Source organism: Phocoena phocoena, chromosome X, assembly GCF_963924675.1.
Source record: "Phocoena phocoena chromosome X, mPhoPho1.1, whole genome shotgun sequence".
Classification (NCBI taxonomy): domain Eukaryota; kingdom Metazoa; phylum Chordata; class Mammalia; order Artiodactyla; family Phocoenidae; genus Phocoena; species Phocoena phocoena.
The window spans coordinates 113,705,022-113,777,110 of NC_089240.1; the positions used below are offsets into that span (position 1 = coordinate 113,705,022).

The 72,089-nt window shown below is 38.8% G+C and overlaps 1 protein-coding gene and 2 pseudogenes across 2 annotated transcripts in view; 1 reads left to right on the forward strand and 2 right to left on the reverse strand.

Annotated features, from left to right (window-relative positions):
• The first annotated feature begins 3,810 nt into the window (after nt 1–3,810).
• LOC136142256 (P2R1A-PPP2R2A-interacting phosphatase regulator 1-like) lies at nt 3,811–40,189 on the forward strand (annotated as a pseudogene).
• On the reverse strand, nt 18,315–19,549 carry LOC136142457 (annexin A2-like; annotated as a pseudogene).
• A 30,177-nt stretch (nt 40,190–70,366) lies between the features above and the next one.
• MOSPD1 (motile sperm domain containing 1) overlaps nt 70,367–72,089 on the reverse strand; it is a 9,335-nt gene continuing 7,612 nt past the window's right edge. The window contains exon 5 of one of the 2 annotated variants that reach the window (XM_065901040.1): nt 70,367–70,803. In XM_065901040.1, coding sequence (XP_065757112.1) covers nt 70,772–70,803 — 32 coding nt within the window. In that variant the 3' untranslated portion in view covers nt 70,367–70,771. The remainder of the gene's footprint in view (nt 70,804–72,089) is intronic. The other variant, XM_065901041.1, reaches the window with a different exon arrangement.

Consider the following 72,089-nt stretch of genomic DNA (forward strand, 5'->3'; position numbering starts at 1 on the left):
CTCGGGGACCCGGTCCAGTCCCCCATGCTCCGGGACCCGGTCCGGAGGCTCCTCAGCCCTGCGATCGGTGCTTCTCCTCTCCTCGCCCCCCCTCCCTGCCTAGAGGACAGGTGGGGGGTTCGACCAGCCGCCGCCGCGGTGCCTCCTTCTCCTGTCTTGGGTTCTAATGGCCCGGGGGAACCCCTCGGGGCCAAGACCAAATTCTACAACCTGCCGCCTCTCACGCCTCAGAAGCGGGAACCTCCGCCGGGCCAGGTCTTCCGCGTCCGGGGACCCATCGGGTCCTGCGCACGCGCCCGGCGGCCGCGCCAATGGGCCCGCGGGCACGGAGCATGCGTGGGAGCCCCGCCCGGCAAACTTCCTCCAAAGGGGAGGAGCGTTTCCAGGGAGCCCGGAGCCTTTTTTGACTGCATTGGCCCGGGGACCCTGGCGCCCGATTTTGAAAAGGACCAATCGTTTGGAGATACTGGAGCATCATCTTTCTGGAGGAGTTTGGGCCAGTATTCATGGGAAAAAGAAACACGTGGTTTCCACGTTTTTTCGCTCCCAATTCGTATGCTCTGACTTCTGTGATCCTCACTCGTTTCTTAAATCCCTCGACTTTGTTGGTCTCTGTCTGGAGGGGCAGATTTCTTTTTCAGATCATCCATTTGGATGCACTAGGGATGAAAAGGGAAGTGAATAAACAAAAGCAATGGGGTAAAAATAAAGAGAATCTAGTGAGAGTTCATATAGTTAGTGAGAAACACTCGTCTCCGTTATACAAGCACCTTTCGCTTCAATGATATTAGGTAAAGCCCTGACGAACAAGTAGCAGAACCAGAATTCTTGTGTGAGACCTGGAATTACTTTTTTTTTTTTTTTTTTTTTTTTTTTTTGCGGTACGCGTCCCTCTCACCTCTGCGGCCTCTCCCATTGCGGAGCACAGGCTCCGGACGCGCAGGCCCAGCGGCCATGGCTCACAGGCCCAGCCGCTCCGTGGCATGCGGGATCCTCCCGGACCGGGGCACGAACCCGCGTTCCCTGCATCGGCAGGCAGACTCCCAACCACTGCACCACCAGAGAAGCCCTGGAATTACTTATTTTATTGAACACCTGCGTAGCAGTTACTGTGTGCTAGGCAGTATTCTGAGAGCTTTAGAAATATTAACTCATTTAATCCTCACCACTTGAATGACCCTGGGAGAGAGATGGCCTCTGTGTTGTGTTAATCATACATACCTAGAAAATACAGGAAACTTAATAACCAGGAAATTTAAAATTAATAAAAGTCATCTTTTGCAAAAATAGTTTTACCTGCTTCTTCAACTCAGTTGTACCATATTAAAACTTGCCAAGCCTAATCGTCATTTTAATCCTCAATATTTATGTGTTCTGACCATAATAGAGTTTTTAAACCACTTTTAGATAGTTTCCTTTAAATTGCCTATATTTTCCTGCCAGCTGGATTAGAAACACAAGCTCTGTGTTTAGATATCAGTAATGTTTAGACATGATGAGATTTGATTGGTCTATTCATTCAGAATATATCCATTAAACCTTATTATCTGCCAAGAATAGTAATAAACTCTTTGAAAAGTAAAATAAGCAGTAGAGTGGAGGTAAGAGCTACCCGTTCTCTGATGTACTCCATATTTATCTCTTGTTCAAACAGTTTGGTTTTGACCCTCTGTTCTGTATTTAACCATTGCCTTCTGCAGTCACCCTGACTTTACTAAGCTTTAGCTGCCATCTTTCATAAACTTTCCAGCTTACCCTGGGAACTTCAGCAGTGGCTTTCAGGAATCTTGGTACCAGCCCAGATTCTACTGCTACCTAGTTATGTGCCATTAATCTCTCTGGAATTTTATCAACTGTAAAATAGAAATGATTTACCTACTTTACAGGATAGCTGTGAAGGACAGGTTATTTAAACCTGTATTTATTCATAAAATAATCTAATAAGTATTTGTCGAGTACCTATGGGTACAAAAATAGTATCCAGAGAAATATCCAGAGGCGCCTGGTCTGTCTTTTCACTGAAATAGAAGGGCAGAGGAATCTTGGCTTTGCCACTTAGTAGTTGTAATTTGAGTAACCCCTCCCGGCTTCGGTTTCCTCCTTTGAAAAATGGGCATTGTGATGGCGCCTAACTCACAGAGTTACTGTAAGCATTAAATGCGATCACATATTTCAAGTGCTTAGGACAGTACCTGGCACATAATAAGTGCCCCCCAAATGGTAGCTATTGTTAACCTGTCTTATATCAGGAATGGAGACTCCAAATCGTCCTCGTGTCTGGGGTTTAGGTAACCTAATTCTGCCCAATATAACTACACTTTTCTTAGTCTATTCTCAGAATGAATGAAGAATGATTATGATACTTCATGTTATACGTGAACTTGTCATCAACTGTCTCAAGATAATCCCATTATTTTAAATTCACCACTGATTAGCTGAGCAAGGTTAATGATTGAACCAATTGAGATATGTGAAAACATTTTTTTAAAACTGTAAAGTGCTATACCACATTAAAACTATTTTAATAACTCCCATTTCACTCGTTTCACTTGCCTTCTCTCCCAGTTCTCTATATGGTTCCTAAAATGTGTGGTTTTTCAAAATTATTAGCATGGAGTTAAGATTTCACTACTCAGTGTGGCTCATTAACTGGTGGTGAAAAATTCTAAAAGAGCAGTTCTTAGAATGTTTCGAGCCATGATGGCATTGTTAAATGGAAACACTGGGATGTATACTAAATTCTGAGATATTTGCTTTAAGAAAATAAGCCTCCCTGCTTTAACCCCAATTTTTTTCTTAGATGAATAGCTTCGAGCAGCTAGGTTTTATTCATTGTAAAAATATACTGTATGATTATGGTAAAACACACACACACGGAAAACAATGATTGTTTGTGCGATTGGTTCAATTGTGCTAGAGCCTTACCAGGACCCTTTGGGAGTGGGTGGCCTCTAAGCACGTAAAAGTGTCCCCGCCCACACCCCCAGACTTCAGTGTTTTTTTAATTGCAAAGGTGTAGGGTGTCGTAACAGGATGGAAAAATTCGTCCTGGGAGATAACAAGCTTGTTGGCCTCAGTCATAAGGGGACACTGGGCTAACCAAAACGGAGAAAACAGGGTATTAGACTTAGGGCAGAAAGGATGGCGCTCCCATACACCTTATTCCATTCTTTCTTTCCTAAATAATGGTTAACGAAACCACGCCAGGGTTAACACAGGAGCGGAAGAACAAACAAGGTGAGTCTGCACTAGGGAGAGAGAAGGGAGAACCGGGTTTTGTGGGGAAAGGAGGCTCCCTCACTGCCTGTGCGCCCCCAGCAAGAATGACACAGGCGCCTGCGATAATGCTCATTGCTTGCGTGGTAAACAGGCGTCAGCGGGCCGGACCCAGAACGCATGCGCGGAGGGGCGGTGCCCAAATGATTATCCAGGGCTGCAGGTTGTAGTTTTTGTTTTGGCCGGAGAGGCTTACCCGGGGTTGCCTTGGCTGAGAGAAATAAAGGAGAAGGATTCACGGATTAAGATAAATTCCTCATTTTCATTACAGGCTTGGAGGTGGAGGATCTCAGTGTTGGTGCCCCGAGCTTGGGAGTTAGGCGGGTCGGAACCAGTCCTGCCCCACTTTGTGCCCACCGGTGTTGGGGATGGTAGGGCTGCAAAAGTGAGCACGCACTCGTCTAAGAGCTTCCTCCTTTCTTCTCTTTCCCCCCTTTTTCCTCTCTCCCTACATCAGCTCCTCACTTTGACTTGTGCTTATATGAACGGGAGCCAGAAAACCTTGAGAGCTCCAAACTAAGCTTCGGCACGGACATGGCACAGGAGAAAATGGAACTAGGCTTGGAGGTGCTGCCGAGTTCAACCACCACAGAAGACAACACTCTGAGAAGATCCAACAGCGTCCCTTTGATCAGTGGGCTTGGGTGAGCAGGACTGAGATACTGGAGGAGGCAAGCGCGGGCGGTGGAGGGTGGCAAGAGCTGCAAAAAAGTGACTTCCAATAGCATTCCCACCCCTTTATTCATCGAGGTTCTGCGGGTATCTCCGGTGTTCCTGGTGTCCGGAAGATCCCACCCTCAGTCTGGGGGCGGGGGGAGGTGGGGCGGGCTGACCGGAGGGCGAGCTCACACAGGAACCTGAACGTCCTCTTCTGACAGTTCATCGCGACCGGAAAGCAGCAACCATTTGGTTTGGAGCACGACTTTTTCTAGCTTCACCCCATCTCTTACCCACTCTTGAAGAAACTGTGCACTCCCCACCCTCGCCTCCAGATCTTTTGTAATGACTGATTTTTGTCATTCTCTCCGCTGCTTTGTCACTTCTGACCTTCACCTTCAGCACAGTTGGAATGGAACTAGTTGTCAAGCAAATAAGCTTGGGCCTTTTTTACACCTAGCTTTTATTTGAACAAAAAGTTTAGGTATCACCGAAAATTGATCTCCTAAATTTTGCATTCTCAATGGCCAATATTGCCCCTAGTTAGTTCTTGGTGGGTGAAAAATTTTTTCTCGTATGTATAAAGCACAGGTATACATACAGCACATAGACTGATATGCAGTATATTTGTGCTTTTTAAATGGTGTGGGGATTTTCGAGGAGGAGTTGGGGGAGGAAATGTCTAAAAGGCTCTTTAGAGCTCTGCTGATGAAAAAAGATTTAAAAGATTTAACTAACTGATGGTTAACTGTATTTCCTGCACATATCCAAAGATCTGGCATGACTTAAGCTTATTATTTCTTAAAATAGAATTTTAAAGTGAGATCTTGGATCTCACATCCCAGTATCATAAGGTTTTCTCAGTATTGTAAAAATGTCTGAAAAATGCATTCAACGTTACAAGGGAACTCAAGAGACCGGATCTATCTTCCTTGTTTAATGTATGGGGAAACAGGCCCATGAATCTCCAAAATGTCAGTCAGTAGTAGAGCCAGTACGAGGAAGCTGTGTCTCCAAACTCCTAGGCTAGTGCTTTGTCCACTACTAATCAATATCTAAGTTGATTAACTAAACAGATGCAGCTTTCTGGTTATTTGAGTTAAGGGAGAATATGCTGTAACAAAATGAAAAGCAAACTAAGTGACCAGAAAATAATACATTACCTTTTTAAACAGGCAGATAGAAAAATAAAGGGTGGAGGCAGCTCTGCATGTTGTACTGAGAACAAGAATATTCTATAAATTCAGGATTCTACTCTAAATCCTGTTGTGTGAATAAATGAGCTGTTATGGACACACTCTGCTAGTAGAAGAAAACACTTGAGGAGAATGTTCATTTTATTGAAAGGCTTTATGAAATGAAGAACAATTTGCGAATACGTAGATGACAGAGGATATATATTTGAAGGAACGTGTGGATCCTGTTTAATATATTAAGTGCTGGGGTGGGGGGAGGTGGGTGACCAGGCCCCTTTTCCCGATCCTCAAAGTCCTGGAAGCAAAGAGTGATCCCAGTTATCCCTTCATACTTCGCTTTGTTCTGCAAAGGATGTGAAATTTTTGCTTTTATCATCTTAGAGCGTGGTTACAGTGTTGAATTCCATGGCTTAAGATCCTGATGCAGGAAGTGAATTTTGTACAGAAAGGTTAGGGGCAGTTGCATATTTATCTAGTAGGAGTTAACCCACAAAGCAGACCAAGTCCAGGGACTCTTTGTCTGTCAATAAGAAGTAGCACAGGAATGGTATATCACATGCCCCAGGTCATGTAATCAACAAGAAAAAATTTAGAGTAGAATTACACAGAGCCTTAGTTGAATTCATTTCCCCCCAGTTCCTTGCAGTTGCATATGTCCACTGCTCACTTTTCCACTTTCCTTAAGGTGGGCCTCTGATACTCATTGCCTGGCCTCTATCACAGCTCACTAAATATTGTTGCACTTGTTTCAAGCAATTTTCCAATTTTGCTTGATGTTTCCTGTATATAAAGACTTTCAGTCTCTCTTGCAGCAGCATTTGCAGAATTTGTTCTTTAAATGTCAACTCTTTACTACAAGTATCACTTTTTTTTTTTTTTTTCCTGTACGCGGGCCTCTCACTGTTGTGGCCTCTCCCGTTGCGGAGCACAGGCCCCGGACGCGCAGGCCTAGCGGCCATGGCTCACGGGCCCAGCCGCTCCGTGGCACGTGGGATCTTCCCAGACCGGGGCACGAACCCGTGTCCCCTGCATCGGCAGGCGGACTCTCAAACACTGCGCCACCAGGGAAGCCCACAAGTATCACTATTTTTTAAGAAGTTCCTGCATAGTTTTGTGTTCATCTTGTATTAATAAAAACACCAATGTCAAAAGTTTTAAACCTCTTGGTTCTTTATACTCTTTAGCCCCTCTAGTTGGCTGACTTCGATACCGGTGTCAGTGACTTTATTTAAAGGTAGTATTTTTTTTCTTCTACTTCTCTGGCCCTTATTAGAATTAGACATTAAATTCGTGGATTTCTGCCAGTGCCTTCCCCCTTTAAATACTGCTAGCCTGACCCTGCATTTAAACTGTTACTGCCTCAGTTTTGTTTGAAGGGTGAACTACTGCCTGGGGGCCAAATTGAGCCTGCTGATTGGTTTTGTAAATAAAGTTTTATTGGAACACAGCCACACCCATTTGTATACTTATTGTCCTTGGGCCACTTTCCCACTACACTGGCAGAGTTGAGTAGTTGCAACGAAGATTGTAAGGCCCACCAAGCCCAAAACATTTACTGTCTGGCCCTTTACAGAAAAAGTTTGCCAACTATTGGGTTTATTAAACTTGTGCAAACCTGGAAGAAGAATAGTGGCCATGAAGAGTGATTGCTTTGGGAATATAACTGGCATAAATATACTGTAGTTTAGACAGAGCTGCCTACTGATCACTTAAACATTATCTAGTTATATGACTTTCACTTTTTCCAAATTGTAAGTAGCGCTTAATTCTAGATATCACCTAGGATTTTATGAATTCATGTTGAGTGACTCATATCAGTTGAAATATCAATGATTTTTTTCAGTTATAGTCTTATTAAATAAAATTGGCAGATGAAAATTTAGGGGAGAATATAATTGTCAGCCTTAAGAATTAGCCCGGGCAGGGGGAGAGATAACTTGGAAGATTGGGGTTGACATATACACACCACTATATATATAATAGATAACGAAGAAGGACGTACTGTGTAGCACAGGGAACTCTACTCAATACTCTGTAATGGCCTATAAGGGAAAAGAATCTAAAGAGTGGGTATATGTATATGTATAACTGATACACTTTGCTGTACATGTGAAACTAACACAACACTGTAAATCAACTATACCCCAATAAAAATTTTTTAAAAAAAGAATTACCCCCACACACAAAAGACCGTGGAAATATGTAACCCATTAGTTTCCCTCCAACTTCCTAGCAGTGACTGCTAAAATATATTCCTGTTCTCGTAGGGGAAAATGACTGGGAAAGGAAGTAAAAATTAGACCTGTACATATATCCTCTCAAAAAATATTGAGTTACTGCCTGTTATATGCAAGTTACTATTCTGCAAAGATGTATATCTAGGCTCAATAAGATTTTTTTTAATGTATTTATTTTTGGCTGTGTTGGGTCTTCGTTGCTGTGTGCAGGCTTTCTCTAGTTGTGGCGAGCGGGGGCTACTCTTCATTGTGGTGCGCGGGCTTCTCATTCCGGTGGCTTCTCTTGTTGCAGAGCACAAGTTCTAGGTGTGTGGGCTTCAGTAGTTGTGGCACGTGGGCTCAGTAGTTGTGGCTCGCGGGTTTAGTTGCTCTGCAGTATGTGGGATCTCTCCGGACCAGGGCTCGAACCCGTGTCCTCTGCATCGGCAGGCGGATTCTTAACCACTGTGCCACCAGGGAACCTCTCAGTAAGCTTTTAATAGGGAAAATAAATACTCAAAAGACTTCAACGTATGGTAGAATGACATGTGCTTAGGGAAAGAAAGTGCTAGGGTAATTAAGAGAAGGGAGTGAGAAGTGACAGCAGAATTGGTGAGGGATACAGGAAAGATTCTTGGACAGGTGGCATTTACGATGGGCCCTAACAGATTGACAGGATGCAGATGGGAAGAAATGGGGCCAGATAGCTGGATAGCATTCCAGCGACACGGAACAGGCTTGGAAGTAGGAAAGCATAGGTGTATTCCAGAATGCTGGTCAACTCTGTCTGGATCTCTGGCTCCCAAACGTTCATCTGCCGACCAGTGCTGATCCTAGGGGACATTTTACCAATCCATGATTTTAAAAAGTTACAGCATACTTTCCTGGGCAGGACTGTTTTTTACTCAGATTGTTAGTCTTGCTTTATTATTATTATTTTTAATAATAGCCCTGCTTTTTTTAAATAACAAAATATCCTTTTATAAATGAAATGATGGTGTTGATAGTTGGTGAGATTTTTAAAGAATGACCTTACTTGGCAAGAGAAAATGGTAGCAACTGTATGTTTGTGCCAAGATTTTGTTTTGAAAATTTCCCAGTCCATGAAATCCAAAAGTCTGTGGAGCTAAATTGTGGAAGGCTTTGAAAGTTATAGGAAAGAATGTAACTGAATTCAGCAGGCGATGAAGAGAGTCATTGAAAGTTGTGAGCAGGAGAGCAAGCTGATTGCGGTAGGGAAAGAACAGAGGTGAGCCGACCAATTAGACTATTGCAGAGTCAGTGGAAAAGTAAAAATGCTTTGAATTGGTTTTTGGCAAGGAGCCTGGAAAGAATAAGATGGACGTGAGAGATCACAGAGGTAAAACCTAAAAGACCTGGCACCTGATTGGATATAGGTGGCAGAAAAGAACATGTTAAAGATGTTTTCTTATTATCACTGGGGAAACCTGGATGAAAGGTACATGAGAACTCTCTATGTTCTTTTTGCAGTTTCTTGTCTTAAACAGTTTCCAAATAAAACGTTATAACAACACACGACTATATTTAAAATAGGTAACCAACAAGGACCTACTACTGTAAAGCACAGGGAACTCTGCTCAATAGTCTGTAATAACCTAAATGGGAAAAGAATTTGAAAAAGAATATATACATACACACATATGTATAACTGAATCACTTTGTTGTACACCTGAGACTAACGCAACATTGTAAATCAACTATAGTCCAATATAAAATAATTTTTTTAAGTTATAACAAAAACAAAACAGGCTGAGGCCCGCCAGGTGAGCACCTTCAAAGCTGGGCAAACGAGGACCATCTTCAGCATGCAGCAGCTGCTCAGCTTCAGTACGTTGTTGCCGTGGGGGAATGTGGCCCAGTGTGGCAAAATCTTGCAAATTTTCAGCAGAATCCAGAAATCTGGAATCTGGATCCTTTATGTGAAATCTCCATAGTTGTTCCAAGTGTACACAGCTAATTCAAAAACATTTTTAACGCTGAGTAGGCCAAATGAAACATATCTGAAAATCTCAGTTCTGTCGACCCCTGCTACTGGCTATCCCTCTCATTCATGTGAAAGTTTGGGAGTCGATAGGGAGTTGGCACTAGCACATAATAGCTTCGGTCATAAATTTAAATTGGTTACAAGTTTACACAGAAAATGATGTCTCTCCAAGGCCACAATAAATTATAGTTATTCTTGGTAGCATGATTAGAGGTAACGTGGCATGCTTGAGAATTCCTTACCTTACATGGACAGTTGTTTAGGTTCAGCCAACCAAGACTTTGTGTGTGTGTGTGTGTGTGTGTGTGTGTGTGTGTTCTACTTCCTACATCTGCACAGCTGTCTCCACAAAGAAGCCATTTACATCAATGGCATTGTCGTTTAAGGATTTGAAATCTTATTTCTTTAAAAAATGTCTGTAATGGATTTTAAATGACAAATGTTTTCCTTTTCTTCTTGGTGGTAATACACAGGTGTTCCAATCTGACACATTAAGAACTCGAAGAAACAGTACATCGTGTATGGCACAGCACTGTCTGGTAAGAAAATGCTTATAGACTTGCACTATTGGTCTTAGTCAGTGGTTCTCAAACTTGAGTGTGCACCTGGAAAACTTGTGAGAACAGACTACTGGCCCTCAACCCCAGAGTTTCTGATTCAGGAGGTCTCAGGCAGGGCCTGAGAATTTGCATCTCTAACAAGTTCCCACTTTGAGAAACATTGCTCTAAACATTACTGAAGGAAAAATAAACACATTGGCTGCAGTTATGACTGGTACAGCTGCTGCAGCTGCAGGAGAATTAACTTTTAAATCCCGCATGGATTTAACATTGAGATTTGCTTTTATATATAAAACCATCTGGCTTTCAATTTTTAAAAGAACATTCTAATTTTGAGAGGAAAACTTGCAGGCTCTCCTAAGGGTAGCTTTCAGGCTTATAGTTGGACTTTATCTCGCATTTATCTTGAATTGAAAATATAGTTTGAGGGAGACGCAAGAGGGAAGACATATGGGAACATATGTATATGTATAGCTGATTCACTTTGTTATAAAGCAGAAACTAACACACCATTGTAAAGCAATTATACCCCAATAAAGATGTTTAAAAAAAAAAAATAAATAAAAATAAAGAAAATATAGTTTGTTTTTCATGGTGTTATAATGCAATCTCTAAATTAGAACTCATCTACAAATTATCCTGTAAACATAGGAAATATGCTTGTACATCAGTAAGCCAAAGTGAATAAATGATTCACTCTCTGAATCATTTTATTGAGGTGAAATTCATATAACACATAGTTAGCTCTTTTAAAGTATACAATTCAGGGGCATTTGGTGCATTCACGATGTTGTCCAACCACCACCTCTCTCTTGTTTCAAAAAGCACACATCCTTGTCTTGTTCCTGATCATAAGTGGAAAGCTTTCAGTCTTTCATCATTGAGTATGATATTAGCTATAGGTTTGGGTAAATGCACTTCATCATGTTAGGGAAATTCCTTTCCACTCCTGCTTGCTGAGTAGTTTTATCATGAAAGGGTGTTGAATTGTTTCAAATGCTTTTTCTGCATCTATTGAGATGATCATTTGTTTTTTCCTCTCTATTCTGTTAATATGAATTACTACTTTGATTTTCTTATGTTGAACCACCTTTGAGTCCCTGGGATAGACCCCACTTGGTCTTGGTGTATAATCCTTTTAATGTACTATTAGATTTGGTTTGTTATTATTTTGTTGAGGATTTTTCCACCTGTATTCATAAGGGATATTGGGCCGTAGTTTTCTTTTCTTGTAGTATCTTTGCTGGCTTTGGTACCAGAATAATGCTGATCTCATAGAATGTGTTAGGAAATGTTCCTCCTCTTATATTTTTGGCAGAGTTTTATTAGGATTGGTGTTGATTCTTTAAATGTTTGGTAGAATTCACCAGTGAAGCCATCTGGCCCTAGACTTTTCTTTATTGGGAGGTTGTGGAAACAGATTCTATCTCTTTACTTGTTTACAGGTCTTTTGAGATTTTATAGTTCCTCTTGAGTTAGTTTGGTAATTTGTGTGTTTTTAGAAATTTGTCCATTTTGTCTAGATTATCTGAGAAAATTGTTGATATACAGTTATTCATAGATTTCTCTTATATGATTTAATATGATGGAAGCTATAGAACATATTTTAATGAAATGTTATAGCTTGGAACCTATTTTAAAATATTGCCTCCTAATCTTAAAACTGGACATTTTCATCTTTATAAAATGATATTCAATATTATTCCCACAAATGTACTAATAGTATATTGGGAAAAAAATAGAACTGTTCATTAAACAAATCTTTCTTCCTCTACCCACCCGCTCATTTACTCCTTCATTCAACATTTACTGAGCACTTGCTTGTCTATCAAAGCCCTCTATACCAGATCAGCTCGGTGCTTTGTGACCACCTAGAGGGGTGGGATAGGGAGGGTGGGAGGGAGGGAGATGCAAGAGGGAAGAGATATGGGAGCATATGTATATGTATAACTGATTCACTTTGTTATAAAGCAGAAACTAACACACCATTGTAAAGCAGTTATACTCCAATAAAGATGTTAAAAATAAAAAGCCCTCCATACCTATCCAGTCTTCTTTTCTACTCGGCCAAGTCAACAAATATTTTTAGGAACCTACTATGTATTAAGCCCTGATCTACTTGCCAGGGAGATCTAACCTAGTTTGAGGGATTTAGAGAGGAAATGACATACTAGTTGAGATCTTACTGCTGTGTAGGTGTTCGCTAGTTTGGGATATTGGTTACAGGAACAGACAATATTCCAGGTTTAAAAAATGGCATGTTAGAAGGCCTAGAGTGTGGTGTGTAGAGAATTTGAAAGAAGTACATTCTAGCTAAAATGGAAGATGAAGCGGTGAGAAGTGAGGTTGGAGATATAAACTAGTGCAAAAGCTTGTGGGGCTCTCCAAGTCATTTTAAAGATTTTGCACTTTGGGAATTCCCTGGTGGTCCAATAGTTAGGACTCGGCACTTTCACTGCCGGGGCCCCGGGTTCAATCCCTGGTCAGGAAACTAAGATCCCACAAGCCACACAGTGTGGCCAAAAAAAAATAAAGATTCTGCCCTTTATCCTAAGGTCAGTGGAAAGCCATTAAAGAATTCTAAGTCTGTGATTGACCTGATCAAATTTGCATTTGTGTTTTTTAAATTAATTAATTAATTAACTTATTTATTTTTGGCTGTGTTGGGTCTTCGTTGCTTCGCATGGGCTTTCTCTAGTTGTGGCGAGCGGGGGCTACTCTTCATTGTGGTGCGTGGGCTTCTCATTGTGGTGGCTTCTCTTGTTGCAGAACACGGGCTCTAGGCGCACAGGCTTCAGTAGTTGTGGCACGCGGGCTCAGTATTTGTGGCACGTGGGCTTAGCTGCTCCGCGGCATGTGGGATCTTCCTCGACCAGGGCTCGAACCCGTGTCCCCTGCATTGGCAGGCGGATTCTTAACAACTGTGCCACCAGGGAAGTCCCAAATTTGCATTTTTAAAAGATTACCCTGGCTGCAGAGGGGGAAAGTATTGATAGATTGGAAGAGGACAAAAGTAGATACAAGAAGCTCAGATAGGCAACTGCAGTAACCCTGGCAAACAGCTGATAGTAACTTGGACTAATGTGATGGCGGTGGGCATGGAGAACGGTGGCAGATGCGTGAGATACTTGAAAGGTAGAATCAATTGGTGATAGATTCGATGGAGAGGGGGAAACAGTGGAGGCAAAGATGACTACTAGCTCTCTGGCTTGGGCAACTGATGGGATAGTGGTACCACAGAAGAAGGGAACATTGGAAGAAGCGTGGATTTAGAAGGGAAGATGAGATTAGTTTTGGACATGTTAAGTTTGAGGTTCTCAGATCTTTAAGTGGAGATGTTATGTATACTAGTTTGAAGCTCAGGATAGAGATCTAGGCTAGAGATACATTTAGGACTCATCAATAGATTATTATTTAAAGCTATGGGAATGAATGAAATGACCTATGGAGAGAGTATAAAAGGAGAAGAGAAGAGGCTATAGGAAAAAGCTTTAAAAATCACCAGATTTAAAAATCAGTCTCAGAAGAGACCCCACAAAAGAAGACTACGATGGAATGGTCAGAGAGATGGGAGGAGACTCAGAAGAGAGTATCATGTTAAGTGGTGAAACATGATAAAGACTGAAAGGTGTCCTTCTGAGTTACCAAAATGGAGCTTATTCATGAACTTGAAAGTTCAGTGGAGAAAAGGGTAGGATGAGAAGCCAGACTGGATTGGGTTAAATAATGACTGAGAGTAAAGGACCTATAAATGGCACCATACATATGAGCTTGATTATTTGGGGGGGGGCAGATAAACCTTTCTATGCCTTAATTTCCTCATCTGTAAAATGGGAATGTAATAGTATCTGCCTCATAAGTTTGTTGTGATTATATTAATCGGTGTAAAGCACTCAGCACAGCACTGGTACATACTAAATGCTCAATAAATGTGTTTCTGCTAGTAATAGTACATATGTAGAGAAACTATGTACCTGACATTTTTTAAAATGCATAATTTTCCTTAGGATTTCTAGGCTCTTAATGCCCGTAAGGTTCAGCTTAATATCATGCATATTGAAAATAAACCATCTTGTACAATGGATTGGGTTTGGCAGAACTGAAGTCATTTTAACTTATTTGATGATGGGAATTTCAAGGCTTATTGGTTTAGCTTGCTGTAACAGCATTATGCATATGCTTTTATTTTGTTCCAAGTATCACCTCATTATAATTATAAGACATATGGAGGTACATAGTTGCCTTAAGTATAGATAGGCTGAGTTATCTAGGAAAATGACATAGTAAGTAGAATGTTTGGGGCAGCAGTAACAAAATTCAGTTAGAAGTGACTTAAACAATAAGGGACATTTATTATCTCAAACAACAAGAAGTCTTATGAAAGGAGATTCCAGGGTTGGTTAATTCAGTGGCTCAGGGATGTCATCAGAGACCCAGGTTCCTTCCTTCTTTCCACTCTACCATCCTGAGCAGCCTCACTAACCTTTGTACCTAGTAACTAGACCCAGGGTTCAGAATCACATGTATAGCATGATCTTCTATATGTTTACAGATGTCGAGAAGGATATGTATCAATCTATTATTAGTAGTTATCTCTGGAGCATGGAATTATAGGAAGAATTTTACTTCCACCTTATGCATTTCTATACTATTTGAATGTTTTTCACAAAGCATCAACAATAGAGGTGTTTTCATTTCTAGCGGACATACCACATTGCAAAATAGAAACATCCCTGTTGAAAAAATATTGTTTTGAAAATCCAGTCGTCCCTTGGTATTGGCGGGGGATTGGTTCTAGGACCCGCGGATGATACCAAAATCCGAGTATGCTCCAGTCCCATAGCCCACCCTCCATATCCAAGGGTTTGAATCCTCAGATTCAATCAGCCACAGATTGTGTATTAAATTTGCAATCTGTGGTTGTTTTAACCCATGGATGGGAACCCTCAGATACAAATGGCCAACTGTATATTTATTGAAAAAAATCCAGGTATAAGTGGACTCGTGCAGTTCAAACCCATGTTGTTCAAGGATCAACTGTACTTGAAAAGTGTTATTGAATGATATCATTAACCATAAGTTTAAGGATCCTATCCCATATTAGACTGTGCTTAAAATTGGTACTGCAGGAATCTAGAGTATTCAAATTCCCAGAGACAGAAAGTGGAATGGTGGTGGCGGTGTTGGTTTAATGGGTATAGAGTTTCACTTCTGCAAGATGAAAAGGATTCTTTTCATTGGTTACATAACAATATGAATGTACTTATTTAACACTACTGAACTGTACACTTAAAAATGGTTAAGATGGTAAATTTGATGTTTATGTATATTTTACCACAGTTAAAAAAATTTTAACTGAGGCTGCTTTTAATGTATTAAAATGTAGGTAGAACAGTGTTTTAGAAAAAATTGCGGTGATAGAGGGCATTGAAGAATCACGGGTGCCATTTAACACACAAATAGAGATATATATTTACAAACCTTGTAAAAATCTGCTATCTCACAATTATTTTCTTAATTAAGCTCAAATGTTTTCTTCACCACTATCAGGAAATCACCCCACCCCACTTCTGATGAGCAGAAACCTGAGGCCTTCTTCTGGCTATGGAGACTATGCCTTCCCCCTGAATTACCCCTTTGCTGTATCCCCTAAGACCTCCGAGGTTGGCATGCCTGTTTCCCCACTCTTCTGCTTGGAATTCTCTTCCTGGAACCTCTGTTAAACTTGGTGGAGCCTTGTCTTTTCTCCAGGAAAAGTATCTCATCTTCCTGTCAGAAACGGTTGTACTTTACTTGAGCAATTTGTCCGTTTTAATTTTATGGCTACCAATATTTACCTGATTAGGTTTTGCTTTACACATTGGCAACTATGAACTCTAAATCCAATCTATGGCCCACCCAGTAGTGAGTGTGTAATACATTCCTTGCCCTGCATTATGTTCTGTCCTTCTAGCCTACATTCAATTCATGTTCAGTATCTTCGTAAGCCACCTTAAATCATTTTGGGAACTCGGGAGAGACATTCCTAAACATAGCATACAACCCTTGTTCAGAATTTTCTAAGTGCTTTATCTCTAGTAACTACAGTAGGAAATGGGTTAAAAATAGCAAACCTAGGAAAGTTAAACATTATTTTTAAAAAATTTAATGTCTTTACAATATTAGTTTTCTGTGGTCTCTCTTAAATGGAACTAAGCACGACCTTTCCTCCTATCTTAATTCCTTCACTAGAGATAACACTTGGGAATCAGCTTCACCCAGCACCCTCCCAATCCCCCAGTCCCACTCCTACCCTCCCTGCCCTGTGACATCATTCCTTGATGCTGGTACTGTTGCTTCCTCCCAAGGACTTTTTTTCCCTAAAGTGTGAGAGAATGGCACAATGGGAAATTTACACCAAAGATACCAGTGAGGTTTATTGACATCTCAGGAAACTAGTTCTATTTTAATGCCTTGTTTCATGTAGAAAAATTATCTGAGGTCATTCCCTTGCATATACCACGTACAGTACTTAATCTTTGGGAGAATTCTCTTCCAGATGCCTTTTCTACAATTAATTTTCTACGTTATTACTAAAAGAACCAACCAAGTCCCATAAATGATCCATATTTTGTCCAGTTTAAAAGCTTTACTGTGGCTTATACTTCTATAGCTCAAGTTCAAATCCTACCTTCCCCAGACATTTCACACTATATCCTTGCAGATGTCATCAACTTCAGTCAGGCAATCTTCTCAGGATTTCCTGGATAAAGTTTTCCAGTAGGAAATTCTGAGCCGTTGCCTGAAACTAAACTGGTTCCTTCCCATCTCTTAGATATCAATTAAAAATAATCTCTTCCAGGAAGTCTTTCATAATTAGTTTAGAACAGTTTGCCACACCATACAATTCTCTTCTTTTAGCTTTTTAAAAAGTAACAGTCATTTATAAAACAGCTAAAGTACCATATTTTTCTGTATGTAGGGTGTATGTATATATTTAAGTTCAGGTTAACATGTCTTTTCAATTAGATTATAAATCTTATAAACCTTAGTGTTGCACATTCTATATTGTGAACTTTCTGGACATTTGAATGAGGATGATATGAGCATCAGTAGTATGAATTAAACTTGTTAAAATTCTGCTTGTTCAAGGATATGTGTGTGGATATATATTGGATTGGCCAAAAAGTTCGTTCGGGTTTTCTATAACGTTGTCCTAAAATCCGAACGAACTTTTTGGCCAACCCAATGTATTTGAACTTTTTAAAAGTAAACCTAAAATTTTCAGATTTGGTGCATGTTGCCGCACAACTTCTCAATGATCAATGCTAATAGACGGGCACATTGGGGGAGAATATCCAAAACTGTGGATAAATCACAATATTTTCTACTTGCTTTGGAAAATAGATTATTTTTTACAGTATGCCTTAAGAATGGGCATACATTTTTTTTAATTAGCAATAATATCTAATGTTGGAGAAGTACAAGGAAATCAATATTTTCATACACAGCTGGAAAGTGAATTTGTATAAGCTTTCTGTAGGGCAGGTCAGCAATGCGTATCTACAGCCTTGTGACCCAGAAATTCCAACTCTATGAATTTATCATAAAGAATTCACTAAGGATGTGTGCAAAGATTAGTTTAAAGGTTATCATAGCATTATTTATAAAAAGCAAGCAAAAAATGTGGCAACAGTATGAATGTCCAGCAACAGAGAACAGATTTAATGAATGAGCCTTCCTTATCTGTGTTTGAGTCCCAGTTCTAGCAATTATCAGCTGTATGACCGAGCAAGTTGCTTAATTTCTCTGGCCATCAGTTTTCTAATCTTTAAAATGGGGACAATAATAATGTCAAATTTTCTACATGAAGCAAGGTATTAAAATAGAACTAGTTTCCTGAGATGTCAATAAACCTCACTGGTATCTTTGGTGTAAATTTCCCATTGAGCCATTCTGTCATGGGGTTGTTGGGAGAATTGAGTGAGATAAGACACGTCTGGCACATAAATAGGTGCTGCTTATTATTATGGTACTTCTATATGGTATAATTTTCAGCCTTTAAAAATGCTGTTGCAGGTGAATTTTAACATGGAAAGACACTTGGAATGGATTTTGAGTTTGTTTTGTTTCTAAAATAAAAATTCAATTTATTCATCTGTTTACCATACAGTACAAGAGAGGCAAAGTGTTTCACATCATAGATTTCACTTCCAACTCCTTGGAATGTTCATTTCTTTGGCTAAAAGGAGAAACTTGCTGGGAAAGTCAGGCAATGCTTAGGCAAGGTGAGGGATGGGTACAAGGGGGCTGCTAATTGCAAACTGAGTTTCTAGAACTGTCACCTGGAATCATAGGAGCCCCACTTCTGGACACTTGTGCCATCTCAGGCATCACCCCCACCACCCAGGCACAGCGACGCTTACTAGTGGTTACCCTTGCTGTCCTCCTGGATGTGGCAGTGCCCGCCATACTTTCTCGAATTCAGACCGAATTTTCAATGTGTCCCCTTCCTTCACTGCAGGAGACCATGATTCGAATCAGGACCGTATCATGAGTCCACTTGCCCTTCATGGAGTTGTACAGTCAGTCAGCAAAATACAGGGACTTCTTGTTCTGAATACACTTGACCAGGTTCAGGAAAACATTTTGCCGGTCTCCTTTGCCCTCCTTCTTGATCATAAGGGCTATTGCTGTTGTACCTTTCAAATACTTTCTGGAGGTGACACACACTTCTCTGTCATGATGCTGATCCACTTGGAAACATCAGTTCCTTTGCTCTTCATTCCAGCATTATAGAGATCTCAAGTATGTTGGGCCAGTCAGTTCATAGTCAATGACAGATCCATCCTCTGCTCTTCTACCCTTCCCGAGGGCAACTATCAGCTTGCAGAAGTCATCAGATGTGTCAGAAGCAATGTCCTGGGACTTCCTGGTAGTCCAGTGGTTAAAAATCCACCTTCCAATGCAGGGGACATGGGTTCGATCCCTGGTCAGGGAATGAAGGTCCCACATGCCACGGGGCAACTGAGCCCACGCGCCTCAACTTAGAGAGCCCATGTGCCACAAGTAGAGAGAAGCCTGCTCGCTGCAATGAAAGATCCTGCATGCCGCAACTAAGACCTGATGCAGCCAAAAATAATAAATAAATATTTTTAAAAAGAAAAAGAAACAATGTCCTTCTCCAGATCAATCTTGTACATTTCCTTGTAGACTGTTAATTTCCTGCAGCCCCTGGTTGGTCCCTGAGCAGGTGATTTCAATGAGAGAGTCTTCATCTGTCACCAGCCCCTTCATGAAGGAGGCTTTCAACTTGGAATCCTAGTACTGAGTGGGTGTTTTCAGAAGGCCCCAAATCACCTTCTCCAGGTGGCTGGACAAGTCTGACTTCAGTGCTGATGCAAGTTCCTTTTTGGTCCTTCTCTGATAGGCAAAAGTAATATTCTGTCTCTGTTCATTGCTACAGTTGGTCAAAATGTTGACGATGGTGACCTCATCCACACCTTTAGTCTTGATGGCCGTTTCAATGTTCATAGCGTCCCGCTCAGCATCCCAGTTGGTGTATGCTTTGACTGACCTGTCTACATTTGGGGGTGGATAGTGGTCAGTGGTCAGGTGGATAGTGTCAAACTTGCACAGAATTCTGTGAACAGTAGACATTTTGATAGAAGCTGGACCAGGAGCTGAGAGCTGCCAGTGGCCCCAGATGTGGAGCTGGAATGTGTTATCAAAAAAACCCAAAAACTCAAACTGCAAAAATAAACACTGAAATATTTACTATGGTCATCTCTGGAGAGTGGATGATGCTTTTTTCCCCCATTAATTATGTTTTATACTGAGCATGTATTGATTGCTTTATAATGAGAAAGAAAGTGAGTCAATTTCTGCTGAAAAAATTAAAGATCAGGATGAATAGGTGGAGCACAGAGGATTCTAAGGGCAGGGAAACTGCTCAGATGATACTGTAACAATGGATTTGTGTTATTATACATTTGTCCAAACCCATAGGATGTATAACACCAAGAGTGAACTCTAATATGAGCTGTGAACTTTGGTTGATGATGTGTCAATGTCATTGAACCTTGGCTGTTTCCTCCATCTTCTAGCAAATGATTAGGAAAAAAAAACTGATTTCAACACTTTCTTCAGAAAAATATAATTGGCGAGGTAATATCTCCTTTAAAAGTCATATGATGAATTTTAAAACGTAATAAAAATTCAGACTATCTGCTTCATAAGAATATTTATTTGGCCAACACGCTCCTCTCACTGCCTTTCTTGACCACCACCCACCTATAGTTTCAGCTAGAACCCTCAGGCCAACCTTTAGCTCTTTCTACTTTCTTATCATTTCTCCAATCTGCCTCCTTGTCTTCATCCCTCCCTTTTTCGGTCAAACCCTTGTCATCTTTTACCTGGCCCGTGACCCTGCTTCTAGTACCTCTTCCCTCCACCCTCAATTTGTTTTGCATATGCTGCTAGGGTTGCCTTTCTAAAATAGATATGATCTTCTTGTCTAAAATACCTTTGAGGTTTAAGACCTCAGAGGGCCCTATGCTTTAGGTTTCCTATTAGGCTCAAAGGCTAAAGTACAAAAACAACAACCTGGTTTCAGCCAAATTTCCCCCAAGTTTGCTTCTTGCCATGCACTATCACGTGCCAAGTTTCAGTCACCCTGAATCTCTCTGTTCCCCAAACATGGCTCTCTGCCTGAGTATCTCTTCCCCACTCCCTGAAATAGCCTCCCTCCTCTTTTCTATCTAATGAATTCCTGCCCTCTTCTGTGATGCCGTCTCGAAGACCCCGGGCAGAATCATATTCTCTGTCCTTTGAATTCCTACAAATCCTAACTTGTTCTGGCACTTACCTGTGGCCTAGTTTTTCCTACCTGGACTTTGAATTTCTCAAGGACAGGAAAATGTCTTATTTGTCTTTGGATCCTCAGGGCCTAGCACAGTGCTTTAGCGTATAGTAGGTGCTCATTAAATATATTTAAATACAATTCAATGTGATCTTAAGATATAATGTGAGCATACTTTATGGTAAATTCATTATCTAGCATTTCAAGAACAACCAGGCTACAGATAGAATTGATAAATGAATTCTAAAGGTAATTTTCAAGCCTTATTTTCACACAGCTTTAAATCTCTCCATTCTTTCGTTTCCCTCTTGTATGGGTCTTCATAAGCGTTGAGAAAAGAGATTCAATTGGATTTTTAATTTTTAAAAACTTTAAATTAAATTAATGCTGTTGCTAGCATGCATTAGGCATTCAAGAAATACCTTAAGCCATTCAACATTGACTTAATTAATGTTTAGAAATAATCAGAAACATTAAAGGAAACTTGACTTTTATATTTTAAATTTCAGTTTGTGCCACCTTCTCCCATTCAGGCTTCCACCAGTCACCTTCATCAAATCAAACAGGTAAGAAGAAGTTTTGAGAAACTGACAGCTGTTCATTAAAAAAAGTAAATTTTATTTTTCTTTTAAACAATACCTGTGGTTCAGTAATTCTAAGTGAGGTCACATGTGATTAAGTTTTTAATTCCAGGAATGGTTGCTCTAAAAACAAAAAAAAAAAGAAAAGAAAAAAGAATCCAAAACAACTAAGGAGCCCTCTATTTATTTGGGTTATTAACTGTCTTAATAAACTGATAGTTTCCCAAAATACTGCATACTCTTTTACCTTGAATCTAATTTCTTTCAGGGATCTCAAAGAAGATGATGAATGCTATATATGAAAATTAATATTCAGGTTCATAACAGCCATAGTTATCATGGTTTTCTTAAATCCCCAGGTGAAGAATTTTTTTGACACATAAAACCGTCTTTATGCTATCATTTTGTGTTCACTTCTCAGTGATTTGAGTTCAGGAACACATTGTACCTCACTGTCTTATGTTTTGTGTGTGTGTGTGTGTGTGTGTGTGTGTGTGTAATAGCAAAAGCCTAATACAGAATTAAATCTTTGATTTATCCAAGGATTAGCCACAGAACTCAAAAGATCAAATCGCCATTTCACCACAGGTGGTGGGATTATTTTTTTCACCCAACTACAAGCAGACTTTTGTTCAAGGCGGGGCCGCTTAACTGTTATGAAGCACTTATTATTCACTTAGCACTATAATAGGTCTCATCTGTGGTCTCATTTCATCCCACAACAAACTTATAAGGTCAGAAACCAAAGATGGCAGAAAGTTAGTAATTTACCAAATGTCCAGAGTTAGCAAGTGTCAAGCCAAGACTTAGCCCCAAATTACTGGATTCTTTTACAGCTACCCTCACCATGTTTTCAGTGGCACAAAACCCAGAGTATCTCGTAACCCTAGTTTTTTGTGCTCCAGCTCCTGCTTCCTTTCCCTCTCTCCCTCTCTCCCTCATACCATGGCTTCCCTAACGCCCAGCTTATCATCCACTAGCAAGAAAGTCTGGTTTAAAAGATCCTTTTACTTTTTAGTAAATAAGACATTCTTTTACTGTTTGTCTTTGTGAGTATGTAGCTATTTAAGAAATTCTTAATGAAAGAACCTAAAACTAGTAGCTAAAGGGACTTGTGCATTTTTTTGCTTCCCCTAAATTAGACCAAATATTTTTAAATTGATTACTACATGTTTCTATTTGATTATGAAGCTTGAAATCAGGACTAATTTAACTGGTTAGTAATATAAATTGTAAAGCAACTTACTTCCATAGTGACAGAATATATATTATAAACATTTAAAATGAAACACAAGTGGTGATCATTTTTTGTAATATATAGAAATAGTGAATCACTATGCTGTGCACCTGGAACTAACATAGTGTTGTAGGTGAATTATACTTCAGTAAAAAATAAATTAAAATTTTAAAAAATTAAATAAAATTATAAAACAAAAATTAAAGCTAAAATAAAATAAAATGAAACACAAGTAGAAAATGAATGAAATGGGAAAATAGAAATAACATTAACTTTCAATCTGGGTGCTGATTGAATGGAAAATTAAGACTTATTTTCAGCAGTTTAATTGTCTGATAGATATCTTAAGTTGCATATTTCTTTACATGCATTCTTTAACCATGACTTCTTTTTAGCTGTTGAACTTAACCTTTTAAGTACAAAACAGAAATGTCTGTTTCTTGCCTCATTACATTCTGAACTTTCACTCTAGTGACATTAACAAAGGCATTTATTTAATTTCATTTTGTAGCAAAACGGGGGAAATAATAGTAGCTGCTTCGTAGGATTTTTGTGAGGATGAAAGGATTTAATATATGTGTGGTTCCTGGCACACTACATTAAAAATCGTTTAATGGAAATTTTAAAACATGCAAAAAAGAACCTCCATGTATTCAATATCTAGCTTCAACTATTGATTACATTTTGTACATCATTTTTCAACTATCCCCTTCTGTTTTGGGGGGAGGAGTGTGATTTAAAGTAAAACCCTAATATCTTTTTACCCTTAAATACTTAGTATGAATCTCTGAGGACTTTTTATTTTACATAATTGCAAAACCATCATCACATCTAACAGAGTTATTCCTTAATTTTATCTAATAACCAGTCCAGGTTCAATTTTCCTGATTCTCAAAAAATGCCTTTTTCACTGATTCAAACATGTTCCAACCATGATCTTTTAGGTCTCTTATTTGAAACAGTCTTCCCCTCCTGTTTTTGTTCCATGACACTTCCTTATTGAAGAAACCAGGCCATTTGTCTTGTGGAAAGCCCCACATTCTGATTTTGCTTCCATGTGGTGCTGTTTAATATGCTCTTTTATCCCCTGTATTTTCTACAAACTGATTTGATTATATTTGCTTTTATTCTAAAACAAGCACACAGCCCCAAGTCAATATTATGTTCTGGGTCAACTTTCAAGTAAGGGTATGGTTTAAGTTGCCCTTTTCCTATTAGGCAGTTAATGGACAATTTCTTCTTCTTCTTTTTTTTTTAAATGAAGCCATTTATTTACTTATTTATTTTTAAATTTATTTATTTATTTTTGGCTGTGTTGAGTCTTCCTTGCTGCGCGCAGGTTTTTCTCTAGTTTTGCGGTGAGCGGGGGCTACTCTTCGTTGCGGTGCGCGGGCTTCTCATTGCGGTGACTTCTCTTGTTGCAGAGCATGGACTCTAGGCGCACTGGCTTCAGTAGTTGTGGCACGCGGGCTCAGTAGTTGTGGCTCGCGTGCTCTAGAGCACAGGCTGAATAGTTGTTGTACACAGGCTTAGATGCTCCGCGGCACGTGCGATCTTCCCGGACCAGGGCTCGAACCCGTGTCCCCTGCATTGGCAGGCGGATTCTTAACCACTGCGCCACCAGGGAAGTCCCAGACAATTTCTTCTTGACTGTGGTTGTTAGCTGTTTTCTTGGTATTAGAGAGCTTGAGAACATCAAGCTAGAAATTAATTTTCTTTTTTTTTTCAGCTTTGAGATATAATTGACATATAACATTGTCTAAGTGTAAGGTGTACAACGTAATAATTTGATATGTGTATATATTGCAAAATGATTACCATTGAAGTTGATTTTCTAAACATAGTAATTCTTCCTAAATATTCAGGAATTATTCTTTTTATGTCATTTTCCTTTCCTAATAGCAATTGAGCTTATATTTCAAGAGGTTTGAAAGCACTCAGGCTTTATTTCCCTCCCTCCCAGTCCCCTAAACAAATAACATCCCTGCAGAAATAGCTTGTGTATTAGTTTGCAAGGATTACCCTAACAAAGTATCATAAATTGGGGGCTTAAACAGAAGTTCATTTTCTCACAGCTCTGGGGGCCAGAAATCTGAAATCAAGGTGTTGGCAGGGTTAATTTCTTCGGAGGGCTGTGAGAAAAGGATCTGTTCCAGGCCTCTCTCCTTGGCTTGTAGATGGCCATCTTCATGTTCACATGGTATTCTCCTTATACAAGTGTCTATCTCCAAATTTCTCCTTTTTATAAGGACATTAGTCGTATTGGATTAGGTCCCACAATAATGACCTTATCCTAACTTGATTACCTCTGCTAAGACCCTCTCTCCAAATAAAGTCATATTCTGAGGGTTAGGACTTCAACATATGGATTTGAGGGGGAAACAATTGAACCCGTAACAGTTCGTTCACAACATATTATTCTATAACTTTACATTTATTTCCTGACTTGTTAAATAGAAAATAAAATCATTGGTACCCAATAAGAACTTGACTTTCTCTGTAGTGCCTTCAGTAAAATCAATTAAAAAATTATCTACTTACATACTACCTCTGCATTTCTAGCATCCCTTGTATTTATATCTTCACAAATATGAACTTTAGCCACACATTTTACAGTCTTCTTTTTATATTACCTAGTTTGGATAGATTAAACTGGGTTTAGACAAAAATGTAAGGGAGGTTTATGAGATGAGGCCATTTAAAACAGATTATACCAGCTGGAGTACAGGGCATGATTGTGATAGGGACAATTTAGATATTGTCTGTTACATAAGGTGTGCCTGTGAGCTTTTTCTTCTGCTGGCCAGGTTTCACAGTTAGTCTGTCTTGTGGACTTTGTTACCATTTTTTAGTCTAGTAAAGCAATGACATTAGATTTCTGTGATTTGTTTTTGAGTTTTCCTTGGAACCTACAAAGTACCTAGTATCTCTTGTGAAGAGACCTTCTCTAAGGGAATAGCCTAGCTTGTTTTAAAAGAAATTTAATTTGATCTTAGTTTACAAATTGTTTCATTCTTTCAGCAAGCATTTACTGAGCCAGGTGCCACTGGGCAACTAAAATCTTTCAAGCATACTCTCCTTCAGAGAGCAAAAGTGGGTGACTTCCTATTTTCATTCTTACCTTAGATACTAAAAAGTTGAAAGCTAAGTTCAGTGCTCAAGTACAACAACTCTCCTTAACCTAGGTTTCTAGCATACTCTTTGCCCTTGACAGTTACATGGCTCTTGACTTTTAATCCTTAATTTAACAATCTTATTTTATTATAAGCCATCTCATATCCGTTTTGGAAATAGGCAAGATGTAAATAATAAAAGTGTCAACCCACTTTTACTAATGATCCTAAAATAGCTGATGTTGGGGAATGCTCCAACTTTCAGTGGGAGAAACAATAAGCAAAATTCTGTCCTAGTTCTGGGAAAACTTGCTCTTTACTTGTGGATTGAGTGAATTACAAAATACTTTGAGCTTCTCCCTAGAGGAAAACATCTACATCTACGTCAATATTAAATGGAAGAACTATGCTAACAATTACGTTTTGCTGAAAAGATTTACTGTTATCCCATTGTTTTAAAAGACTGATTAACTTCTTAAACTTCCTTTCCCAATTTCTCTCATTTTCCATAATGGCATCAAAATAGTCAGTCTCACAGTTTTAAGACTCAAAGCTCTAGGTTCATCTTCAATTCTTCCTTATTTTTCTACTGTATCCAATTAGGCATCTAATCCTATTAATTCTTCCTTGACAATACCTTCTCTGTTCCCATTACTACTTCCTTCTGTCCCTTGGGTCCAGATTACTTTAATAATATTCTAATAGATTTCCTATCTCTGCTAATTTAATCCGACTTCCACAACCAACACCAAAATATCTTTTTTAAAACATTATTTTCATCTTTTTCTCTCCTGTGCAAAAAGTTACAATGGCTTCCCATTACCTTCTGAATAATAAGAAGAAGAAGAATAGCTAGGCTGTATTGAGCACTTACTATGTGCCAGACCTTTTTTTGTTTTGTTTTGTTTTTTTGTGGTACGCAGGCCTCTCACTGTTGTGCCCTCTCCCGCTGCGGAGCACAGGCTCCGGACGCACAGGCTCAGCGGCCATGGCTCATGGGCCCAGCCGCTCCGCGGCATGTGGGATCTTCCCGGACCGGGGCACGAACCCGTGTCCCCAGCATCGGCAGGTGGACTCTCAACCATTGCACCACCAGGGAAGCCCGTGCCAGACCTTTTAATAGGAACTGTACAACCACGTCATTATCCTTATTATTATCATCATCTTTATAGGATGAAGAAACTGAGGCTCAGGTTAAGTTGCTTGCCTAAGGTCACACAGGTAGTAAGTTATAGAGCTGGGATTTGACTCAGTTCTGTTTGGCTCCAAAACCAGTGGTCCTAACAGCTATGCTATTCTGCCCAAACTCTTTAAATTCAATCTCTTCAATTATTTAAGATCCCATAAATCTGGTGCTCTTACCAGTTTTCTTTCTCATTGCTCTGTAGTGCAAATTCCCTTTCAACCAAACTAGTCTCACTACCGTGTAACCTGCCATATACTTTCTCTCCTCTAAACTTCTGTTCATATGGTTCCTTCTGCTGTTACAGCCTCCCCTCCACCCTCTGCTTGTCCAGATTTTAAACGTCTTTCAAGGCCGAGGTCAAATTTTAAGTCACACAACTCACACCACTCTTTATTACAGACTATTTATGACATTCATTGTTTATACTGTAGACAGTAATATTTAAACTCTTTTAATCACGCACTGCATCAATAAAAACTGAGCACATGCTTCCAATTTATGTCTATTGTATTTACATTATCGCCATATACTGTGAATATAGTGTATATTGAGTGCCAGCATATAGTGTGACTCATAGAATATATGCAAGATTAGAGATATAACAAGGATGAGATGAAGATGAAATGATGTTTCTAGAAATTTTAAAATTTTATTTTATTAATTATAGATGATTATTGAGAGTCAGTATGAATTCGTGTTTCCAATGGTCTTGAGGATTAGAATTACTTTAGCCAGCTCCCTGACAAAGCAGATTAGCTCAGCATTGTGTTTTCAGTCAGGTGGCTGATGAGAAGCTGTGCCAGGAGAGGCTGTTGTCTGCGCAGACTTGCATTACTAATCTCTGTCCAAGGTTTCTCGTGGGAATCTTGTTAAGGCACTTGTCCATTTTGCGGTGCTTGGTTTAGTTAAAACTAGATAAAACTGCAAGTAGTTGTACTTAGCTAAAGGCCAAAAAAAGGCTCTCCTCTCACAAGATCTTTGGACCCTATGGGCTGAGTGAGGGCACCAGTGTCAATCTGTATGTCTAATATCGGCAAGCTTTCATTTCTTACTGTCTTGGATTTTAAAGTATATAAATTAAATTTCTATTTTGTTTTCTTTTTTCTTCTCAGTGGATCATCTTGTATACCTCCTGGGCTATGACTATGCTTACTTTGGAGATTGACTAAATGTATATAATAAAGCTTGTCTTTCCAATGTGATTCTAGGCCTCTTTAAGGGAAGGCTCATCTGCTTATTTCATGTTCCGCATAATATTTAGCACCAATGTTGGGCAGCCATCACTACTCTACACTTCCAGGACTTTTTCATCATCCCAAACAGCAACTCCGTACCCATTCAGCAATAACTCCCCATTCTACCCTCCCACTCCTGTAACCTCTGTTCTACTTTCTGTCTCTATGCATTTGACTATTCTAGGTAGCTCATATAAGTGGAAGCATACAATATTTGTTCTTTTGTGTGTGGTTTATTTCACTTAGCATAATCTTTTCAAGATTCATTCATATTGTAGCATGTGTCAGAACTTCATTCTTTTTGTGGCTGAATAATATTCCATTGTATGTATATACCATCTAAAAAAACTATTCATCTGGTAAAGATACCTTTTGGCTCTTGTGAATACTGCTGCTATGAACACTGGTATACAAGTATCTGTTTGAGTCCCTGCTTTCAATTCTTTTGGGTATATACCTAGGAATGGGATTGCTGGATCATATGATAATTTAATCTTTAACTTTTTGAGAAACCAATTTTTTCCCAGAGTTTGCACCATTTTACATTCCCACTAGCAATTCATGTTCCAGTTTCTCTGCATTCTCAACAACACTTGTTTTTTTTTCCCCCATATTTTAAAATAATGCCTATCCTAATGCATGTAAAGCAGTATCTTATTATGGGTTTGATTTGCATTTCCCTAATAAAAAATGATGTTGAGCATCTTTTCATATGCTTATTGGCCATTTCTATATCTTTTTTGGAGGAACATCTATTTAAGTCCTTTGCCCATACAGATTTTCCTCAACTTGTGATGGGCATATGTTCCAAATAACCTATCATAAGTTAAAAATATCCTAAGATGAAAATGCATTTAATGCAGCGAAATTCTGAACATCATAGCTTAGCCTAGCCTATCTTAAACGTGCTCAGAACACTTACATTAGCCTACAGCTGGGCAAAGTCATCTAACACAAAGCCTATTTTATAATAAAGTGAGGAATATCTTATGTAATTTATTGAATACTGTCCTGAAAGTGAAAACAGAATGGTTGTCTGGGTACGGAATGGTTGTAAGGGTATCGGATGTTTACCCCCGTGATTGCATGGCTGACGGGGAGCTGCCATGGCTGCCGCGGAGCTGCACCACGAGAGAGTATCTGACCGCATATCACTAGCCCGGGAAAAGGTCAAATTCAAAATCGAAGTAGGCTTTCTACTGAATGCACATTGCTTTTGCACCATCGTAAAGTTGAAAAATTATAAGCAGAACCATTGTAAATTGGGGACCATCTGTATTTCAAGTGAGTTGTTTTGTTGTTGTCACTGAGTTGTAGGAATATTTTATAAATTCTGGATATTAATCCTTTATCAGATATATGATTTGCAAACATCTCCAATTCTGTGACTGTCTTTTCACTCTCTTTTGATGCAGAAAATTTTTAATTTTTATGAAATTCAATTTATTTTTTTCTTTTGTTACCTGTGTATCATATCCAAAAAATCATTGCCAAATCCAATGACATGAAGCTTTTGCCCTATGTTTTCTTCTAAGCGTTTTATAGTTTTAAGTTTTAAGTTTAGGTCTTTGATCCATTTTGAGTTAACTTTTGTATATGGTGTAAGGAAAGTGTTCATTCTTTCACATGTGGATGTTCAGTTTTCCAGCACCATTTGTTGAAAAGACCGTCCTTTCCCCACTGAATGATCTTGGCATCCTTATTGAAAATCAATTGACTATATACGCAAGGGATTATTCTAGGCTCTCTCTATTCTATTCCATTGGTCTATATGTCTGTCCTTATGCCAGAACCACACTGTTTTGATTACTGTAGCTTTGTGTAGTGAGTTTTAAAACCAGGTAGTGTAGTCCTCCCAAGTTTATTCTTTCTCAAGGTCATTTTTCTATTTTGACAGAAAATGCCATTGAGATTTTGATAGGGGTTGCCTTGCATCTATATATCACTTTGGGTAGTATTGCCTTTTTAACAATATTAAGTCTTCCAATTCACAAACACAGGATGTCTTTCCATATGTGGGTTGTTTTTTTAAGTAACTATTTATGTGAAAAATACTTGCATACTTATAAAAAGGTCAAACAATATGGTAAAGTACAGAGAAAGAAAGAACAAACTGTCACAGATCTCACTACTCATTGATAAGTACTGTTAACCTTTTGGGGAACATCCTTCTGAGCACCTCTCATTTAGTTTTACATAAGAAGCATTTGTGGTTTTTTCCTACTTAATATGTAATACATGTTTTTCAATGTCAATGACTAGATTTAAATCATGCTTGTACCATCATTTGCTTAAGCAAACCCATGCTGAAAGACATTTAGTTTGTTGGACTGTGAGTGCTATTTGTTAATATAGTATTAATGGTTGGAAAAATAGTTTAATGTTTAATGTTTGATGTTTTCTCTTTTGAATGAAGAAAGGTACAAAGTTTTTCATCTAATCAATTCCTGCATATCCAATGTACTATAATGCATAAGTAATAGATCTCTGTGTGGTAGGTGCAACAATGAAAAGTAGAGAACCGGACACTTGTTTAGAGATTTGTTTATACTCTAGCTCTACTATAGCCCAGTGAATAATAATAAATGTACAGCCAAATGAAGTAAAACTTTGTCAAATCATAGGAACAGGGCATTCGGTTTATCCTCACGTTCTCACCTTTCAGGAAGAAGCCGTGGATTTAATGAATAGGGAAACAGTGCATGAATGGTGAGTAGTGTGCATTGAATTACTATTCTGATCATGTTCAGTTATATCTTTTTTTTTCGGTAGGTAAACTTCAGTACTGACATCTTTTCTTTTGTAAGGAGGTACAAACTGCAATACAGATGGGTCAATCTTGGAAAGAAACTTTGAAGTATGGTATGGTATGGTATTAGCACTTCAATTTTGTAGAAAATTTGAAATTTTTACTGATTTTTCATGTTGGCACTACCTAGTTTTGCTGTCATTTCTAGACATTTAAACTCTCATTTGAAACTAAAATTATATATGCTCCATAATTTTTTTTTTTTTTTGCGGTACGCGGGCCTCTCACTTCTGTGGCCTCTCCCGTTGTGGAGCACAGGCTCCGGACGCATAGGCTCAGCGGCCATGGCTCACGGACCCAGCCGCTCCACGGCATGTGGGATCCTTCCGGAATGGAGCACGAACCCGTGTCCCCTGAATCGGCAGGTGGATTCTCAACCACTGTGCCACCAGGGAAGCCCTGCATAATTTTTTATTGCTCTTAAGAAACAGTTTATGATTTACCCATAAAAATAACTAATTGCTTGAGAGTGGGGTTCAAAGTAAATAGTTGTCTGATACAAAACCACTGTTCCTGTGGATCAACTTCCTCTCTGTCCTAGTGAGTCTAAAAAAAGTTCAGTTGTGCTGGTTGAATTGCTTAGATGATGAAATGATAAATGATTTCACTCCCTTCTATGTAATTTATTAACTATATATTAGAATTTTAAACCACAGGCCATGGATTTACTGGGAAAATACTGCATTTTTATGCCTGTAATACATATACTCCTACTAGCATTTTAACGTACAGCCTTTCATTTAAACATGTTTGGAATGTAGTTACATTCCTTGCTAACATTTTTTTATGTCCCTGTACATATTATAATTACTAAGTTGTGGTAGTTGAATGATGTTTAGGGTTCTTTTCCATGGACATCTCAGATAATGACAAAATAAGAACTGAGCTGAAATTTGAGTAGAAGAGGTTCTGGTTAGATGTCAGTTTCTAGATTTGGGGATTATTAGGTAGGGAAATGGGTCATCAGCAGAAGCAGTGACATCTTATTTTCTTTTGAGCCCTGAGCGCCTTAGATTGCCATCTATTCCTGATTTAGGAATAAGTCCTGAAGAATGAGTAGATAACCTCTGGAGCCTGTCACTTTTCATGTTTTGGTGCTAATACAATTTATAGAGGCTCTTGGATTCCCTTAACTGACCTAATCCTAATTAATGTAAGTGTTAGTGAGTAAATCTGCAAGTGTGTTAGAAAGAGGAAAGAAACATGTAATATAACTTTACTTGTGTCTTGGAGAAGAAAAGAACATGTTTTAAAATCCTGAATTGTGTGGTCCTGATTTTGTCCACATAAAATCTATAAACATTTTTATAGCTGTTTATTTTTGTTGTCCCATTTGTATCTTAGTTCTAACCAAAGCTTTTTTGATCCTTTCCTGGACACGGCATTGTAGTTTTCAATAACAAATCACAGGTCAAACCCAAAGAGAAAGACTGAAATTTAGGATTTGTGTATCTGTTAGGCATTGCTCAATATTGAGTAGTCACATTCTAGGTCTTTTTTGGGTGCTAGGGAAGCCCCTTATCCAGCATGTAGCTCTCTTTCCCAAAAGGCAAAAGGTGCCTTTGCTTATTGAAGTGAATCTTGGGTTCCCTGCTTGCTTTAGGATGGTGAGAGCTCCATGGTACAACCACTGACGCAGTAAGGATTCCCTTCCCCGTGCCATAGCTATCACCCTCAGCACTTGATAAGTAAGCAATAGGTGCTACAATTGGACACTGCTTATAAAGAGTAACAACGATTTAGGGAAACCACCTTCTCCAAAGTCCACTGATTTAATTCTAGCACCCCCAACAGCTTCTCTCACCAGGGTGACTGAGAAGGTAAGAAAGGAGTGTCTAAAAGTCTGTGTCCCTTGAAATACTTATAAAACATCAATGTTTCACCACCCAAATCTTTTGGGGGATACATTTTGCTATAGTTATAGCTGATTCAAAATGGCAGTTTTCCCTTTCATTTCTTAAACTATTATTTACATATTACAAAAGTCACCAACCTTTAAGTATACGATTTGATTAATTTTGGTAAATGTGTACAATCCTGTAACCATAACCATAATCAAGATATAGAACAGTTCCGACACTCTGAACAGTTTCCCCATGATCTTTCGCACTTGATCTCCTCCCCCCACCCCTGCCCACCCTAGGAAACCACTAATCTGCTTTCTGAGAAAAGTTATACCGGGTTCAATCCCTGGTTGGGGAACTAAGAGCCGCAAGCTGCATGGTGCAGCCAAAAAAAAAAAAAAAATTGTAGCTCCAGGTTCTGTGACAACCAAACAAGTAATGTCTTTTTAGCTAAATTAAAATGTCATCGTTTTGGGTTTTTTTTTTTTTTTTTTTGCGGTACGCGGGCCTCTCCCGTTGCGGAGCACAGGCTCCGGATGCGCAGGCTTAGCGGCCATGGCTCGGGGGCCCAGCCGCTCCACGGGATGTGGGATCCTCCCGGACCGGGGCACGAACCCGCGTCCCCTGTATCGGCAGGCGGACTCTCAACCACTGCGCCACCAGGGAAGCCCTTTTTGTGTTTTTGAAAAGAATCAACTAAGAATGTGTGAGAACATGTGACCATATGAAGAATCAGTAATTCATTAACCCTGTCTGAACATAGCCATCCTCTGACCCAGCTTGTTCATAAGGATCAGAGCTAACTCTCGAATGAACAAATGAACGTTTAACAACCATATCCCCTTATTCACTCATGATTTTCACCTTGTCTTAAGGCAGGTCACAGCCAGGACTACAGGTCCTTCTAGCTTTTTTTCCCCACAACTTGGGAAAATCCTGAATCCTTATAAGTTACAAGACAGTTTTCTGTCCTGAGGCTTTCCTGTTTTTACCTAGATTTAGAGAAAAGCAATGAAATCATGTGATGTGGGATACTACATACAGTCCTCTTTTAGTGTATATCCTTAGATCTGTTATAACGAAATAGTCACAGCTGATCTTGTTCAAATGTTTTCTTGTAACGATTATAATTTTATTTTAGAAGAAGTCAAAGTCCCAACCAACACTATTAGACCAAGTATCCTTGGACCATTAAAAAGAAAAGGTACTTTTATCTACCAACAGAAATAAATATAACTTTATTTTCATAAGATATCACATAAAATCAAGTATTATACAAAAATTCATTTTAAAGGATTTATTTATTTAAAACATATTTGATAAATTACTAGAGGCCTTTTGTTTCACTGAAATGAAACTATGTGTAAAGACATTTTGAAAGCTATAAAGGGCCATGTGAATTGAAAATTTTAATTCCAGTTTAGTCAACTATTATGATTTTCATTGTATAATTCACCAAGCTAGCTGCCTTAAATACTTTCTGAAACAAGATGGGGAATGAATGAATAAATAGAGTGATTCAGCCATCAAGTATTCTCCTGAATCTCAACCCCTGACCTGCCCCACCACTACACGTACACGTTGATATCATATGAATAAGTTGACACAAATTAGATCCACTTACAGCACTAAAAATATATGCTAAAATGTATGTTGATGTTTCAGTTGTTTATGGGGGTTCTGTTTGGTTAAATATATGGAAAATGATCCACCTATTCAGTAATAAAAGGGCAGGGAAAGAACAGAAGTGTTTTTCTTTTTAAACTGCCACAGTTCTGGATCCCCTTTCTCACCCCTGCCTCACTAAGCTATGTACTTCTTCCCTTTTTTGGATATGACTACTGAATTATGGGCTTAATACAAAGTTAAACTATAATAAGAAGGGAAAATGGGAAAGGAGATTAAACTTAAAAATGTGTATTTGTGAAAAATCCATTAAGATGGGAAAGAAGAAGGAGAAAGAAGAAGAAATGGAGGTGGGGGGGCAGAGGTAGGGGAAGAGCAAAACTAGAGGGAAGGAAACTGAAATGCACTGCAATGTTCCCTGCATTTGGCATGAATTAATGGCAGTCTTCCTAACAACATACCTAACTCAGCGTGTACTCGTTATATTCTAAGACTAAGAGGAGATCAGTTCTGGAAAATGCTCTTTTACAAACTAAGCACATTGTTTTATGACAATGGATCAATGACCTAGCTTAAGTGTCTTTTACCTGTGCTGTGAAGTTTGGGCTAATGTTGAAAAAACATTCAAATGTATTAGCAGTTGAAGAGCTGTTAGGAAGTCGGGGGGGGGTGTCATTTGAGTATTTAAAATCAAATACGCTTAAATTAAAGACAATGTTTTACTAAATTAAAATAATTCTTCTTTTAAGATAACACATAAAATGTTTCATGATGTTGAAAATGCCTGGAATTTTCTTAGAATTTATGATTTTAAAAATTGTTTTTATATTTCAATTTTGACATAATAGACTTGGTGTCCATCCAGTGTTTTGGTGGATGTGGCATGTTCCACATGAGCTTCTTGTACCTAGTTTTCAGCTGCTCTGGAAGTTAACTGCCTCATTTCTTTGAGGTGTCCCTAAGAACTCCAAAGCAAATTCTATAAGTACCACACGGTCTATATGTTTTAAGTCAGACCCTCCCAGATATAGTCTATACAGATCTGGTCAAAGTTTATCTGACTTTCCAGATGTAATAACAGATTAAACAGAAATTTAATTTTAATTATATATTTTGGAATATGAATATTTATTTGGGAAACAACAAAGTATGTCCGATGATCACATTAATACAAGTGAAGTGTGGGGAAAGATGGTATAAAAAACCAAAAAGAGGTCCTGGGGGGGAAAAACAAAAAAAGAATGAGGACTCTCTGTAAAGTGGAGGAGAAATAAGGGTTAGAGTCTCCAAGCATATGAAGGCATATTTTATGGTGATTAGCAGCAATTACTTCCGTTGGGAACAAGCAAGAAAAAATAAGGCTTCAAGTGGGAATTCTGAGAAATCTACAGAGATTGGGCAGCTATAAATATTGTTTTACGAGTAATAATGATTTTAGCAAAGAAAATTTTAATTTTCTTCTATGATGAATTTGTTTTGATTTGTCTTGTTTTTAATTTAAACCAAAAAGGAGAGATGAGTAGTTTTTCCATAATGGTGTAAGTGTATCTGGCATGAGATATGATAATACCTAGACCTCTTTCGAGCTTTATGAGCCATGATTATACTCCTAAGGAAGGTCTGGAAATCTCTATTCCTAGGGATATTTTTTAATGAGTAGGTGGCCGTAGTGTTTTATCATTCAGATATATTCCACCATAGAAGTTATGGACTTGATCATCAGTTTTACTCACATCCAGACATGGTTATCACATGAATGTGTAACATTTACTTCAAAGTGAAGATTATAGCAATGTGGTTTTTTGAGATTAAGTTTTTCTCCCTAATCTTTGAAAATGTATTTATTTTGTTCATTGTATGCTGTAAAAAAAAAAATTGATCTATTTAGTTCATTGTGTATGTTTAGCAAAATAAGGAGAGCAGTAACTTAAAGTTTTAAAATAAGGAATGAGATTAAAGTATGGTACATCCTTACTACATAGCTATATAAATTTATGTTGTAGAATTTAGTTACTAATATGAGAAAAATTATAATCATTAAAAACAAAAAGTAGATTACATATCAGTATTATATACAGTGCAAATCCAATTTCGTTTAAAAAAATCATGTATACACACATTCAGGAATCACTGAAAAATGGTTATCTCTGGATAATGGTGATGTAAAATTTTTTTCCTTTTGTTTTTCTGTATTTTATAAATTAATTGCAATGAACAAGTTTTACTTTTGCAATTAAAAGCATAATAAACACACTAGACAAAATATATCTACCTTGATCTGCATTTTCGTCATAGGTGAAATGACATTTGAACATCAGCCAGAGAGATTTTTCCAAGACACAACCAACGTGCTTTCTTCTGATACTACCCAGCTATCTGATAGGAATGTATTGTGAGTATTAACATGAGATTTTAAGCATTCATCGGCCACTTTTAACTTGGTTTTTAAGTCTACTTTGGTTATTGTATATACTCAGAAGTATGGTATATTATGAAATATTTTTAGAAGTTTTAAAAAATGAATATCCCAAATGGATACTATAATATTTACTTTAGTTCTTCTCCCCAACACTTACGTGTGACATTAATATATGGTAGACACATTTTTATTTTATATCTTTATTGGATTATAATTGCTTTACAATGTTGTGTTAGTTTCTGCTGTACAAGAGAGTGAATCAGCTATATGTATACATATATCCTCATATCCCTTCCCTCTTGAGACTCCCTCCCACCCTCCCTATCCCACCCCTCTAGGTGGTCACAAAACACGGAGCTGATCTCCCTGTGCTCTGCGGCTGCTTCCCACTAGCTATCTATTTTACATTTGGTAGCGTATATATGTCAATGCTACTCTCTTACTTCATCCCAGCTTCCCCTCCCCCGCCATGTCCTCAAATCCATTCTCTAACGTCTGCGTCTTTATTCCTGCCCTGCCACTAGGTTCATTGGTACCGTTTTTTTAGATTCCACGTATGTGTGTTAGCATACGGTATTTGTTTTTCTCTTTCTGACTTACTTCACTTTGTATGACAGTCTCTAGGTCCATCCACCTCACTACAAATAACTCAGTTTAGTTCCTTTTTATGGCTGAGTAATATTCCATTGTATATATGTGCCACATCTTCTTTAGCCATTCATCTGTCGATGGACATTTAGGTTGCTTCCATGTCCTGGCTATTGTAAGTAGTGCTGCAATGAATATTGTGGTACATGACTCTTTTTGAATTGTGGTTTTCTCAGGGTATATGCCCAGTAGTGGGATTGCTGGGGCATATGGTAGTTCTATTTGTAGTTTTTTAAGGAACCTCCATACTGTTCTCCATAGTGGCTGTATCAATTTACATCCCCACGAACAGTGCAAGAGGGTTCCCTTTTCTCCACACCCTCTTCAGCATTTATTGTTTGTAGATTTTTTGATGATGGCCATTCTGACCAGTGTGAGGTGATACCTCATTGTGGTTTTGATTTGCATTTCTCTAATGATTTGTGACGTTGAGCATCTTTTCATGTGTTTGTCGGCAATCTGTATATCTACTTTGGAGAAATGTCTATTTAGGTCTTCTGCCCATTTTTAGATTGGGTTGTTTGTTTTTTGATATTGATCTGCATGAGCTGCTTGTATATTTTGGAGATTAATCCTTTGCCAGTTGCTTTGTTTGCAAATATTTTCTCCCATTCTGAGGGTTGTCTTTTCCTTTTTTATGGTTTTCCTGTGCAAAAGCTTTTAAGTTTCATTAGGTCCCAGTTGTTTATTTTTAATTTTATTTCCATTACTCTAGGAGGTGGGTCCAAAAAGATCTTGCTGTGATTTATTAGACACATTTTTAGAAGTGGGGTTTTGGCATTAGATTAAGAGGTATTAGAGATATACATAAAAATGCAATCTTGGAAAAGAGTCATCTTCTGCCCCATTTTTTCTGTCTTGGATTTTTGAGTGCTTTGTTAGGCTGAGCATATTATTTAAAAGTGTGCCAGTAAAGCAAGTTTTAATGATCAAAATGGGAAATACAGTGAATGGATTTTTATTACTGTTACTATTGGTTTTGTTTTACTGCTCTTATGAAACTGCTCTTGTAACTAATGCCAATTCTTTGCTTCACATATTTTGCATTCATTTGTAGACGAAGCACAGAGATCTCTTGAATTCTGTTATCAATGAGTGGTATTTTCTTTTTCCTAGTCTATCTTCAGATGCTCTTGATAGAAACAGCAGCAGTGCAGGGTCTTCTCATAATTCACCAACTAAAATCAGCACTGTCACAAACTCTCCTGTGTTGCCTTCTGATTTTAGTTCTCTATTTATTCTAGCAGATGAGCTTTTAACTAAGTGGTTTACCTATCCCAAGACTCTCCCCAATAGAGCAATGGAGAAACAAACGTGCACTCGCTTGATCTCTCTCTCTCTCTCTCTCTCTCTCTCTCTCTCTCTCTCTCTCACACACACACACACACATATTAGAGTAATAACAGGATTGTATGTGGTATAATTTAGACTATTTCCTATTTATCTTTTCTTCTTAATTTCCTAGAATTCTGTTTATCTATAGAACTTGCATGTCTAATTCCTGGGTATGCCCTTAAAAGCAATGTAGTAATACTTTCAAAGATGTTTTCTAAATAAGAAGTATGTTGACGATACAATCATACATCTTCAAGTTGCTAATGTATAGAAATATGCTGTACCTTGATTTTTTTAAAAAATAATTGAGAGCTCTATCTATTTATGTGAATAAATAAATAAAATTATACATTCTAATGAAATATTATTGTTCCATTAATCAACAGGTAAAATGGTTTTTCAAATTATGTACTGAATATTTATGCCAGTTTTTAATATTTTCAGTAATTGCTAGTTTCCATTTGGTAAGGAAAAATCATCTATCAAAAGCAGTTTTAAAATTAAGCTAGTTATACTGTGTTGATCCAAGGATTGCCAATTTTTGACATGAATCCTTGGATGTGTAATTTGTTGGGGAGGAATAGGTAGGGGAAGCAAGATGAATGGAAGCTAATTGAATAGCAAGAAAATAATATGTAATTGGGGCTTCACTCAATTTGTACTTAACCTGGTTATCCCTGATCAATTTTGTACTCTAATTAAGTGTGGAAAAAAGACAATGCGGATAAATTGTGGTGTTTTACATTTCTATGAATTACCTTTTATTCATCATCATGACTACTGATTTGATTAAATATAGGCTTAATATGTTAGGGCTTTTCTGCAAGAACCATGCACTTCCACTTGTTCCCAAAGGGCTATAAAGGTTTGTTTAAAACCCAATTTTCTATTCAAAAGTCTTAAGGATTTTTTAAATAAGAAAAATCATGTATTAAAATTTTTAAATATAAAGTAAGTGCTTTAGGTAATTGGGGGTAGTATTAGCATTTTGAAAAATAGAAATGTATCTTCATGAAATGAAGTTGAAAATTGGTTTAAATTTCCTCAGCTAATGAAGGTAGGAGTGGCTATCTAAAATATTTATTAAACGTTTTTCCTTGTCATTAGAAATAATCAGAATGATGGAAATCTGATGTAGGTATATTCCACATGGGAAAAAGATTGGCATCAAGAATTTTTTGACAATAGCCCTGATGGAATTGATTAGAATGTATATATACGGCAGGGGGAGATTCTATTCACCTGTGAATAAATGAAACTGAATATTTCTGAGATGACTGGAATCATATGGTCTCCTGAAACTGGGATAGGATTCCACAAATTGGCTAAGGACAAGTGAACTATCAATATTGCCTTTGTTACTTAGCTTCTTGCCAGACTTCAGTGGACGAGTTGTGAACATATAAGGGGGTCCTCATGGAATGAGGTGTGATTGCAGTGGTGTTCCTTGCTGAAATTATAGACCAATGACAGAAAAAAAGGTCCCCATGTGCTATCGACACTTCAGCAAAAAAGTTTTTCAGAATGATCAAGTACAAAGACTAAGGATGGAGAAAGTGAACAATGGGGGTGAGACTACTACTGATTTGTGTGAGGAACTTTCATCAATAAATCTTGGTAATCTTGGCTATCTCATCTCAATATACTTTTTTTTTTCAACCTAGACAATTTCTTTCACTCTATTTCGTTAGTTTTTATTGTTTTAGCTGAATCCTAGGATGCCACAATCACTATAATATGCTCAGAATTGAGGACTTTGTTTTCCATTCTGTTACCTTTCGAGCTTGTGTATTGGGGGGCTCCATATCTTAAATGATTTTCTATTTATTAATTTTCAGACCAAAGCAATTCTAACTTTTACATGAGGCATTTTGTGGGTTTTTTTTTTTTTTTTTTTTTGCTGTACGCGGGCCTCTCACTGTTGTGGCCTCTCCCGCTGCGGAGCACAGGCTCCCGTCGCGCAGGCTCAGCAGCCATGGCTCACGGGCCCAGCCGCTCCGCGGCATGTGGGATCTTCCCAGACCGGACCATGAACCCGCGTCCCCTGCATCAGCAGGCGGACTCTCAAACACTGCACCACCAGGGAAGCCCTGTGGTTGATTTTTTTAAATTATGGAAAGACTATGTTTTGTTATCCTAAACATGCCAAGGAATTGTCATGCCAGTTTTCCACAGGGAAGGACATGTATTAGTTTCCTAGGGCTGCCATAACAGAGTACCACAAACTGGGTAGCCCAAGACAACAGAAATGGATTATCTCATAGATCTGGAGGCCAAAAGTCCAAGATCAAGATGTCAGCAGCATTGGTTCCTTCTGGAGGCTTTAAGGGAGAATCTGTTAATGTCTTTCTCCTAGCTTCTAGTGGTTGCCAGAAATCCTTGCCTTGCAGACATATTACTCCAGTCTCTGTCTCCATCATCACTTGGGGTTCTCCCTGTGTCCTTGTGTTCTCACATGGCCTTATAAAGACATCAGTCATTGGATTTGGGGCCCACCCTAATCCAGCATGACGTCATCTTAACTTGTTATATCTGTAGAGACCCTATTTTCAAATAAGGTCACATTAACAGGTGCTGAGGGTTAGAAATTCAACATTTATCTTTTTGGGGACACAATTCAACCCACAACAGGATAGTTTTGGTATTTTGATTGTTCCAATTTTCTTAAATTAGTTTTTTAAATTGTCTATCTTATAACCCATCTTTAAAAAAATGTAAGAACAAGAGGTGATCATATTGTACATAAGTGTTCGTATGTCTTCTTCCTACATATTATAAATGTATATAGGTGTATATATATATGCTAGTTTTCACATTGTCACTAAGAGGATAAATGAAAATGGAAATAGTTTTTCATATACTTTAAAAGCATCGTTTTTAACCCTTAAATATGTGTTCGTGTTCAATCAAGTATTCTTATTTTACTTATAACCTTATAAAAGAGCAGCACCCAGATACATCCTAACACGAAAACTCACTGCAGTAATAAATTAGATTCTCAGACCAGGGAAAAAAATATGGTTCTTAAAATTTATAATGACTAAGTCAACTAATCAAGCTTGTAATTTCAAGTATATTCAACAAGTATCTAATGAATACTTTCTGTGTACATAAACTATACTTAAAACTGTAGGTTATACGAAGATGAGTGAGATACTATTGCTATCTTTAAGCAGGATAACATAAGTGCAAAAATGATGGTACAAGGCAGTCTAAGATAATATGACTATAAATACACATATGAAAGGACCTCTGTACTATAAAAGTATGAGAGAAAGACAATATTGAAATTACAGAAACTTAGATCTTAAAGGATTTTAGAAGCCTTTTAATCTACCTCTCATTGCAAGAATCCTTTTAAGAACTCCAGACAGGTTACCTTTTAGCCTGAGTTTGAAATCTTGTGATTTCAAAGTGACTGACTGAACTCCGTCACAGGCCAGTTCATTCTATTGTTGGACAACTCTCACTATTAGAAAGCTCTTACATTAAAAATGGGTATGGAGTTAGAATTTGTATCTACGTGGCCTGTTTCACTGGCTCTTTAGAACTGAGGCAAATCAAGTGAGATTTTAAAAGCACACGAGTTAAGATTCTAATTCTGCATTAATCTTTGTCCCTGCTCCTTGAGTTATTAGTACTCCCACTACAGGATATTTAATCTCATCTGCTAAATGAATTTTTAAAATTCACCTAGAAGCAACTATATATAAATATCCATGATGAAAATGCATGTATGGTACTTTGGATATCTATGGAGAAAACTAATTACAATTTGCCTGAAGTGTTTTTAAATATTTTAAATCTTAAAAGTTGAGCTTGAAAAATACATCATATAGGTAGACTTCACTCTCAGATAGTTGAAATTGTGCATTTTTAAAAGGCCAGAGAACAATAGGTTACTCTGGTGAAAAGGTAGCTTTCTTTCCCTTAAATTCCACGATATCTCACAGCATTTCTTAAAATGAGCTTCTTAACCCAAGAGTAAATAAGATTGATTTTTACAAATGTCCACAAGGTATAGGTGGAAAAGAATAGAAATAGGAATCATATAGGAATACAGGAATCTTGGAAACTTGCTCAACTTTCTTGATAATGGGAAACAATGACCCTAGTCTCTCAGAAGAAATGTGTCAAACTGATGCAGTTATTAACTGAATCCCATAGATTGCCCAATAAGCTATTGTATGTAATCGGCGATCTCTGTGGCATTACTGACAGCAAAGCAAATTGGTAACATTGGTTCACACCAACCTTTTAGGCGAGGGAACAGCCTACGTTATTAGTGAGTACAGAAGTCAGGAAGCCTGACTTGTAGGTCCAGCTCTGTCACTAGCTCTGTATGACTTTGGGCAGGTCACGTCACCTCTCTGGGTTTCATATTTCCAATCGGTAAAATAGAGTTGGACTAGATATTTGTAAGATCCCTTCTGCCTCTTAAAATGTTATTGATTCTGTAAAAACATCTGCCTTCATCTTTGCTAGCATGACAGCGAAAGTCATGATGACATTAAATTTCAGAAGGCCTTAAGAAAATATTTAGGAAATTAGAGAACTTTGTACCTAATATTTTGATTCTTTCTGGCAACAAGAAACTCATTTTCTTCAGCCTCAACGATAGTTTCCTCTCTTCTATGAATTATGCATGCTTTATGATGAAATGTGGAAAGCTCATTTCCCCCTGGTTTCTTGTTTTGTGTGGATAGATGATCCTCTAAGGATTTCCATATTAATAACAAGTTCCCACTGACAAAACACTAATCATAAAATTTTCTTTCTACTATAACTACAGCTTGAGACAAAACAAAATAAAGGTATACTTGGTGTATACATATATATATATATATATATATTTTTTTTTTTTTTTTTTTTTTTTTTTTTTTGCGGTACGTGGGCCTCTCACTGTTGTGGCCTCTCCCGTTGCGGAGCACAGGCTCTGGACGCGCAGGCTCAGCGGCCATGGCTCACGGGCCCAGCCTCTCCACGGCATGTGGGATCCTCCCGGACCGGGGCACGAACCCGTGTCCCCTGCATCAGCAGGCGGACTCTCAACCACTGCGCCACCAGGGAAACCCTATACTTGGTATATTTGTTTCAAAGAAGCAAAGGAGACAGGGCCAAAAGCAACATCAACTATAAAAAAATTCTGTCCCAATACACATTTGGAAGTACTCAACTAGTACTAAAAAGCAGATAACCAGCAAAATAGCCTTTTCTTTTTCCTTGATAATCATTATACGGCTATAAGAAAAATTTCTTCCTCTAATTTCAGTTTAGTTGATTTTTTGGCATGACTCGTGTTTGGTAACTCTCCACTGAACACACATGAAAAAGGACACACTTGAAAGTCGCGAACAGCTGGTCTGTGACTCTGTGCTGAGGAAAGAAATACTTTGAAATTACACTATCCAGCAGAGGAACCTAAATATACTTTTCATTTCTAGTCCCGCTTTCCTGAGAGGAAGGGTTTAGTTTGCTTCCTTAGCTAGACATATTAAACTCTGCAGTGGTTTACATCAGGTCTTATTCTTAGATAATCTTTTCATAAGTGTGAGGTCTTTGGAGGGGAAGGTTCTAAGGCTAGCATGTTCGGGCTATCAAGGGAAGTTCAGCTAAAACTCCCTTAAACTTGATTTGGAATACATTTCCATGCCACATTGATTAGCAGAGATTTAAAAAATTTTATAATAGACAAGTCTGTTAAGAGTGTGGGGAAAGTGGTATTTGAATTCACTGTAGTAGATTCCTAATGTCCTTTCTGGAGGAAGTTTGGTAGTATGTATCAAAAGCCTTAAAATGTGTACATCTTTTGATGGAGCAACTCATAGGAATTTTTCTTAGGGAAAAATATAGGACAGGTTGAAATGGATGTTTACTGTAATGTTCTTTGCCACCGTGAAAAACCTAATGTTTTTAACAAATGGGGCTGGGGCAACTGAATATCCACGTGTAAAACAATGAAGTTAGATTCCTACCTTATGCCATATGCAAAAATTAACTCAAAATGGATCAATGACCTAAATATTAAGACCTAAAACCATTAAACTTTTAGAAAAAAAAGGGGGTAAATCTTTATGACCTTGGATTTGGCAATGGATTCTTAGCTATAGCACTAAAAGCATGAGCAACAAAAGAAAAAAAATAGATAAATCGAACTTTATAAAAATTAAGAACTTTTGCGCATCGAAGAACATTAACAAGACAGTGAAAAGACAACCTATAGAATAAGAAAAAATATTAGTAAATCATATCTGATAAGGGTTTAATCCAGAATATATAAAGAATTCCTAGAACTCAGCAACAAAAAGATAACCCAATCAAAACATGGGCAAAGGACCTCATGAATAGACATTTCTCCAGAGAAGATATACAAATGGTCAATAAGCACATGAAAAGATGTTCAACATCATTAGTTATTAGGGAAATGCAAATAGAAACCACAAAGAGATACCACTTCATACATGAGGATGGCTATAATCAAAAAGACATATGATAGCAAGTGTTGGTGGGGATGCAGAGAAATAGGACCTTTACACATTGCTGGTTGGAAGGTAAAATGACACAGCAACTGTGGAAAACAGTTTAGCAGTTCCTCAAAATATTAAACATATAATTATCATATTATCCAATAATTCCACTCCTTGGAAACAAAGACTCAAACAGGTACTTGTATGCCAGTGTTCCTTGCAGCATTATTCATTCACAACAGCCAAAAGGTGCAACTTTTGTCCATCACCAGATGAATGGATAAAAATGTGGTATACCCATACAACAGAATATTATTCAGCCACAAAAAGGAATAAAGTTCTGACACATGCTACAACATGGATGAACCTTGCAAACATTACGCTAAGTGAAATAAGCAGACACGAAAAGATAAATACTGCATGTCGCCACTTACTTAGAATAGACAAATTTGTAGAAACAGAAAGTAGATTACAGGTTACCAGGGGCCGGTGAGGGAGAATGGGGAGTTATTCTTAATGGGTACAGAATATCTGTTTGGAATGATGAAAAACTTTTGGAAATAGATAGTGGGAATGGTACAACACTGTGAATGTAATTAATGCCACTGAATTGTATACTTAAAAATGGTTAAAATGGCAAGTTTTATATAAAAAACAAAAAACGTAGTATTAACACTAAAGGATCAGTTAAGCCAGCACTTATCAGGGTGTTTTATAAAATGTGAATAAGTAAGTGTCCTGAAGAATTAAAGAAGGGAGAGGCCGTGGAGAACCTATGGTCAAGTTTGGGAAACTCCGTTAATTAATTTCTTTAACATTGTGAAAGCCCAAGAAAGGGGTTATGGTATGGAGCATATTTAAACTATGTAGCCTAAGTTCTCTTTTTTGAGGGTCATCTTGTGGAATTGATGTTATGTAGAATGCCCTTTGGGAAACATTGGATTAAACAAATTACAGTACATTCATTTCATGGAAATCTCTGCACCCATTAAGAATGATGACATGGTCATATATTACTTGATATGGAAAGATGTTTATACTGTATCATAAAGTAAAAAAGCAGTGTGATTAATGGGATCTCATTTTTGTTTTTAAAAGGTATATGCATATATTTTATAGGGATCTATAACAGAAAAAGTTCTTGTAAGGCTATATGCCAAAATGTTTACATCTCTGGGAGATGGGAAGATGCATGATTTTGTTTTCATTTGCATTTCTCTTTGCTTGTCTGTATTTTCAATTTTTTGCACATGGCATATCTGTTACTTGTATAATCAAGAAATAATAGAAGTTAAATATGTTTTAGAAACTCATATGCAGTTATTAATTATGTGAGGGACAGGATAAGAGGATTAGCACTTCCTTACTGCTATTGGATTCTTCACTTACTTCTATTTGAATTTTCACTGAAGGAGCGTCAAAGAGCCTTTCAACTATTGGGAAGTTCTACTCATTCAAAAATTCCCCCAGATATTGAACTAAAATCTGTCTTCCATCCTTTGGTCTTCATTTGTCATAGGGAATGCCACAAAATAGGCAAAGTCTATATCACCTCTCCCATAGATGTAGACTTTCAGATGCTTGGCAACAGCTACCATGTCTAGACAGATCTTTTCTCCTCAAGGTTTCCATTCTAGTATTTTATTCCCTGAGATGGTTTCCAGGCCTTGTTACCATCCTGGCCATTAGCCTCCAATTTGTCAATATCCTTCAAGTGTGGCACCCTGAAGTGACCACAACACTCCACACTTGTTTTTCACATTTCATCAAAAGTTCCTTAAAGATTGTGATATTATTAGATCCCTCTGATTAAAAAAGTAATTTCAGAATATTTCCCAGTGTGGTGTGACTGAACTCTGAACCCTATCCTAAGATTATATATGAGAGATACTCAATTATCTATTTTTCCCATCTTTTAATTTCTAAAGCTATATAGATGAATAAAATATTCCAGATCTGTTCCTCATCTGATCTCCTGCATTTATAAAAACCCTAGTAGAATTTTTTACGAAACACTGAAAGGAGAATGAGAGAGCTTCCACACTGATGGGGAGGGCAAGGGATTCCCTATAGTCTGGCCAAGGAATCTGAAGAACCTCTTGTCCTATACCATTTTCTACTCTTTGTCCCAGTTATTTGGTACCAATTTTTAGATAAGGTCAAGCTGCATCCAGATTAATTGGCCTCCTTACTGAGAGGCACCTCACAAGATGACAGTGACAAGCCAGGGTTCATGGTGATGTACTGGAATATCATTTATTGTCATTGATCTGATCCCAGATCTCCCAACCAACCTAGTGTGTATTGGTCTCCTTTCCAGCCTAATGAATCCTTTCCTTTTATTCCTTTTGCCAATCCTTCCACATGGTAGGCACTATTTAAAAGAACCTGGTTAACTGTATATACCAGCTCCGAATAGCATTGGGCCCAATGCCTTCCACATGTTCCTATTTGCTCAGTTTTTTCAAGAGAGTAGTTTCCTAATTGTAGAGACTGCATCTTGGTACACAATTTGCACAGGATACTTAATAGTTACACTTGCTAAGCAGATATAACTTTAAATTTTCAACTTTTGAAGAGTTTTCATTTATACTATTTTAAAAATCAACTCTGTTGAGATATAATTTCCACACTTACTATAAGTTTCACCTATTTTAACCTTGCAGTCAAGATATAGCCACTTCCATTGTCACAGAAAATGTCCACTGACCCTTTGTAGTTAATCTTCCTCTACTCCTACCACTGGCTCTAGGTTACCACTGATCTCCTTTACTTCATCACTACAGATTAGATTTCTCTTCTATAGAATTTCATATATATGTATAAAATCATATAGTATATACTCTTTTGTGTCTGGTTGCTTTTGCTTAGAATGTCCTCGAAATCCATTCATGTTGCTTCCTGTATCGGTACTTAATTACTTTTTATTGCTGAGTTGTGTTTCATTGTATGTATATGGTACAATTCACCTTTTGATGGACATTTGGGTTGTTTCCAGTTGGGGGTTATTACAGATAAAGCTGCTATGAATATTTGTGTTTAAGCTTTTGTGTAGATGTGTATTTTAATTTCTCTTAAGTAAATACCTAGTAGGATTGCTATATTATATGGCGAGTGCATGTTTAACTTTATAAGAAATTGCCGATCTGTTTTCCAAAGTAATTTTACCATTTTATATTCCCACCAGCAATGCATGTTCATTTATGTGCCTCATGTATGTAGTTTGTTTAAATAATATTTTGATTTTGAAATCCTATTTTTCCAAAGGATTTGTTGTGTTAAATGTTGCTTGAGATAAGAAAGCCATCGATGAAAATGAGGAAATATGTTTAAATATTTATTTTATCAAAAATGCTCATCAGATTATATTTGTTTTCAAAGAATTTACCTTGTAGATCTTGGGTTTTGGTATTTGGCCAAAGGCAATTATTCACTACTGTTTAAAATGATCAGCTAAGGGGAATACTTCCTTCACAAGATAATCCTATTTGATTTAGAAAATAAACTGACGACTTTCTCCAGAGGCTTAATTCATAGATAAATCATAGTCAGTTCAAGAGAATCTGTGGCCTGCTAAAGTCTCAGTGACATACTAAATGTGTTTGTAGGCTCCCAAACTCCCTCACCTACTGGCAGGAGAAGAGTCTGACTTTCATAGGGATTTGCCAGTGTCCTGTTGGTTAGGGGGTTGTGGGTACCTGGAAAACTATGAAGCATGGTATTAGCCTTTGGATCTTGGTGACAAGAAAGAAAGAAAAAAAAAAAAGCAAAACAAAATAGTGGATGTACTTGGTCTATTTCATCGTACCCAAGATCCAAGCGTTTAATAGAGCACATGTTACCAAGCAACAAACTTTGCTAATTTCAGTTTACCAAACAGGAACTCCAGCAGAAGTGCCAGGGTTGTCTGAGTCTTGTCTGGGACTCCTCAAGTGTTGGGCAGGAGAAGGAAGCTATTTGTGTACTAGAAAATGTGGTACCACATTCACCAGGCTATCAACTAAAGGATTTTGCTGTCTCCTTTCCTACATTGTGAAAGCAGGGGTGCTGTACTTGCCTTTAGGGACGTCTATCCCATCGTAGATGGTCTGCATCAAACAGATCCAATACTGTTTTCCTTCGTGACATAGGACCCACATAATATCACATTTGAGGACTATTGGGGGTCATTAAGCAGTGCTTGCTCTATGTCAGAGATATAACCCTTCTGCTCCTAGTTTTCCTGTTTCCATGGGAAGCTTTTCTTCAGTCTCCAATTTTCTCTAAGCTATTTAAAAATATTATTATTTACTCCGTTCAAAGATTCATCTTCCCTTTAGAAATCAAATATTGAAGGACTGCATTACTATATTATATTGAACTTTTCTTGGTTGTAAGCCTTTCAGGGAACCTGGCTTCATCTGTGTGACTTTATGGGAGTCTCATTATTCAATGATAACTGAAACCAGGAAAAGATATATCTCGGGTTCAGATTCTTAGGTTGAGTGGTTCAAAGTCCCATATTATTTCTTACGAATGAAAGTGGCTTTCTTTTTTAGAAACAAAGCTCACTCCTCGGGAAGTTGAATAGCAGTACTACACTTTCAGAGACTAAGCATGTTAACAGAAACTAGGCACTGTCTCTCTGCTGATGTATTATTTATTGTATTTATATTCTGTTTCTTTCCCCAAAGGACTTGAATTAGAGACAACCGAAGTTGATAGCTTGTCTTTAGTTTTGTCCCACCTTGCTTTCTGTTGCCTCTTTCCCTCCAGCTGCCCAAGTGCCAGCCTTCCCTCCCTCTGCTGGTACCTTCCAGGTCTGCCCTCTTCCAAAAGGGGCCAGGGCCGATGCTCCGGAGGTTCATCTTCTTCCCCTCTTCTAATCAAAACTCCCATCCTAGCGAGTCTGTAATCAATTTGGACATTCTGATTAAAGTTCTTCGCAGGAAAATTAAAGTGACCAATAAATTTAACTCTGAGGGGAGGTGTTTGTATTTTAAAGCAGTAATCTAGCTCTAACCTCAATCATTGGATTTTGTGGGGTTGGTGGTCAGGGATCAATGTAGCTGGGAGCTTCTGTTCCCTTCCTGTCCCCTCTCCAAGTCTCCCCCAAGCACGACATGGAGTAAGCAGAAGCCATGGGCCCTTCTCTCCTATATTGACTTTTCTAAAAAATAAAAATAAATAAAAATTTTAAACTTTTTTAAAAAGTTTATATTTTATAATACATACTCATAGAAAAATTGGAAAAGTCAAAGAACTACAAGATTAAAAATTTACTAATAGTCTTAACTCCCAAAGATAATCAACAATATTTTGATGTACTTCCTTCCAGTCTTTTCGTCTATGCATATTTTTGAAATATTTTTGTGATCATGCTGTATATATAATTTTATGTGTTTTGTTGTTTTACTTATTTAAAATCTTAAAAGTTTTTTATGTTATTATAAACTCTGACTAGAAGCTATAAGTATACAATTTCTTCAATTAGACCCTCATTTGGGGGCATTTAGGTTATTTTCCTTATTTATTTATTTAAAAAATTTTTTGCGGTATGTGGGCCTCTCACCGTTGTGGCCTCTCCCGTTGCAGAGCACAGGCTCCAGACACGCAGGCTCAACGGCCGTGGCTCATGGGCGCAGCCGCTCCACGGCATGTGGGATCTTCCCGGACCGGGACGCGAACCCGTGTCCCCTGCATCGGCAGGCGGACTCTCAACCACTGCGCCACCAGGGAAGCCCTATTTTCCTTTTTTAAAGAAATGAACTATAATTGACCTACAACACTATGTTAGTTCCCTGTGACTCATTTATTTTGTAACTGAAGGTTTGTACCTCTTAGTCTCCCTCACCGATTTTACTCATCCTCCCAACCCACCTTCCCCTCGGGCAAACCACCTGTTTGTTCTCTGTATCTATGACTCTATTTCTATTTTGTTATGATTGATTGTTCATTTCTTTTTTAGATTCCACATCTAACTGAAGTCATACGGTAGTCTTTCTCTATCTGACTTATTTCACTTAGCACAATACCCTCTAGGTCCATCCATGTTGTCGTAAATGGCAAGATTTCATTCCTTTTTAGTTTAAAAAATTTTTTTAATATTTTTATTGGAGTATAATTGCTTTACAATGTTTTGCTAGTTTCTGCTGTTAGTTTCACAACAAAGTGAATCAGCTATATGTATACATATATCCCCATATCCCCTCCCTCTTGAGCCTCCCTCCCGCCCTCCCTATCCCACCCCTCTAGGTGGTCACAAAGCACGGAGCTGATCTCCCTGTGCTATGCAGCAGCTTATAGCTGAGTAATATTCCATTGTGTATATATACCACATCTTCTTTATCCGTTCATCTATCGATGGACATTTAGGTTGCTTCCATGTCCTGGCTATTGTAAATAGTGCTGCAGTGAACACTGTGGTACATGTATCTTTTTGAATTATGGTTTTCTCAGGGTATATGCCCAGTAGTGGGATTGCTGGGTCGTATGGTAGTTCTATTTTTAGATTTTTAAGGAACCTCCATACTGTTCTCCATAGTGGCTGTATCAATTTACATTCCCACCAACAGTGCAAGAGTGTTCCCTTTTCTCCACACCCTCTCCAGCATTTATTGTTTGTAGATTTTCTGATGAGGCCCATTCTAACTGGTGTGAGGTGATACCTCATTGTGGTTTTGATTTGCATTTCCCTGGTGGTTAGTGCTGTTGAGCATCTTTTCATGTACGTGTTGGCCTTCTGTATGTCTTCTTTAGAAAAATGTCTGTTCAGATCCTGTGCCCATTTTTAAATCAGGTTGTTTGGGGTTTTTTGATGTTGAATTGTATGAGTTCTTTGTATATTTTGGGTATTAACCCCTTATCAGATATATCATATGCAAATATCTTCTCCTATTCATTAGGGAGCTTTTCGTTTTGTTGATAGTTTACTTCACTGTACAAATCTTTTTCGTTTGATGTAGTCCCGTTTGTTTAATTTTGCTTTTGTTTCCCTTGCCTGAGGAGACATATCTGAGAAAATATTGCTAAGACCGATGTCAACAGCATACGCCTATGTTTTCTTCTAAGAGTTTTATGGTTTCAGATCTTACATTTAAGTCTTTAATCCATTTTGAGTTTATTTTTATATATGGTGTGAGAAAGTAGTCAGTCTGGTTTGATTCTTTTGCATGTAGCTATTGAATTTTCCCAACACCATTTATTGAAGAGGCTGTCTTTTCCCCATTGTATATTCTTACCTACTTTGTCATAGATTAATTGACCATATATGTGTAGGTTTATTTCTGGGCTCTCTATTCTACTCCATTGATCTACGTGTATGTTTTTGTGCCAGTATCATACTGTTTTGATTATTTAAGCTTTGTACTGTAGTGTGAAAGCAAGGAGTGTTGTACCTTCAGCTTTGTTCTTCTTTCTCAAAATTATTTTGGGTATTTGGGGTCTTTTGTGTTTCCATACAAATTTTAGAATAATTTGTTCTAGTTCTGTGAAAAATGTCATTAGTATTTTGATAGGGATTGCATTGAATCTGTAGATTGCCTTGGAGAGAGTTGTCATTTTAACAATATTAATTCTTCCAACCCATGAACACGGTGTATCTTTCCATCTGTTTGTGTCATCTTCAGTTTCTTTCATCAGTGTCTCATAGTTTTCTGAGTATAGGTCTTTCACCTCCTTGGTTAGATTTATTCCTAGCATTTTATTCTTTTTGATGCAATTATAAATGGGATGGTTTTCTTAATTTCTCTTTCTGATAATTCATTGTTAGTGCATAGCCATGCAACAGATTTCTGTGTATTAATTTTATATCCTGCAACTTTACTGAATTCATTTATTAGTTCTAATAGTTTTTTGGTGGTGTCTTTAGGATATTCTGTAGTATCATGTCATCTGCAAACAGTGGCAGTTTTACTTCTTCCTCTCCAAATTGGATTCCTTTTATTTATTTTTCTTGTCTGATGGCTGTGGCTAGGACTTCCAATACTATGTTGAGCAAAAGTGGTGAGAGTGGTCATCCTTGTCTTATTCCTGATCTTAGAGGAAACGCTTCTAGCTTTTCATCATTGAGTATGATGTTAGCTGTGGGTTTGTCATATATGGCTCTTATTATGTTGAGGTATGTTCCCTCTGTACTCACTTTGTTGAGAATTTTTATCATGAATGGATGTTGAATTGTGTCAAAAGCTTTTTCTGCATCTACTGAGATGATCATATGATTTCCATTCTTCAGTTTGTTAATGTGGTCTATCACTTTGATTGATTGATTTGTGGATATAGAACCATCCTTGCATCCCTGGGATTAACCCCACTTGATCATGGTGTATGACCCTTTTGATGTGCTGTTGGATTCAGTTTGCTGATATTTTGTTGAGGATTTTTGCATCTATGTTCATTGGTGGCCTGTAATTCTCTTTTTCTGGTAGTGTCTTTGTCTGATGTTGGTATCAGGGTGATGCTGGCCTCGTAGAATGAGTTCAGAGGTGTTTCTTCCTCTTCAACTTTTGGAATAGTTTGAGAAAGATAGGTGTTAAATCTATATCCTCATTATTGTCCCCATTTATTTAGGAGGAAACTGAGGCTTGGGAGAGTTAATCACTTGCCCAAATTTCCTCCTAAAAAATGGGAACTATAATGGTACCTACAGCATAGAATTACTGAGAAGATAAAATTAATTATCTGCTGCATGTAAAATGCTAAGCTACCTGGCAAATAATAAGCACACAATTTTAAATGTGCTGGTTGTTACTGTTCTTATTGACTAGCTGTTCTCTGTAATGAAGGGAAGAGGCCAGTCCTAGTATCATCCAGTACCCTCTTCTAGGCCCTCATGGCATGCAATACTGGGTTTCCATTTATGCTGGTGTTATAAAACTTCATTTAAAACAAATTTAATTCGTGAATGGTAAGTTGATTTAAAGAAATCATTAGGTATCAAGTATCAGGTGGTATGTGGATATGGCACAGATGATGATGAACATATATGAATGCCTACCTCAGTGATTCCTCATTACTAGAATAAGTTTAAACTCTGCAATGGGGTAGCCACTCTATTTAATGTTGCTCTGTGCAATATTAATTATTAATATTTAATAACAATATATTATAATATTACAATAATATAATAATTCTGCTCCCAGCACTCCTGATCCCCTTTAGCCTGCTCTACCTTCCCTTTTCTCTTTTCACCTTCTAACACTGTCTGTAGTTTACTTACTACTTTTATTGTTTGTATCTCTTCGCTAGAATGTAAGCTCCCTCAGGGCAGGAATCGTTTTCTGATTTTGTTCACTAAGTGGCTAGAGTGCCTAAAACAGTGCATGGCCTGTAATAGATAGTCACTAAATATTTAGTGACTGACTAAATGAATAAATGTGGCATTCACAGTCCTTTACAATCTGGTCCCAATTTATTTACAGCCTCACCTCTTGTCCTTCTCCCCTCTGTGTGTCACTGATACTAGCAGTTTCCCATGCACACCATTTGCTCCCCCATCTCTGTGCATTTACTCATACTCTTTCCTTTGCCCTGAAAAAAATAATCATGGATCTATGCAAATATTTAGTTATAAGAATGTTCTTCACAGTCTGGGTTTGTATCAGTGAAAAATTTGAAAACAGCCTCAATATTCATCAATAAGGGATAAGTTAGAGAAATCATGGTAACTTCCACTTGAGGAAGAGCAATTTGACAATATCTATGAAAACTACAAATGTGCAGAGCTTTTGAACTGGCAGTTATGCTTTAAGGAGTTTATCCCACAGATACACTTGCTCATGTACCAAATGAATATGTGCTGGTGTCACTGCAGGGCTTTAGTCACTCCTATTAGACACAACACTGACAGAACTCGTTACATTATTATGTAGAGCTATATTTATTGACGTTGGAAGATCGTAATAGCTAACGTTAATTCAACTTGCCATGTGTCAGGCACTGTGATAAGTGTTTTTATATATTTTTATCTCATTGAATCCTCATAACAGCCCTGCAAGGTAGTTTCTACAATAGTCCTCATTTTACACAGGAGGAGATGGACTCAGGAATGTTAATTTACTTAACCAGGATCAGACAACTAATAAATAGCAAAGCTAAGATGTCTGAAATATAGTATGACAGCACTTTGTGTACTATGGTCCACTTTTGTAAGAAAAAAATACATATAGGTATGTAAATGAATATATGTGCATATAAAATGATTGGAAAGAAATACACCAAAATATTAACAGTTACATGGTGGGATTGTGGGTGGTTTTTATTTTCTTCTTTTTACTTATCATTATTTTCTGAGTTTTCTGTTAAATTTTGGGGCTGACTTAGAAGGAAGAAGTGAAGCCAGGAGGCATGAATTACTTGTGTAATTTTAAAGATGACTAAATTTTCAAAGTTTGTTGGTAGTGTGGAACAGTGACACCAATAGGGGGGAAGTGTTTTTAGGCTGAGAGGGAAAACCTAGCGGGGAAGGGAGAGCTTGCCCAAAGGGAAAAAGGATGGCCCCTGGGGCCAAGTGCAGGAGAATACAAGAGGACTTAGTGTCAAGGGCACAGGTGGAAGAGGAAGCCTTGAGGAGGAAGTCCCTTGTTCTCTTGAGGCTGAGGGATGGGGGATGAGCAGGCATTGGCGAAAATGCGGAGATCCAAGGAAGGGCGAGGTAAAGAGCTGAGAGAATCAGGGGAGTTCCTGCTTGGTGACCTGTGTCCTGTCATTGAAACCCAAGGCTAGGCCCTCAACTGAGGGGTCGGGGTGAGAGTGGGGAAAGGGACCTGAAGAGAGGGAGAAGATTTGGAACAATCACTGAGAGAAATTTGATACAGATATATAAAAGGACTGCCTCGCAGCCCTTGGGGCCCCGCTGAGGCTGACTGGCCTGGCTTTGTAGCAGAGCCAATCTCATGACCTTCTCCAGCAATAGTTAGCAGGCTGGGACTGGGGGATGGAGAGAATGGGTGGTGGGGTTTTCACAGGGCCGAGGATTGGCAGAGCAGGTACGACAGAAGGTCATGGGGAGAGTGAGTCCAGGGATGAACACTAGCATGGCTAAGACAGCTGATCATGGGGCCAGCTTGGAAGGAGGAACGGAAGCTGGCAGCCTATGATGACCTCTGGGCAAGGAAAGGGGAGGAAGAACAGGCCGGTGGTCGTGTGGCCAGAGTGGTAGCGAGAGACCCATAGGAGGCTGAGGCCAGAGAGGCGTTTCTGAGTTTGATATGTTGAAATGGTCCCCTACAGGGCCCTTGGAGGAAGTGGAAAGGTGCAGCAAGAAAACTGCGTGTGATAAAAGGGTGAAGACAGCATTAAAATAACTCCTACCTGATTGAGGGCAATTTGGCAATATCTATCAAAATTACAAGTTCATGTTCCTTTTCATCCAGCAATTCAGCCTTGAGGCTTTTCTCTTACACTTACTTGCTTTGATGCAAGATGAATGCGTAAGGTGAGTCATTGCAACACTGTCTATAGCAGCAACAGATTGGAAACAGCCTAAAAGTCCACCAATAGGGATTTGATTAGTTAAATAAATTGTGGTTCTTAAATGGAATGCTAGGTAGCTGGAAAAAAGAGGGAGCTCTTTATGTGCTGATATGGAATGATCTCTAAAATATTTTGTTAGTTGGGAGATGCAAGGTAAAAATCAGTGGGAATAGTTTGCAATCTCTTTGCTAACATATGCGTAAAACGTCTCTGGAAGGATACGTAAAAAGCTGTTAATGTCGGTTGCCTCTGAGGAAAGAGAGCTGTTGTCCTTTCGCTTTATACGTTTCTTTTTGTTGTTGTTGTTTTTGCTTTATGGAAGTGTAATTACAAAATAAAAATTGTATATATTAAAGGTATGCAACAGGATGTATCTTTTGAATTTTGAGCCACGTGAATATATTACTTTACTGAGAAAATTAAGTAAAAACATTATAATACATATGTATATATAATATGAATCTCTTTTATAGGTATTAAATCATTTATTTAAAAGCACAAAAAAAAAAGCCCACCAGAGATTTGCTTCAAATTAGTTTACCAGGGTAATGGGTGGGGACTTGGATGAAATGAAGTTGATTATGTGTCAGTAATCGCTAAAGCTGGGTGATGGGTATATGGGAGTTCATTTGCTTTTGAAACATGAAATTGCATTTTTGTGGGTCAAAAATTGTCACATTTTGGCAGTTTTATGTGGCTTAAGCCGATGCTGTTCTCATTATTTTTATAAATTTTCCATAATATAAAAGTTTTCAAAGAAAGGAAAAAAATGAGCTGCCACCAGGCCCTTGGTAGGAACATTCACGTACTTTCTCATCCTGGCTCTTATATCTAATAATTGAGTGGAAATTCCCATTCCCCCATTGACTTCTGAAACAGCAGTACTGCCTTGCTGATTTCCCTTCATTGTGGAACCCAGCACTGTTCTCAGGATTCTTCCTATTAACAACAACCTCTCCCCATCCTGTTGTGTGTTAATTGGGTACCACCTTATCTTTATTGCTGGTAAAGCTCATCCTGTTCTTGAGAAATCACTTCTTTTGTTTCTTATGATCACTTAATGTCCTCTTCCTGCCTCACAGTCTATTATTAGCGATCCTAGCTAATTTGGGGCCATGCCCTTATCCAGGTTACTTCTATTGATATTTATCAATCTAGGGGCTGATGTCTCTAGGACATTCAGTTTTCGCACCACAAAGTTCATCCTAAGTCATCAGTAAGCACACTTGTGTTCAACCTTTCAGCTTCAGGTGTTTTTGCTTATGCCTGCACTTCTTATGTTACCTCGGAGGCTACGGTGATTTTGGCCTGGCCCCTGACACCTGCTAATCCAGGCCTTGTTGTCTGTCCTCAGGAGGCACCTCTTGTCTATAACCCACAGTCTGTTGGTCAGCTCTGCTTGCATGTCCTATTGGCACCCCAAACTTAATTAGTTCCCCCAACGTTAAGCTTCTCCTTTACCTCGTCTGTAAAGAGCCTTCTGCAACCCCCTCACCCTAGGAGGTCTGGGTTTAGCACGCCTCCTCGGTGCCACCCTTTATCACACTGAATTGTGCTGGCCTGTTTTTTGTCCTGCCAGCCCCAGACCATGAGCTTCTGGGTTAAAGATAGAGACCATGTCTTGTTCTTCCTTGAATATCATACCTAGCACAGCATCAGGCACTATGGTTAAATGCTCAAAATAATATATTTTTAAATTTTTAATTCAAGATATTTTCAACTTACAGAAGATCAAATGCAAAGGTAGTAAAAAGAAATTTCACATACTCTTGATGAAGATTTACCTATCGTTAGCATCTTATTACATTTACCATTGTCTCTCCACGCGTGCACATACGCACGCACACGTGCACACACACACACACATTTTTTTCTAAAACACTTGAGAGTAAGTTGCGGACATCCTGTCCTATTGCTATTCTATTGATTTGATCTTCTCCCTTTTTTCTTAATGAGTCTGGCTAATGGTTCATCAATTTTGTTTATCTTCTCAAAGAACCAGCTTTTAGTTTTATTGATCTTTGCTATCTTTCCTTCATTTCTTTTTCATTTATTTCTGATCTGATCTTTATGCTTCCTTTCCTTCTGCTAACTTTGGGGTTTTTTGTTCTTCTTTCTCTAATTGCTTTAGGTGTAAGGTCAGGTTGTTTATTTGAGATTTTTCTTGTTTCTTGAGGTAGAATTGTATTGCTATACTGACTTTAATTTTACTTGAGGTACATAATATTCGTCTAAAATTATATTTGCTCTAAAGGTGGGCCTTATCACATGGACAGTTTTACTATAACAATGTATCAGGGAAGTAAAGAATTCAGCATGTTACTTTCATATCTTTGAAATGGAACGTTGATGCACCTGAAAAATACAATACTGTAAGTCAACTATACCTCAATTAAAAAATAAGATTTTTTTAAAAAGAAAGTGAAAAATAAACCAAAGCCAAACAAAACAGAAATGAAATGTTGATGTTCCTTTATGCCCATTTCTGGGTCTCCATCAGTAGTATCACTGAGGCAGCTGGGAAGGCACCATTTAGCCTAACCAGTAGGGACTCATTAACGGTGTACCCAACCCGATGCTAGGTACAGGGGGAGAAGCTCCCTCAAGGAGCTTCCAGTCTAGTGGGTGATGTGGCCACACTGAAAACAATGAGCAGAGCAAAGAGAAGGCTAACATTTGCTAGGCACCTACTAGGTGCCAGACACTTTACAAACCCTGTAAGGCAGGTATTATCCCCATTTGCCCCATCTGCAAACTGAGGGGCAGAAAAGTTAAGACAACTTGCCCAAGATCACGCAAATAATAAGCAGTAGAACTAGGATTTGAACCCAGGCCCCTGTGACTCAAAATAAGAGAATAATATGAGACAGCTTATAGTCATGTGCTCTGGGTCAGATGAGATGGATTGAAGAAGTTTCAGAGAGATGCATGGAATCTACGAAGGCCAAGCTGGGGCCTCTGGCAGATAGAGTGTGTCAGGAAGCTGACAGCCTGTGGCAGGTGCTCCCATCCCAAACCCCTTTATAACCTGCCCGTTACAACCACCTGTTCCCACTGAAGGGCTCAGGCTCTGTCCACCTCCGCTTCTGATGTACTTGGGGAGCTGGGGAAGGAAGCTGGTTCACATTTCTACATTTGACTCGAAGGGCCCCCTCTCTGAGGCTAGTTGAACTGTTTACCTTTCAAGTGCCTGACCTCCTGGGGCAGTTTCTCTATGCTTCTCAACACCAGAAGCACAGAGGAGCTGAGAAGAGCCTCTCTGCTTTACCAGAGGACCCCAGACTCTCCTGACCTGTCTCCTCCTGTGGGGCCTTTAGGGACTTTCCACCCCCTCACTTGTTCCCGTAAACCAATTCTTCTCCCTATCGTGCGCCACTCCTTCTCCCTATCGAAACCAATTCTTGGAGTTTTTCAGTTGACGGGGACTTGCCAGACAGCGGGTAATTTTCCAGTTGCCCGTAACAGGTATACGCCCTAACCGCCACAATGAACAGACAACTATAACGGCCAGAAGGTGGGACAAAAGTTCCTAAGCCAATGAATTCAAAAGTCACCACATTTACCCAATCATTGTGAGAATACACCCGCCCTATGAGTAAATAAACCTATAAAAAGTATGTGATTCCGCTTTTAGGGGTTCCCCATCGGCCTCCTGCGTGAGGTTCAGGGAACCCCGGTGCATCGGCTCCTAATAAACCTCTTGCGTGTTGCAGCGGCTCTCGACTCTTGGCGGTTCTTGGGCGAGTTGGAATCCCTCGTAGACCGTTTGGGTCTAACACTCCCTCCTGCCTACCCTTATGCTTCTATTCACATGCAAGGCATGACAGGAATTTAACATGTTTCTGCTTTTTTTCCATTTCAGAGAGAAGAGCTGGCTTAGTCAGACCTAGAACCTCCCCGTCTGTGTCTGCTCAAGGCATTACCAACCGAATAGCTCCATCTGAAACATCAGACCTGTAGATTAAAATTAAAAAGGGGAAGATGCAGTCTCTGACAATTTGTTCCCAATGAAGAAATTAAGATGGAAAAGGAAAAGTTTGTTCCTAAGTCCGTAGTTTTAATCCTCAAGAGTGAAGGAGTTACGGTGTGTGGGGTAGGGTTCTCTTAAAAGAAAAATTGTGTAAATGTTTTGTAGGGCACTTACAAGAAATGCAGGATTGTGCTTGATGTTTCTTAACTTTTTATTTTGAAATAATTGTAGACTCATAGGAAGTTCCCCTTCACTCCATCTCCCCCAATGATCACATTGCACATAATTATAGTACCATATAAAGGCCATGAAGTTGACATAGGTACAATGTGTGTGTATAGTTCTACACCATTTTATTACATGTATAGATTCGTGGAACCACCACCGCAATCAAGACACAAAAGTATTCTGTCACCACAAAGATCTGCCTGGTGTGCCCCTTTATAGTCACACCTACCCCGTCCCCCTCCACCATCCCTAACCTCTGGTAACCATTAATTTGTTCTCCATCTCTATAATTTTGTACTTTAAAAAGTACAGTTTCCGTAAGAAAATGGATCGGCACCTCTAGTTTTCACAGAATTTCAGGCCTGAAGGAGTAACTTCTCCAGCCCAGTCTCCCATCCCATGCCCAAATTCTGTCTACGACATCTCCTCCAAGTGTCCAGCCAGCCCCTATGACATGCAAACCAGAACGTTCTCCAGGATTTCAGGAGTGTTGAGTTATTTGATATAAATATTTATACCAAGGACATTGTTTCCTTCTGTAAATTTATTCAGTAGTTAGCAAAACTCTTACCTTTAGATTAAATATTACAAAATGCCCTCTCACCTGCTGATTTTTCCCATCACACACTGTCCTGGCCCAAACAAACATCTCCTTTTTCCATTCCTTTTACGTAATGAGAGGGATGAGATGCGGGAAGCCTGGGAGGCTCACAGAAAATTCCAGAAATCCCTTCCTTAACTACAGATTAGTCTGGCTCCCAGCAGTTGGGGCCTTTCAAATGTATGTGGTTCATGTGTGGAATTTATTTCTTGGGCTGATTGTGTGTTATCTACATGGTATCTACAAGGGTCATTCTGTTAGATAATCCGAACTGGAGCCCAACTCCCCAGGACTCCCTTGTGGGGAAGAGAGCTTTACGGGGCACCCTATAGCCCGTTGTAAGAACATCAGAAAATAATGACTCAAAGTCATGGTAAAACTGGAAGGGGCTAGCAGAAGCGAAGCTATGGGGGTTCCCCCACCTCCTCTCCCCTGGACTATTTTGAAATCTTTTCACGAACTTAACTCGCTCTTCACGTCACAAAGAGCGCTGTGCTCTCCTCAGCTGGATAGCAGCACATATACAGATCCAGACTCAGACCCATCAGGACGTGCCCTTTAGAATAAATTCAAACTAATGGTTCCCTCCATAGCCAGCCCCAGAAGTAGAGGTGGGGAAGGCATCTGACTTTGGCCCAGGAGACACTGCAGTCTACTGAATGCCCTCTTCTTGAAGTTGGAACAACAGTGCCCCAGCTCCCTACTTTCTGAGTAGGGGCCCCTGCCTTCCAGAATATTCCTGACTTCCCCTTAGGTGGGGAGAGTATGAGCAGTGAGGAAAGGAAGGACAGAATGCAGCTAGCTTTGTGCCCCACCCCAAGTGCCATTCCTCTGGGTCCACAGCACAGCTTACCACCCAAAGGCCTTCAGTACTCGTGTCTCAGTGTCTTCCCCCTCACCAAATGACCCATGGGTGTAACTTGTAATTTCCAAAGTGAAAAGGTATTTCCAACTAATTTAATAATCCTGGCATGTTCTCAGCTGCCTTAGTTTTTTTAGGGGATAGTTTTGTGGCTACTCTTGTGCTACCTTTTTCTTCAACCTGTGTTAAGTGGAAAGAAGAGAGGGCCGGCTCACCATCCGGATGCTGATCTAGGCTGTGCCCCTTCCTTGCTGGAGGGCAATTAACTTCAACTGTCAGAGCCTCTGTTTCCTCATCTGCACAAGAGGGATCAATAATAACTGCCCTCCTAACCTTACAAAGGCGGTCATTTAGATAAATAGATCTTAGAAATGTCTTTGTGAGATTTTCAGAGGGAAAATATCGTGATCAAAATATTCAAATACAGTATTAAAATACTATTTAAAATCTCCTTCAATGTGTAGAAAAACATTCTTAAGATAACTTTCATAAGACATCCATTTGACCTTAGGTGGCTTTATTTGGGCCTCTTTTGACTCAATTCTTAGTATTGTTCATTATATTTTTTAGCATGAGGGCAAGGTTGGCCATAAAATGTTGTGAAATCTATTAGAATGTGGGATTAAAAAAAAAAGAATGTGGGATAAAGTGATCCAAATAGGTATTTACAAGGCAGAGATGATACACTAGGAATTTGATTTCATGCACGTAGACAATTAGCTTTGTTGAGCCAGTGGGTTTACTGTTTTTCAGTAGGAATACTGTTTTACAACAGCAGGCTGTGTCCAGGCCATTTGGTTGTAAAGTAGAAAGTCAATCATAAGCCCTGCGGCCCCCTCTCACCAGGCCAGTTTGCGTGCCTCTTCACCTAGTCTTTTCTTGTTGAGGACAGATTGCCCTGAACTAGATCCCTGGGGCTTTGAACTGAGAACTTCATCAGGTTTCTGCTAGAGGCTAATTAATCATCAGATCAGCTCACTGCAAAAGCAAGCAGCCATGCTGATCCCCTGAGTCATTAGGGCAGCAGAAAGAGTAGGAAACGGCCTAATCTCCTGCTAGGATTAGAGGGAGGAGTTCCTAAGATCTAATGAGTTTCTGCTAAAGTTGGGGTGTGCTCCCAGAATTATGCTTTTTCTCTACCTTTTCCTGTAATATTCCTTTCAAAATGCTACCCAGAACACAAAGGGTCCTATTGCATTGCCCAACAGTGCTCAGCCATTTCAGGCTCCCTTCTCAGTATAAGCAGAGCTATAGGTTAAAACTGCCCAGCTGGTTGGAAAGTGAAACCTGCCTTTCCTGCCTATATGATGTCAAACTGGCCTGACGGATTTTTAGAAATGCATTTACCAGTTATGTGAGTCTATATCACATCTTCTCTCTGTTCTGGGAAAGCATATGGTTTGCAGTTTGGTTCATATTTGGGTCAACAGATACTGTCAAGGGGGACTAACTTTGATAATCGCTCCAGTTTTTTTTCCTGACCTCTGACCGCTCTGAAATATTTAGCTGCCTACACGATTCCATAATAACTGGTTGAGAAGTGAAAAAGTCTTTCAGTGGAGCAAGTGATTGCGCGCATAATAGCAAACTGTTTGGTTTTCTGTTGTTGCTGTCATCATCGCTGTCGTCGTCACTGTCGTCATCATCTGCCAGGATGACTGGTTGGTCCTCTGTTGTGCAAACACATACTACCATCTCCTTTTCTTTTTCCACCGAGTTAACCCAAAAGTGAGCCCCCTAGCTGGGAGGCAGCATGCTCTAAGCGGTAAAATCATGAACTCTGAAGCCAGACAAATCTAAGTTTAGCTGTGGAGACCTTGAAAAGGCCAAATAATGTCTCTGAGCTCTAGTTATCTCATCTATAAATTGGGCATGATAGTATCTGCCTTGAGGAGTTGTTGCAGGGTTGTTAAGATGCTATTTTAAGTGTCTACCCTGGACCAGGGAGTCGGTGCTTCTTAACTTTCAAGTCACATACAGATCACCTGGGGGATCTTGCTAAACTGCTGACCCTGATTCAGTAGGTCTGAGATGGGGCTGGAGAGTCTTCGCTGCCGGTAAGCTCCAGGTGATGCCCATGTTGCTGGTCCACCGACAACACTTGGAGTAGCAAGGGTCTAGATGACATTTGCAAAGTACCTAGCACAGTTAGTGCTTAATACATGGTCACTCCAAAATAATTCAATCACTCACTTAACTGAGAAGAAATCCTTTTTCCACAAAAGTAATACCAGTCCGCCTATAGCGCCATTCTCATAGCCTTTGCCAACTAACTCATTGGGATTGGCCATGGTTGGTAATTTCCGAAAGCAGGCGATGGGTAAATGGGAGGGGTTCATTATACTATTCTCTCTGCTTCTGTACATGTTTATCATTATCCATAACAAGGTTTTTAAGTTAAAAAGGATTTTTAGGGCAGTGATACTATTCTATATGATACTATCTATGTGATACTAAAATGGTTGATACATGGCATTATGCATTTGTCCAAACCCATAGAACATACGACAAGAGTGAATCCTATTGTAAGCTATGGACTTTGCTTGATAATAATGTGTCAGTGTAGGTTCCTCCATTATAACAAATGCACCTCTGTGGGATGTGGATGGCGCAGGAGGCTATGCACGTGTTGGGGGTTAGGACAGGGGTATATGAGAAGTCTCCGTACTTTTTGCTCAATTTTGCTGTGAACCCAAAGCTGCTCTAAATAATAAAGTCTATTAAGAAAAGCCCATAAACAAACAGCCTGCAAAGAGTAGAAGACACAGGTAACCTAGTACAGTGATTAACTCCAAAAACACGTTCATTAGGGGAGAGAGGGAGCTTTTGTTTCAATTTCCCCAAATAAATCCATTCCTAACCTCGTCTGCCATGACTTGTGATTGTGCAAAAGTAATCCACCCCAGGGTTTAGCACATTTTTTCCCCTTAACATTATCACAGTTCACACTTCATTTTGTCAAGAGAGGTTTTGCATTGTTTTTCTCTACCTTGGTGGACTAAAATCTGTCTATATCCTCGTGAAATCGTTTCATTTATTCTTTTCACTTTATTCAATGAGGCCTTTCCCCCATCCTGAACGGCCCAGCTTGTGTGTTCATTAAGTCAGTGATTCACAAAGGAATCTCCCAGCTAATTGGAAAATGCATTTAGTGAGCTGGACATTCCCCATCATCATCTTCCTTGAACTGGGCCCCATTTTTATTAGGTACTGAGCTGACGTAGCTCAGGGTGGGTGCCACTTTAATTTTTTGGACATATTTAGATTAACTAAGTGACAGGGGCAAATTAGAAACTAAATGAACAAAATAAAGGAAACAACCAGCTTGAGTTTAGTCCAGTATCCTAATTGATTCTTCTTTTTTTCTGCCTATGGCTTACTTCAAGGGTCTTTGATGTGGTAACTGGACAAGGTCTCATCTCAGTGGCCCGTAGCTGGGTCAACTCTTTGTTATTTTGTTTGGTATTTAATCCTGGAGAGTAATGTTCTGCTCTGGTATGTTGTTTAATCGCTTCAAGATTACAGGTGTAGCAAATATTTTCCTAATGAAATAATCCCTAACTTGACATTCTGCTGCTGGGATAATACAATGACACTCCCTCCACTTGAATCTCCTAGAGCAGCTACACGGTCCCAAGCACTCCCCTACCTGCAATTTCCTTTAGGTCTATTTTAAATTGTTCCTTTTAGGCCTGTTCTCTCAAAATGTCAGGGCTTTAGGTGCTACTTGAAATCTTCAATCTCTTTTGTAATAGCAAAGTTTTGAAACCTCGGAGTTCTGTTTCCACGTTCATGTTGAAACCCTGCAGGTGTCTCCTCAGCAGTTGCTGTTTAGTCTTTCTACTTAATAGTTCGGTGAATGAAAACGTCGAGGAGACACTCGTTTCCAGAATCCCTACTAGAAACCTGAAGCTTTACACGCTGACTTTGTATAACTCCTCCTGAAGTGAATTCGGGTGGCAGAACTGTGCAGGCCTAACGATTTCGAGGCAGCAGAAACACCTACAGTGACAGATAATTACAACTATTGCCATGCCTCTTGCTGTGCGTTTCCTGTCTGCTAGCTGCCTTCGAGATGAATCATATTCACTTTCACGACGACAACTTCTTTACCATGTCCCTGATTAAATTCTGTAATGCCGGTGGCCCCTTGGCAAGCTTGGCTCTTTCCTCACTAGCCTGTGTTCAGCCCCTTTAATCATGGCAGAAAAAAAGTTTTCTTCACGGTAGACAGGAAATAACGGCACACACAATCACAGTCTCAAATATCTCCCTGGAAATCGTTTCAAAACAACTCACCTCACCTCGTGGCACATTTATCCTTGCCTTTTCTTGTGAACCCCCCTACTCTTTGTGTATGAATCAGCCCACCGTCTAAGACCAGTTCAGGCCTCTCCAGCTCCTACAGAATTTGTGGGGTGTGCCAGGCACTTCAGCACTGAATTGGATCAAAGGCTATTTGAGGTGCCACCACACACTCAAATGTGGACTGTAAATCCACACAGCGCAGACACACAGCGTATGATCACTTGCCGGTCACCCAGTTCTTGTTGATTATATCGTGTCAAATTGCGGCAGGTTTGAATTAAAGGGGAGAACTTAAGTGAGTTGAATCGAGTAATCTCTAAAAGGGAAAAATCCAACCGTTTTATGATTCTGGGGATCTACTTTGAAAACTCATTTGGGGGCGGTCCTTTTACAAAACTGGGAAGTTACACGCTGAGGAGGGGAGTATAACTACTGCCCAGGGGAGACGTTGGTTATGAATTTAGTCTTTCATATGAAATACTGTTACTGAGTCATCAAGAATTAACCCCTTCCAAGATTTAAAGGAATTAATTCTCCCGTTCTGTTGTCTAGCACCTTGATGGTTCCATCTTTTTACATTTAAATTTTTGATCCATGTGGAGTTATCCCGGTGGAATGCATCAATCCAACTTCAATTTTTTTTTCTAGATGGCCATCCAGTTTTCATGCCATTTATTGACCAGTATATTTTTTTCTCCACTGTTTGCAGATGACACCTTTATCTAAATTCCTGGGTATATTTGGGTCTATTTCTGTACTCCAATTCTTTTCCATTGGTTTGTTCACAGGCCAATGGCACATTATTGGAATTATTGGAGTTATATAAATGTTTTAATTTCTGGAAAAATTTCTCCCTTTACTCTTCAAGTTTTCCTGGCTATGCTATTTCTTCATATGAACTCTAGAGTCAACCTGTCTAGATGAAAAACAAAAATACCAAAACTTTGTGGTATTCTTTTTGGGATCATGTTAAATTTACGTAACTTAGAAAGATAGGAGATCTTTATGATGTTAAGACTACACATCCAAGAACATCCCAGATGTCTTTCCATTTGTTCAGGTCTAGTTTTGTGTTTCCCAGGAGTGTTTTAGTTTCCCTTATAAAAGTTTCGGGACTTTAAGTTTAAACCTAGGTTTTTTTAATTTAATTTTTTTGCTATTGTAAATGGACTATTCTCTATATCTTCTAACTGGTGTTTGTATGCATGTGCGTATCTATGATTTGTTACCTTGGAGTGGGGTTTTCTAACTATGATTCAAAATCCAGAAGTCATAAAAGATTCATAAATTCAACGACTCCAGAATAAGTTTTGTATGGTAAAGACACCATAAGCAAAGTCAAAGAAAAATGATAAACTGAAAGGAAATATTTGCAACTCATATCACAAAGAGCTCCTACAGCCAATAAGGAAAAAAAACACCCACCCACCAGAAAGCAGGGGGTGTGGGACCAGAGATGTGAATAAGCTCTATGAAAAGATGGTCAACCTCACTTTTAAGTTAATAAAAATTGAAACTACACGGATATACCATTTCTCAGCTATCAGGCAAAACACATAGCTAATGAGAGACTGTGGAATGCACTCTCATGCGTTACTGGTAGAACTAGTCAGGAACTGGTAAAATGAATTATGCTATAAGCCATGCAAAATATTATGCAGCTGTAATAAGGAGGAGGATACTCTTTACTGATATAGAAAGTTCTTCCTGGATATAGCGTTAAGTAGAAAAAAGCTAGGTGCAGTACAGTATGTAGAACATGTTACCATTTATATATAAAAGCATCAAAATAAGAATATATATTTGGAGAAACAAACGAAGTATATATAAACTCATAAAAGTGGTCACTTGTGGGCTTCCCTGGCGGCGCAGTGGTTGAGAGTCCACCTGCCAATGCTAGGGGACGCGGGTTCGTGCCCCGGTCCGGGAAGATCCCACGTGCCACGGAGTGGCTGGGCCCGTGAGCCGTGGCTGCTGAGCCTGCGCGTCCGGAGCCTGTGCTCCGCAACGGGAGAGGCCACGGCAGTGAGAGGCCCGCCCGCGTACCGCAAAAAAAAAAAAAAAAAAAAGTGGTCACTTGTAAGGAGCTGTGTGGACAGGGAACGGGGTGAACAGGGATGGTGAGGAGAGATTTTTCACTGTATACCTTTTTACAGTTTTTGATTTTTGAAGCACGTAACTGTTACCTATTCAAAAACTGTAAAAACAGGGCTTCCCTGGTGGCGCAGTGGTTGAGAGTCCGCCTGCCGATGCAGGGGACACGGGTTCATGCCCCGGTCCGGGAGGATCCCACATGCCGCGGAGCGGCTGGGCCCGTGAGCCGTGGCCACTGAGCCTGCACGTCCGGAGTCTGTGCTCCGCAACGGGAGAGGCCACAAAAGTGAGAGGCCCGCGTACCGCAAAAAAAAAAAAAAAAAAAACTGTAAAAACAAATTAACTCCTTTGGTAAATTTAAAAACTTAAAGACATTTTAGCTCACATATTTCACTTCTTATTTTTGCTTATTTAACTCACAGGAATAGGAGACAGCTTTGGGAAACAGGAGACTTTGAGTTCCTCAGAGATATACCGAAACAAAATGTGTCAATCGTTGTGAAACTTAGGTCTCCATTTTCTTTTATTTTTTTAAAGTAATTTCTGTTCTTTACAATGTGTTATCACATGCACACACACGTGCGTGCACCTGCACACGCGCGCACACACGCGACTTGAGATGGACAGAGAAAGAAGGATAACCTTCAAACACAAGGGTTTTTTTTTTACAAAGTTCAAAATAGATTACATTTATGTGCTTTTTAGTCATTACATAACGTACAGACATGATCCATTTAATGATTTATGCTCCCCAAATGGTTAAACAATGAGGATTTTCTATGAAAGAGTATATGTAAAAGCTTTTACTTTAGAAGCAAAGTACTGTTTCCTGCAAAACCCAACCTCAGGCATACATCTCGTGTTTACATATATTCCTTAAGAATACTACAGTAGCAGTGCATAAGTTCATTCTGTAAAAAGATCTGGAAGATGATTTTCAAGAGACTCAATGCATTGTGCTCTCAGATAAAAATCCTAAGTCAAAAGATCAGATACCATAACAATAACAGTTAAAACTGCATATATATGTTAGAGATCAGAAGAGGCTATAAAGAAATGTACATAGTTGTGCTTTGGGGACTTTTTTTGGTAAAGTTGTTTTAATAATAAATACAAACTTAAAAAATGTCTCAGTGACTGATAAAAAATAGACACAGATATTAAGGAGTTTTTGTACTTGGCTTAGAGTTTGAAGGTGAAAAATCATCTCCACATAAACCACCTGGCATTGGTAGTCCCCATCTGGGCCAGTAGCTTACAGTCAGGCAAAGGGCTGGGGAGAAAAGATAAAGTGATTTTTCCTCCTATTAACGTAAGGCATTATGCCTACCTTCCTTCAGAATTCTTAGACCAAACAGAATGGTCACCCTACTTCTTGGTGGCTGGGCCACAACCTATCCTGTAGTTCACCAGATGAATTAAATATGTCCTGTCTTCTGTGAGACCCTAAGATAAACATGATCCCTCAGTACTTTATGCTTTTGCATTTTTTTACCTTCTACACATTAACTGTAAAACTCTTATTTTTAGAAACACCATGGCGACTGTATATAATGATAGAGGACAAGGCATAATTTATATAGTAACATTGATGTTCGTAGCTAGGAAATAAATGTAATTTTATTTTCAGGCTGGTCAGTTTGCTCTTTTAGGCCTTTAACTTTGAAGGATACATGACCTCAACAATCAAAGTGAATTAGAAAAAAGATGAGAAAATAACAAATGTCTTAATTAAAGTCTTTTGCACGGTCGGCTTAGATATAAAAAGAATTTCTTCAAAAAATTTCCTAAGTGTCACTCAGAAGCTTCCTTGCTGTCTGTAACATAATGTGTTGGAGTCCTTGGAATAAAATTATAGAGTAATTTAAAATATATATTATACATCTGCAATGATTGTAAATCAATCAATAGTTTGTAGCATGTTAATGGGGTGAAATAAAGATAAAAGGCAGTCCACATTCATATTTTCAAGATAAATCTACTTCAGAAGTCAAGTGAATTCCTTGCTCATGTTCTAAGTATAGCCATTGTGATAAGACCTGAAAGAAAAAATTGGAGAACAGTTAAGGACATGCATTTTACAAAATCTTTCATTCAATAAATAATTGTTTACAACACCTCAGTGAGCAAATAAAACACAGCACATAGGCAGGGACTCTACCAAGAACTCAAAATCAACTTGAATTTAGCTGATACTGTACAGAAGAAATCCAATTTACAGCAATAGGCAGTCATTGGATAGATTTAATGCAATCACTAATGTCTGGCCGTAGCTAGGTTTTTTTTTTTTTTTTTTTTTTTTTTTTGTGGTACGTGGGCCTCTCACTGTTGTGGCCTCTCCCGCTGCGGAGCACAGGCTCCGGACGCCCAGGCTCAGCGGCCATGGCTCACGGGCCCAGCCGCACCACGGCATGTGGGATCTTCCCAGACCGGGGCGCGAACCCGTGTCCCCTGCATCGGCAGGCGGACTCTCAACCACTGTGCCACCAGGGAAGCCCCCGTAGCTAGGTTTTTAACCATCAAATATATCTCTCGCTTTATCCAGTCACGACAACTATAATAATAGCAGACATGGCATTTTAAAGTGTCAGTAAAGCCTGCTAATTTCATCAACAAAAACAATGCAAGCCTGTTTGTATCCCAGGGCCCTAGGGCCACAAAGAGACAGAAGCATAGTATTTCTGCTTAGCTTGTTTCTTTTGAAGAGACTCCATACATAAAACCATAAAAAAATTTAATAATATAAGAATATCCTCAGTCCTAAATGAGTGGTTTTTAAAAAGTGAGTGATAAAGTACAGAGAAGGAAAATAATCAGAGAGGACTGGAGCAGTCAGAGAAGATGCCCCAAAAGGTCAAGCTGAAGTAAGCCTAAAAGATGGACAGGAAAGATACAGAACAGTATGACGGGCAGGCACTTCAGGTGAGCGAATGGCAAGAGCAAGGGCATGGAGGTAGGACCGGGGCTACAGATGAGCTTTGTGGGGATCAATAAATAACCTAACGCACTCTAATCAAGAAGTTACACAGGGAAGCAGCTAGACAAGAGTAACTCAGAGAGGACTCAGAGTGTGGAGTCTTCAATGCCGAACTATGGAGTTATACTTCATTCTACGGATTATGGGGAATCACTGAAGGTTGTTGAGTAGGGAGTGGTGGTGGTGAAATCAACACAGGATGGAAATCAACCTGACAGTAATGTGATGGATGATTTGCGGGGGGAGATAATGGGGGTAAAGGGGAGGAATAGGAATAGGAGGGACACAGACAGAAGTCGGAGACAACTTAGAAGACAATTTAGAAATTTTATAAAAGGGAGCACACCA